This window comes from Acomys russatus, chromosome 26 (genome assembly GCF_903995435.1).
Source record: "Acomys russatus chromosome 26, mAcoRus1.1, whole genome shotgun sequence".
In the NCBI taxonomy this organism is placed as follows: domain Eukaryota; kingdom Metazoa; phylum Chordata; class Mammalia; order Rodentia; family Muridae; genus Acomys; species Acomys russatus.
Genome location: NC_067162.1, coordinates 6,655,205 through 6,727,293, shown reverse-complemented (window position 1 = coordinate 6,727,293; position 72,089 = coordinate 6,655,205).

The window sequence follows — 72,089 nt, the reverse complement described above, 5'->3', positions numbered from 1 at the left end:
CAGGCATATCCCCACCTGCAGTTTCTCTTTTCTCTTCGGGCCTTCTGTCCTCTTGCCCCGTTCACCCCAGGTCTGATCCCTGCTCTCCTATCTCTCTGTGTTTCCTATCCTCCCTTGTTCCCTCTCTTCAACCACTGCCGCTGTATATTCTATTTCCCCTTCTGAGTGAGATTTAGGTATACTCTCTTGGATCCTCATTGTTGCTTATCTTCTTTGGATCTGTGCATCGTAGCATGTTTATCCTGTACTATATGACATGTAAGTGGATTTTCTCTTATAAATGAGTCAACACATGTGTCTTTCTGAGTCTGAGTTACCTCACTCAGGATGATCTATTCTAGTTCCACCCATTTGCCTGCAAATTTCATCATTTCTTTGCTTTTAATAGCTGAGTAGTATTCCATTGTGTAAATGTACCACAGTTTCTTTATCCATTCTTTGGTTGAGGGACATCTAGGTTGTTTCCAGATTCTGCCTATTATAAATAAGGCTACTATGAACATAGATGAACAAGTGTCCTTGTATGGTGGACTTATGCACAGTAGTGGTATAGCTGGCTCTTCAGGCAGAGGTATTCCCAATTTTCTGAGAAAGCACCAGATTGATTTCCACACTGGTTGCACAAGATTGCACTCCTACCAGCAATGGAGAAGTGTTCATCTTTCTCCACATCCTGGACAGCACGTGCTGTCATTTGAGGGTTTTTTGTTTGCCTTTTTTTTTTTTTTTTTTTTACCTTAGTCATTCAAATGGATGTAAGATGGAATCTGAGTTGTTTTGATTTGCATTTCCCTGATGACTAATGATATTGAGCATTTCTTTAAGTGCTTCTAGGCCATTCAAGATTCCTCTGCTGAGAATTCTGTTTAACTCTGTACCCCATTCTTTAATTGGGTTATTTTTGTTTGTTGGTGCTTAATTTTTTTGAGTTTTTCATATATTTTGGATATTAGCCCTTTGTCAGATGTAGGGTTGGTGAAGATCTCCCAGCCTGTAGGCTGTTGTTTTGTTATGTTGACAGTGGCCTTGTCTTACAGAGGCTTTTCAGTTTCATGAGGTCCAATTTATTAACTGTTGATCTTAGAGCCTGAGCTATTGGCGTTCTGTTCAGGAAGTTGTCTCCTGTGCCAATGAGCTCAAGGCTCTTTCTAACTTTCTCTTCTTATAGATTTAGAGTATCTGGTGTTATGTTGAAGTATTTCATTCACTTGGGCTTGAGTTTTATGCAGGGTAATAAATATGTGTATATATATAAATAGGTATATATACATTTTTCTACATATAGACATCAGTTAGCCTGGAACATCTGTTGAAGATGTTTTTTCCCATTGTATGGTTTTAGCTCCTTTGTCAAAAATCAAGTGTGTGGGTTTATTTCTGGACCTTCAATTTGATTCCATTGATCAATCTATCTGTTTCTATGCCAGTACCATGCAGTTTTATTACTACTGCTCTGTAGTACACCTTGAAGTCAGGGATGAAGATATCTCCAGAAGTTATTTTATTATATAAGATTATTTTAGCTATTCTGGATTTTTCTGTTTTCCATATGAAGCTTAAAATTGTTCTTTCACGGTCTGTAAAGAATTGTGATGATATTTTAATGAGGATTGCATTAAATATGCTGATTGCTTTTGGTAAGGTGGCCATTTTTACTATGTTAGTGCTACCAATCCATGAGCATGAGATATATTTCCATCTTCTGATATATTCTTCTATTTCTGTCTTCAGAGACTTGAAGTCATTGTCATGGAAGTTTTTGACTTGCTTGGTTAGATTTACACCAAGATACTTTATATTATTTGTGCCTATTGTGAAAGATTTTTTTCCACCCATTTGTCATTTGTGTAAGGAAGGCTACTGATTTTTTAAGTTACTCTTGTATCTATCCACTTTGCTGAAGGTTTTATGAACTGTTCTCTGGTGGAATTTTGGAGGTTACGTATGTATACTATCATATCGTCTGAGAATAGCAATATTTTGACTTCTTCCTTTTCAATTTGTATCTCCTTGATCTCCTTGAGTTGTCTTATTGCTCTAGCTAGAACCTCGAGTTCTATATTGAATAGTTACGGAGAGAATGGGCAGCCTTGTCTTGTCCCTGATTTTAGTGGAATTGCTTTGAGTTTCTCTCCATTAATTTGATACTGTCTGTCAGCTTGCTGTATATTGCCTTATTATGCTTAAGTATGGACCTTGTATCTCTGATCACTAAGAGACTTTTAACATGAACATGTGTTGGATTTTGTCAAATGCCTTATCAGCATCTAAGGAGATGATCGTGTGCCTTTTTTTTTTTCTTTCAGTTTGTTTATATTGTGGATTACATTGATAGATTTCCATATGTTGAACCATTGTTGCATCCCTGACATGGAGCCTACTGGATCATGGTGGATGATATACTTGATATGCTCTTGGATTCTGTTTGTATTTTTGCATCAGTGTTCATAAGTGAAATTGGTCTGAAATGCTCTTTCTTTGTTGAGTGTGTGGTTTAGGTGTCAAGGTGACGGTAGCTTCATAGACTGAGTTTGATGGTGTTCATATTGTTTCTATTTTGTGGAATAGTTTGAGGAGTATAGGTGTTAGCTCTTCTTTGAGAATCTGGTAGAATTATGTGCTAAAACCATCTGTTCCTGGGATTGTTGTTGTTGTGACAATTTTTGTGACTGATTCTTTTTCCTTAGGAGTTATAGGACTGTTTAAACTGTTTTCCTGACCTTGATTTAATTTTGGTAAGTGAAATTTATCAAGAAATTCATCCATTTCTTTTAGATTTTCCAATTTTGTAAAATATAGACCTAATGATTTTCTTTCCCTCGGTGTCTGTTGTTATATCCTTTTCTTTTCTTATTTTGTTAACTTGGGAAGTTTCCCTCTGCCTTTTAGTTAGTTTGGCTAAGGCTTTGTCCATCTTGTTGATTTTCTCAAAGATCCAGCTCTTGGTTTTCTTGATTCTTTGTATTGTTCACTTTGTTTCTAACTTATTGATTTCAGCTTGGGTTTGATTATTTCCTGCTGTCTACTCCTCTTTGATGTGTTTGCTTCTTTTTGTTCTAGAGCTTTCAGGTGTGCTGTTAGTGTGGGATCTCTCCAATTTCTTTGTGAAGGTGCTTAGTGCTGTGAACTTTCCTCTTAGTACTCCTTTCATTGTGTCCCATAAGTTTGGGTGTGCTGTGCCTTCAGTTTCATTGATTTCTAGAAAGTTTTTAATTTCTCTTTTTATTTCATCCCTCATCCAGAGGTCACTGAGTAAAGAGTTGTTCAGTTTCCATGACTTTGTAGGCTTTCTGTTGTTTCTTTAGTTGTTGAGTTACAGCTTTAATCCGTGGTGGTCTGATAAGATGAAAGACGTTGTTTAGATCTTCTTTTATCTGTTGAGATTTGCTTTGTGACCAAGTATATTGTCAATTCAGGAGAAGGTTCTGTGAGATGCTGAGAAGGCTTATTCTTTTGTCTTTGGATGAAATTTTCTGTAGGTAAAAGGTAGGTCCATTTGATTCATGATGTCTGTTAGTTTTATTATTTCCTATTTAGTTTTTGTCTTGATAATTGGTCCACTGGTGAGAGTGAGGTATTGAAGTCTCCCACTATTAATGTGTAGAGTTCAATGTGTGATTTAAGCTTTAGTAATTTTTATGAAGGTGGGTGCCCTTACATTTGGGGCACTGCTGCTCAGAATTGAGATATCATCTTGGTGTATTTTGAAATGTCCTTCCCCATCTCTTTTGACTAGTTTTGGTTGAAAGTCTATATTATTAAATACTCCAGCTTGCTTCTTGGGTCTATTTCCCTGGAATACATTTTTCCATTCCTTTACTCTGAGGTAATGTCTATCTTTATTACTGAGATGTGTTTCTTCTATGCAGCAGAATTATGAGTCCTGTTTTTGCATCCATTCTGTTAGCCTGTGCCTTTTTATTGGGGAGTTTAGGTCATTGATGTTGAGAGATATTAATGGGCAGTGTTTATTAATTCCTGTTATTTCAATGTTCGTAGTGAATGAGTGTGTGTGTGTGTGTGTGTGTGTGTGTGTGTGTGTGAGTGTGTGTGCGTTCACACACGCATGCATGTGTGTTCTTTCTTTTGGTTTTGTGGGGATGTGAGGTTATTTATTTCCTGTGTTTACCTGGGTGTGGTTAGCCTCCTTGGATTGAAGTTTTCCTTCTAATATCTTCTGAAGGGGGTGGATTTATGGGTAGTTACTGTTTAAGCTTGATTTTGTCATGGAATATCTTGTTTTTTCCATCTATGTTGGCTGGAAGTTTTGCTGGGTATAGTAATCTGAACTGACATCTGTGACCTTTTAGTGTCTCTATGACATCTGCCAAGGCCTTTCTGGCTTTCACAGTCTCTGTTGAGAAGTCAGATGTAATTTTGATAGGTTTGCCTTTATATGTGACTTGGCCTTTTTCTCTTGCAACTTTTAATATTCTTTCTTTCTTCTGTACATTTGGTGTTTTGATTATTATGTGGAAGGAGTATTTTCTATTCTGGTCCAATCTATTTGATGCTCTGTAAGCTTCTTGTATGTTTATTGGTATCTCTTTATTTAGGTTGGGGAGGTTTTCTTCTATGATTTTGTTGAGAATATTTTCTGGGCCTTGGAACTGGGAGTCTTCTTCTTCAATTCCTATTATTCTTATGTTTAGTCTTTTTATAATGTCCCAGATTTCCTGGATGTTTTATGTCTGGAACTTTTTGATTTAATATTTCCTTTTACTGATGTGTCGATTTCTTCTATCTTATCTTTCATATCTGAGATTCTCTCTTGCATCTCTTGTATCCTGTTGGTGATGCTTATGTCTGTAGTTTCTATTCTCTTCCCTAGGTTTTCCATCACCAGGATTCCCTCCAGTTGTGTTTTCTTTATTACTTCTATTTCCATTTTTAGATATTGAATAGTCTTATTCATTTCCTTGTCCCATTTGATTGTATTTTCCTGTATTTCTTTTAGGGATTTTATTTAGGGATTTGTTCTGTTTGAATGTATTGTTTTGTATTTCTTTGAGGGATTTATTTTACTCTTTTAGTACCTCTATCATTTTCATAATATCAGACTTAGGATTTTTTTTCTTGCACTTCAGGTGTGTTAAGGTATCCAGGGCTTGCTGAAGGAGGATGGCTGGGTTCTGGAGGTGCCATATGGCCCTGGGTTTTTCTGTGTGTATGTGCTCTTATACTGGCCTCTAGATATCTGGTTGACCCTGGAGTTAGTAAGTCTGCTGGAGCCTGATGGTAGTAGGCCTCTAGGATTGTAAATATAACTGCTAGTCCCGGATGATAGCAGACCTCTAGTTTTCTTGTGTGGTAGCAGGCCTCTGGAGATAGAGGGAGAACTGGTAGTCCCTGATGTCTGTTGGTCTCTGAGGTTGCAGGCAGAGATATGTCCAGGAGATGGAGCAGGTGGGGATTTTCTCTCTCTGCTGCTCCATGATGTTTGGTGCTGTTCCCTAATGGCTGCTGGTTTCCAGAACTGTTGTTCCCTGATGGTTGCCTGTCTCCAGGACTGTTGTTCACCAGTGGTTTCCTGCCCCCCGGGATTGATATTTCCCGATGGATGCCTCCCTCCCAGACATCAGATGGAGATGGGGTCCTGAAAATGGAGCATGCTCAGGAGATGGTAAGTGGAGAACACTGGGACAGGATCCAGCACAGATGGGCCTGAGAAGACCATGCCTCTGTTGTTTACTGGTGGCTTCTAATCTCCAGGATTGTATGTAGGGTTGGGGTCCCAGGAGATGGAACACACTAGGGAGCCGGAGTGATGGAGCTCGGAGGGCCCAGGACCAGTGCTTCTGTAACCAGGCTCTTCATGAAAAAATAACTTAAGGAAGGAATTAGAGGATGGAAAGATCTCCCATATTCACTGATTGCAAGGACCAATTACTGTGAAAAAAAAATGTTTTTTAAAAAATCTATAGATTCAGTGTGATCTCAATCAAATTTCCAGTGGCATCCTACACAGAATATAAAAAGCAACCTTCAAAGTCATATGGAAGTCTAAGAGACTCTACATAGCCAAAGCAATCCTTAGTGAAGTAAAACTGCTAAAGGTGTCACCATACTTGATTCCAAGATATAATATAGATCCATTTTAAAAAAACAGTTTGGCACTTGCAGAAAAAAACTAACATAAAAAAAAAATAAATAAATAAACCAGATTAGAGGACTAAACTACAAGGCTATGAAACTAGAGCCATATGACTTTTTAAACTACAGAGTAAAAAATAAAAATAAAACTATCTTTAACAAATGGTACTAGTAAAAATTTATATCTCCATATAGAAGAATTAAAATAAAAACTTAGCTCTCGTGCTGCATGAAAATCAAGTCCAAACACATCCATAGCCTCTCAACATAAGACCTGAATCTCTGATATGAGCTTTATGAATAGAAGCCTGATAACTCAAGATATGACAATCAACAAATGGGATCCTATGAAATTAAAAACTTTTGTACATCAATGGAAATTGTCCATCAAGTAAAGGGACAGCTTACAGAATAGGATTAAACACTTTTCTCAGCTGTATATCTAGCACTGGATTAATATGTAGGCTATATAAAAACCTCAAGAAACTAAAAATCAAGAGAACAATCAACCCAGTAGAAAAAAATAAGCCACAGAAATGAACACAGAACTCCCAAAAGAAAACATACAAATGACAAATTGGCATTTTAAAAGGGCTAAAGGCTTGAGGGAAAAACAAATTAAGGTTACTCGGAGGGTCTATCTCATTCTAGTCAGAATAACTATGATCAAAGGAACAAGTGACTAAAAAAGAGAGGCCATGGATTTGAAAGAGAATGGGGAAGGTTATATGAGGGGATGGAGGAAATGAAAAGGAGAAATATTATAATTAAATTATAATCTCAAAAATAAAGTTTAAAAGTGCACATAATTTAGCTTAACTTCTCAAACTGAAAAGATGGCAACAAATGTTAGAAAAAATATGGGGGAAGTGAACACTTATTCTCTTTTGGTGGGAGTAGGAATTGGTGTAGCCGCTATGGAAGTCAGTGCAGACGTTTCCTGAAAAGCTAAAAGTATCACTACCACATTATCTGGCTATCCCGCTTCTGCCATACATTCAAAGTCTTTAATATCCTTCTACAGGGACACTTGCACATCCATGTTCCTTGTTGTACTAGTCACAATATCTAGAAATGGAATCAGCCTAGATGTTCACCGACAAATGGATGTTGACAGGGAGAACTTAGGGAAGAGAACAGTAACTACACAGGCAAACATCTCCAACAGAATACAAGAGATGGAGAAAAGAGGCTCATCTGTAGAAGATACAATTGAAGAAACTGATGCATCCATCAAAGAAATGTTGAGTCTAAAAAATTCCTGACACAAAACATCCAAGAAATCAAGGACACCATGAAACCTAAGATGAAATCTAAGAATAATAGGAATAAAAGAAAGAGAAGATTCCTGGCTCCAGAGCCCAAAAATATTTTCCAACAAAATCATAAGAGAAAATATCCCCAACCTAAGAAAAAGATGCTTATAAGTATACAAGAGGGCTGCAGAACACCAAATATAGTGGACCAGGAAAGAAATCCCTCCTGCCACAAAATAATCAAAATACTAAATGTAGAGAACAAAGAAAAAATATTAAAAGCTGCAAGAGAAAAAGACCAAATAACATTTAATGGCAAACCTATTAGAATCATACCTGACTTCTCAGCAGAGACCATAAAAGCCAGAAAGGCCTGGGTAGACTTCTTATAAATCCTAAGAGAGCACAAATGCCAATCTGGACTACTATACCCAGCAAAACTTTCAGTAAGCATGGATAGAGAAAACAAAATATTCCACAACAGAACAAACTTTAAAAATACTTATGCACAAACCCAGCCCAACAGAAGACATTAGAAGGAAAACTCCCACCTGAAGGGGATATCTTAATACAAATAGATCTATATTTATCACCCTGTGCAAAACTCAAGTCCCAGTGGATCAAGAACCTTAATCAGAAACATTAAATCCATCAGAAGAGAAAGTGGAGGAGAGCCTTGAACTCATTCGCACAGGCTCTAAGATCAACAATTAATAAATAGGACCTCTATAAAGCAAAGGATACTGTAAATTAAAACAAAATGACAGCCTACAGACTGGGAAAAGATCTTCACCAACCCCACATCTGACAGAGGGATAATATCCAATATATATCTATGTCTCTCTCTCTCTCTCTCTCTCTCTCTCTCTCTCTCTCTCTCTCTCTCTCTCTCTCTCTCTCTCTCTCTCTCTCTCTCTGTGTGTGTGTGTGTGTGTGTGTGTGTGTAAAGAACTCAAGAAATTAAACACATCAAACCAAATAATCCAATTAAAAAATGGGGTAAAGAGCTAAACAGAATTCTCAACAAAATAATATCAAATGGCCAAGAAGCACTTAAAGAAATGTTCAGTGTCCTTAGCCATCAGAGAAATGCAAATCAAAACGACTCTGAGATTCCATCTTACACCCATCAGAATGGCTAAGATCAACAACCCAAGCGACACCACATGCTGGCAAGGATGTGAAGAAAGGGGAACCCTCCTCCATTGCTAGTTTGAGTGCAAAATTGCACAACCACTTTGGAAATCAATCTGGTGCCTTCTCAGAAAAGTGGGAATAGCTCTATCACAAAACCCAGTTATACTCAAAAGACGCTCCACCATACAACAAGGATATTTACTCAGCTATGTTCATAGTGGAAAATTTTGTAATAGCCAGAAACTGGAAGCAATCAAGATGTCCCTCAATGGAAGAAATTAGGGTACATCTAGACAATGGAATACTATTCAGTTATCAAAAAGGACATCATGAAATTTGTAGGCAAACATATAGATCTGAAAAAGATCCTCCTGAGTGAAGTAACCCAGACCCAGAAGGACACACCATCATATATACTCCTTTATAAGCAGATATTAACCATATAATACAGGATAACCATATTACAATCCACAGACCTAACAAATCTAAGTAACAAGGAGAACCCTAGGAATGATTCTCAATTCTCATTCAGAAGGGCAAATAGAATAGACACTGGAAGCTGTTGAAGAGAAGGAACAGGACAGCAGCCTACCATAGATCTCCTCTGAAAGACTCCACCCAGCAGGTTATTGAAGCAGAAGCTGAGTCTCTCAGACAAACATTGAGCACAGGGCGGGGAGTCCTGAGGAAGAGTGAGGGGGGTAGAAGACCTGGAGAGACAGAAGCTCCACAATAAGACCAAAATAACAAACAAATCTAGGCCCGGGGAGATTGCGGGGGGGGGGGGGGGGGGCGGGGATGGAAGAGCAGCAGAGACTGATACACCAAAAAAAAGGACCATGCATCAAGAGGACCTAGGCCCTATACTCAGATGTAGTTGATGTAGCTCAGTCTCCATAGGGGTCCCCTAGTGAGAGGAGCAGGGGTTGTCTCTGACATCGACTCTGTCGCCTGCTCTTTGATCACTTCCCCCTAGTGGCCTTACCATGCCACAGAGGAAGAGGATGCAGGCAGTCCTGATGAGCCTTGGTAGGCTGGGGTCAGTTGGTAGGGGAGAAGGGCTGCTCCTCTCTGAGGACTAGAGGAAGGGCATAGAGAGAAGAGGGAGGGAGGGTGGGGGTCAGGAGGAGACAAGGGAGGGGATTATGATTGGGATGTAAAGTGGATAAATTATGAAAAATAAATTTAAATTTACAAAACAGAAAAGGAAAGTGTGGTGTAAATACATAAGAAAAGTTTCAGCCACAAAGTTTAAGGAAAGTGTGTCCTCTTCGGAAAAACTAAACAGCTGTCTCAAAAAGAGAACTATCCTGCGTTTTTTCTCATTGATTGTGCCTAGACTTTATGTCAATACATAAAATAAGATATGACTATGTAATGTGGACGTGGGAAACTGTAGGGGAACAAATGAGAGCTTCTGAGAGCAGGGGTGGGGGGGAGGAAAAGCAGGAGAGGTGAGAGGAGGATGTACTCAAAGGACATCATACACTTCTATGAAAATGTCCTATGTCACCCAGTTCTAGATAGATATGTGCGGATACAAAAAGTAAAGTGGGCTTCTTATTAGAAACTGCTCAAAGTAGAAAACAGTGAAATGGCGAACAAAGCGTGCTGTCAAAATGAGCTGACCCGGGACTGAAGAGGAGTTTAGAGATAGTGTCCGCTGTTACGAGCATGCGCAGAACCCACATAGAAGCGTGGCATGTGGCTGTGTGCTGAAAACCCCAGTACTCAGGGGCCAAGATAGAGCATGCGCAAAACCCACATAGAAGCGGGGCATGGTGCTGTGTGCTGAAAATCCCAGTACTAAGGGGCCAAGAGAGGTGCCTCCTAGGGGCTTGTTAGCCAGTTGGTCTAGCTGAAATATAAGTTTCAGGTGCAGGGAGAGACCCTGTCTCTAAAAATAAAATAAAAGTCAAAAGAAGAAAGGCACCGGTCTCCGCATGTACGTGCTCACATGGGCAAGTGTGCCTACATGTGTGCATACACTGTAAATACACATACATAAAAATTTTTAAATATGTAGAATTCTGCGTCCAGTAAAAATATGTTTAAAAAAAAAAAAACAAGACAAAATAGAATGATTTTTTAAAAAAGACACAGCTTAAAAAATACATAGACAGTGAGTATATGTAGGGAAAGAATCTATACCTTTTTCTAACCTTTATTTTTTACAACAAATACAAATCAAATGCTTACCGAAGAAATACCTTAGATTAAATAAAATGGGCACAATCTTTGCTACGGCTGAGATCTGAGTGTCCCACAAATGCCACCTGTTGAGCTTGGTCCCCGGTGTAACCTGTTCAGAAACCACCGGATGGTGGGGTTTTTAAACTGTATCCATGGTTGAACCCTTTCTTCAGTGGAAACTGGAAGAGGAAACACATACTCGGAGGAAGCGGGCCACAGAAGCCATGCCTTGAAAGATAATCTGGTCCCCCTCTCATGTAGTATGACTCCTGGTCACGTATGACTCCTGAGCACCATGAAGTAAAAACCTCTGCTCTACTGCATGATTTTGTCATAATGTTCTGTGTCCCCATGCACCAAAGGGATGGGGCCAAGCCACCATGGAATCTTCTAAAACCTTCGGTCCTTTGTTTCTCAGCAGAGACTGGATGTATAAGTCTCAAATTTAGGAATGCACATTACGTGTGCACTCATATATGCACATACACGTGTTACATGTGTGTACATATATGTAACACAAATGTCTGCTGGAGGAACACTTTCCATTACTCATATATACAGTAGTCTTCCTCCAGAATTCTCCTTTATCTCAAAACCTGCCCTGTTTAAACACTGAGATTCAGTGACAAAATTCTGATTGCCTGTTTCAAAATAATCAAATTCTAGACTCTAAAGTCAAAGCTTTCAGTGACTCGAGGCCTGAAGTTTTCACCCTAAACAACAGATACTAAGGAAACATAACGTGTCAGAATAAATGTTCCTGTCCCAAGAAACATCAAGGTTTAGAGGATGATGGGGCAGGAAGAGATGTAGAAGTAAGGCAATTTACACTTCTGTTGTTTCTCAGGAAAAAGGTCCTAGCCTTCATCGCCACCCCTATCTACTGTGGCTTGAGTCTTGGAAAAGGAAGAAGAAATAACAGGAGACCCCAGTTAGTACGACAGAAATCTCTGCTGGGTTCAGTTGTAGATCCTTGAGAAATGCCCTGTCCTGTAGAACTCCTTGTTCCCGACAGGAGTTCTGACCCAGCTGCCTCAGACATCCGGAGATGCCCATGCTCCAGTGAGGCACGAGAGAGTCATAAGGGACTCCTGAAACAGGAGGCTAGAGAGATGGCTCGATGTGTTAAGTGTCTGCCGTACAAGTATGAGAGTCTGGGTTTGGATCCTAACACCCACATAAAAGCCAGGTGTCGCAACATATGTCTATAACTCTAGGGCTGGGGGAGGTAGGCAGAGACAGGTGGACCCCTGGAGCTCACTGGCCAACCATCCTCACTAAAGGGGAAAGCTCTAGGCTTAAAAGATGAAGTGGAGCGTGAGAGAGGTAAGATGCCTAGTATAAACCTCTGATCTACACACACACACACACACACACACACACACACACATGTACATGCACACACATACAGGCACACGTACACACCCACGGGCACACAATAAATAAAAAATAAAGTTGCTGAAAGACAGGATTATGGGGTGCTGAAGGTTACTCGTTAATAGGAGAAAGATTCAAGTATTTCCATACAGATAATCAAAGAACAAATGGGAACAGGGTGTGTAAAAACCATTTGAAAGTCTGCTTTACCCTAGCCTAACACCAGGGTACCCCAGTTCTTATTAGGAAAAAAGGGGCAGAGCAAACTCTCGGAAAATTCAGCGAGCTGACCCAGGCGAATGACTCTGGGAGGCGAACTCTGCTATGCGAGTCTGTCACACGTTTCCTGAAACTACAGGGTTATTACGGTGCCTACAGAAGCACAGGAGTGAGCCCGTCCAACTCTTCATGTCAATGTACTGCTTCTGTTCAGGCCACTCCATGATTGCTAATAACCTGCTGGCCCTCGGCTGAGTCAAGAGCACAAAAGGGTTCTGTTCAAAGTCATTCGGTGGAGAGAAAGATAAAGAGCTGGGCTGTTAGCTCTGTTTCTACTACTCTCAAGTTCAGATGCGAGCCCTACCATCTGACAATAAACAGAATTACCAGGCAAGGGCTAGTGAGGTGATTCGGTGAGGAGAGGAGCTTGCTAGCCGAGTCTGATAACCTGAACTCGATCCCTGATCCCTGGAACCCACACAGTGGAACTAGAGAACTGACTCCCAAAAGTCGTCCTTGTACCTCCACATGTGTGCTGTGATACACAGTAGAGGACACACGTGCATGCACACATGTGCACATGTGTGCACACACACCCACATACACATACACACACGGACATGTAAAATATTCTTAACTACTGAACAAAAACTAAAATCGCATTGCTTATACGCCTAGGATTTGAAACGCAATTTCTCTCTGTGGCAGTAGGTAATTTTATAATAGAGATCTTAACAACAAAGAGAAGAATTCCACAGGAACAACCTCTTTTAGATATTAAAATAGTATGACAAATGAGGTGACAGATATCTCACCTCTGTCACCAAAGATGAGAATTCTAACAGGACCTTAAATAAAAGCATAGAATTGGGTGACTTTGGGTTTTGTTGGTTTTTTTTTTTGTTGTTGTTGTTCTTGTTCTTTTGTTTTTGTTTGTTTGTTTGTTTTTGTTTGTTTGTTTTTTTTTGGTTTTCTTGTTGTTGCTGTTGTTGTTGTTGTTGTTTTAAATATGAGATGGCAAGGATTTATCTGACTGGATTACAAGGTCTATGGAGTGATTTTTCTCGGGACACCTGGGTCAGCCATGAGAATCTCAGTGGCTTAGTTTGGAGCTTCTGTTTTGTTTCATTGTTGTTATTACCTATGTTGTTGTTGCTGTTGTTGCTGCTGTTGCCAGCCACATGCAGAGGAAGTTGTCTCCAGGGTGTAAGCAGTAAGGGGGCAGGGGGAATGGGTGATCCACGCTGAGGCCGAAAGCAGAGGCAGAGAAAATCCTGGGAGCAGAGAAGGAAGCCCGTACAGCAGGAAATGTCTACAGAAAGTCTCAGGAAAACCTACTTAACCCTAGGCTTTTATGTGGTTGGTCTTTTGTTTTTCTTGGAGAAGTTTGGTTTGGTCTTTGGGTTTTTTCTTTTTCCTGTCTTTCTTTCTTTCTTTCTTTCTTTCTTTCTTTCTTTCTTTCTTTCTTTCTAGACAAAGATACTCCAGGCTGTTGCTAGTATGATCTTGAAGTCTGGATTTTGTCTCCATGTTACAAATGTTGGAATTATGGAGATACACACCATGCCCAGTTTATACAGTAGGAAGGATCAAGCGCAGGGCTTTGAGCATGCTAGCACTCTACCAACTGAGCCGAGTCCACAGAGTGAGGTGAGTTATGAATATTTTTGTTGTATTATGAACCTATGCATGTTAAACCTCAAGTGTAAAGCAATGGAAATAGACATGCCACTGGAGTGGTGACATTTTAATGGCACAAAGCATTAAAAAAGAAAAGACCAAAACATCCATATATAGTAATTCTTCCATTGATGTAGAGTACCGAAGACTCTGCTAAGTCCCTCATGCCATCCAGATCAGCAACTCCACCCTGGTCCTGAGAAGGCTGAGCTTCCTTTTGCTAAAAAAAAAAAAAAAAAAAAAAAAAAAAAAAAAAAAAAAAAAAAAACCTAAAGTCTTGACTTCCCTCTAGCCACCGGAATATCTGCCCTGTGGCCCACACCCACTTAGGACATTGCCAAAATCCCAAGAAAGTGCCCTGACTAAGGGCCGTGCCTTCCTCTGTGTCCTATTTCCATGGAAAGCTTCTTATGCCTCTCCCCCCAACATTTCAGAAAACAGCAAGGAAAGAGGAGAAAAACATCCCGGAGAAAAGACTGTGGCTAAAGAAAAATGTGACTTTGGCATGCTTTTAAAGTGCCCACTCACTTCCTCAACCTAAGTACGGTGTATTGTTGATCCAACACCACAGAGGAGGCAGCTCCTACTTACATAAAAGACTGAGCTGTGTGTGTGGGGGGGGGGGAGAGCACAAGATCAATGGATAAATAACCCTAGCCGCTAATATTTATACTCCCATCGTGTGCGTTACAAACTTTGCATGTAGATCATAATAAAAAGGAAAAGACTTTTCTTGTTACAATTTTAGAAACGAGAAAGCTGAGAGACAGACAAGTGAGAGACCCTGTCCAAGATCAACTCAATGAAAGAGTGGTAACGGACTGGCGCCATGGCTTGGCAGGTAAAGGTGTTTGCCGTCAAGCTTGACGACCTGAGTTTGATCATCGGGGTGAAAGGATGGTGGAAGAAGAGATCATACCCTGCCCTCTACGTGCAAGCAGTGCTGCATATGTGTGCACTCACAGCAATACGTAAATACAAAACTGTAAGTAGTGAAGTTCAGGTTTAACCCCAGCTGCCTGAACTGAAGGTAATGCCTCCATGTAGTTCACTCCCTGACTCTTACAGGAGAAACTGGAAATAACACTACTCTTAGGTAAACTTCTCCAGGCAACGAAAACAGAGAACACTTTGAAACTAATAGCATCCGTTGGCTGACATAGATATTTTTACAAATGAAAAAGCATGTGTAAATCTCCCTTGAGAAAGCAGAAGCAGAAAGTGCAAGTATTAGCAAATTGATCTCAAGTAATTCTTATAAATAAATAAGAAACAGATAACCCCACAGATAAATGGGAAATCACAAGAAGGGTATCCAAATGATTAAAGAGAAAAAAAAAATCTAGGACATACATTTTTAGTCACCAAGAAAATGAAAACAAAAGCTATAACATGTCCATCAGAGTGCATCCGAGTTACAAGGCTTTTTTTTTAAAATCAGGACCTAGCGAGACTAGCAAGAGGACCAGTTGGTACACACACCGTGGAGATGGTTCTCCAAATGCCAGCCAACCGGAAGTGAACACACAGACATATCCTACTTTCCCCAAATTCCAGCTCTAGGTGGATGCTCCAAGGAGACTCGCACACATGTGCCAAAAGAAATGTTAGAAAGCAATCACGCCATCTTCATAAGAGCTTAACATAAGAAACAACCTGAATAAGCACCAAAGTGAATAAAGTGAATTATTATGGAGTACCACACAACTGCTAAAATGAGCCATAGTTGAAATAATCCCCCACAGATCTAACATTAATAAAAAGCAAGGCAGGAGTGCAAACATACTTCTTTTTTAAATTATTTTATTATGTTTATTTTTAACATATACATTTATATAATTGCACATGCATAAGATAAACCACATACAGCAGGAAGTACCATGAGACAATCATGAGGTATATAAATGTTACATTCATAGTGATTTGGCTGTTTGTATTTGTCAAGCTTGAGGTAAACATCTTTCCTACCTTGTTGAGTCTATATTTCTGAATGAAAGTCAATATCTATGATACATCATTGCTGTTATACTTAAATCATCTATCTTGATCTAAAAAGATCTTATCCCTTAACCAACTAAACTTGATTGTAAGACTAAACTATCTGGTCTCCAACCCCATCAGAGACTTGAGAAGGAATAAAACTTAATTACCTGAGTGAACTGGAAGTGCAGGTTAGCAGCTTCCAAAATGAAAAAAAAATGACTGACACCATTTACTGTCTGAACAGTCACCTGACACTCTGTGTAATGATGGAGCATCATCTTAGGCCTTCTAGCCTGTCAGAGGCCACATTTCAGTGCTGTGGCTTAGCTGAGCAGAAGCCATGCCCTCTGTTGACCTTTGAGCTGTGACCCTGGTGGGAGAATCCTTTGTGTTGCTTAAACTGCTAATCTTTGCTGGAGAAGCTTTGCTGTACCTGGGTGTTTGGATTACCTCTGGGGTACGCCTTCTTTTCAGCCTGCCTCAGGCACTAGGGGAGGGGACTTGTAACAAGAGACTTGAGTTGAGTCTTCACTGTATAAACTATACTCCCTTGTGATAAAGCGGAGCCTTGACCAGACATTTTGTCTTGGCTTCCATATCCCCGTGTCTCTTTCTTTTCTATTCCATCCACACCCCCTTTTTCAGGTAGACCCTGGTTTGATTTGTCTCGTGGGATGAGACACTAGCTCATTATCTCTGTCAGACATATTTGATGAGCAAGAACTATTGAGGACTTGCTTACCCTGTCTTGGCAGGGTTCGGCCGTTGACTCTGCCTGCATCCAAGCTTGCCCATTTTTAGGCAGAATTCTGTCTGTGGCAGGAATGAGGACATTTTGCCCAGCGGCTTCTTGGCCACATTTGAAACCATCTCCATAAGGAGGTGAATGTATTTCTGACTGTATCTAGGAAGGAATATCTGGGGGCAAAGGTCAGAACAAGGCTTCTCTCTGGGAAGAGGTTGTGGTGAGGAATTAGGGGGAATATGCTGATGGTGCTTCCCTTTTCTATCTGCACTGTACTCACCCGATTTTTCGAGAATTGTTCTTGAAATACTGATACAATGAGACAGGAAATAATACCAATGCATAGTGGACCACAGTGAAAATGGTTCACACAGAGTGGCATTAAAAGGCAAGGCGGGTACAGCATCAGTGAGTTTGTAGGAAACACTGCCTGCTGTGTGTGGTGCCTTGCAACAGCCCTAAACAGCTACAGGGCCCACCTCTCTAAAGCTTCTGAAGGTGCGTGTCAGAAGAGTTCTGTGCTCTTTCTCAAGCATTCAAAAGACGTTATATATGTTACAAATGTGAAATCACCAAGAGAAACTAAGAGCAATGAAGAAAGGCCTGGGCAGACAGTAGGCATCAGTTCCTGGCTTCTGAGCCTTGATATCAAGGTTAAAATAATAGTAATAATAATAATTTTAAAAACCATGCAAGGCCATGCTCATCTGTATTCTCCACGCTGGGGCCATGAAGACAGGCAGATCCTTGGAGCTCTTTGGCCAGCCTTGCCAAATCAGTAAGCTCCAGACTGAGAGAGGGTGCCTCAAAAACTGAGGAGGAGACTGGTCAAGGAACATTCACGATGTTAGCCACTGGCCTAGACTCACATAGCTGTACCCGTGCATTCACATGCTTACAGTAATACATATCCATTTGTGCACACAGCAAGAAAACACATGGATACACACACAACCTACAAACACATATGCACACATATGAAACACACAAGCACACACGCACGCACGCACGCACGCACAAGCCATAGATAGTCCCTACATCAGGGCCACAATACATCCTATAACAAAAAAAAGGAGTAACGATGTCAAGAATAAGTGGAAAGCTCGGGCTTGTGATCAGAAGATAGGTATCTCTGTCTTTCAGACTCAAGTTCTAGGACCAGCCAGACGCTCCTAACCAACTGCTTGCTGCCGGTCAGACAGGAATGAAAGATACAGTTGGAACAGCTAAAATTAAAGTGAATGTTTTTTAAATCGCTTAGCTCCTTTTATAAAGGTAGGCTTTGAAACACTTCATTTTGTGAGGTATTCAATGGGGACCTGGAAAAACTGCTCTTAGCGTTTTAACATAAATTAAAAATCATTTAAGCAGACCTCTCTACTCAGCGCCTGCCAAGTGCACATTTATTTTTCTGGTCAAGGAGGCTTTGCTATTGCAAACGAGGGGGAAATGAAGGCATTAGAACTTCGGCATATCAGTTTAAAAAAAAAAAAAGAGTGAATGTGGATGTTGGATTAAGTTGGTCTCACACCGGCCATAGCCTCATTTTCCTGTGCCTCTCTCCCCCTCCCAGCAAGGCTCTCTTTAAACTGTGAAGCAGATTTTAGGTTGCAGGATCTGTAAGGGTTGCAGGTGTGAAAACAAAGCACCAGACCTAATGAGAGCCCCGAGGGTGAGATGCACAGCTGCCGGGGCTGGGGGAGGAGGGAGCCCCGGTCCCACCTGGATGGAGAGAAGGGGGGCTCCTCCGTTTAAAATAAGCAACCCTGTAAGAGCCCGGGAGATGGGAGATTGGGGAATGGGTGGAGGCTGAAACTTCACTTGCTAATTCTAAACATGTGTAACCTGCGCATGGTGAGTAGAGGTTGGCAGAGTTTGGTAAAAACAGAACCTCACCGACCTGCCCTCCTCGGTGACGGCTATATTGACTTTTCCACTGGCCCCTCGCTTTAGAGCCTCCGGTTCCTAATTCCCAAACAACAGAGAAGGCAGTCATCTTTGGAGGCTGAATCCACTTGACATCCGTGTTTTCATTGAGAGACGCTCATCCTCCGTGAGCCTGCAAAACATCAGTCTCACTCGGGCCCACGGCCTAGAGAAATGTATAGGAGGTCCACAGTCTGGCGGACTCAGACCACAGGCTGCTGCTCCTCTTCCCTTCCTTCCTGTCTCCCTCCCCTTCCCAAAGCACAGGGAGCATCTGAGTAGGAAGTGGCAGAAGCGGCTTTACTCCCCCGATTTTATCCTATTAATAGAATATATGGCATGGCAGAGGGGAAAAAAAAACCCCATGAATGTCAAGTCAACAGCTAACTCAGTTCAAGACGGCCCATCTGGAGTCAAAGTCAATCAGGAGTCTCTCCATCAGAGGCTTAAGGGCATGCTGGGAAAGGATGTTGCCAGTCTCAGAGGCTGGACGCTAAGAACAGCGTGGCTGGGGAAACTGAACGCCCTGCAGGAACCGAGGCTCGGTGCATGCCGTGATAACAGCAGCAGCCAGTTTATTTTTCACTGTGTATAGGCTACAACCTTCTAGGATATAATGCAACTCTGGGGCTATCTTATTAATTCAACTATTTTCCACAGCAAAAGTTTTAATTAAACATGAGCACTGGGGAGGGGCGGGGCGGGAGTTTCCTTGCTTCCTATGTTGAACCTTGTTCTAGTAGAATTTGAAGAAACCCAGCGCACTAATTACTGACCTATTTTAAGTAGCAAATGGGCTGGGCATGTAGCTCAGTGGTAGACCTCTTGCCTAGAATGTACCATGTCCTGGGGTTTGACCCAACTACCTAATAATAATGATGATAATAATATAAATGTGTCCTCTTTGTAGCGTAAGACTTAGATCTTGCCCAATTTAAGCAGCCTCTAAATTCTTTGAAGTGGGTATAATATGCACTAATATCCGTGTTTACCTTAATACCTCCCAATGTCTGGGAATGTGTATGTGTGTGTGTGTGTGTGTGTGTGTGTGTGTGTGTGTAGGGGGGGGGAATGTCTACGTTATCCAAAATGCTCTATTAGCTTTGCATGGGACATAAAGGTGTTATTCCTATGCACAAGGCATATAGTGGCCTTGTGAACTCGAAATGTGTTATGATAATGTTAGGTGGAAAAATAGAAGTATTTTAAGAAAGGTAAAAGACATTTTTAAAAAAGAAGAAGAGGAGAAAGAGACTACTCTTTCTGGAGGCGAAAACTAGCTAGAAGACTGGAGCTTGTGGTTGCCCTGACAGAGAAGCAGAGTTTCAGTGGGCAGAGTTGAAAAAGGTGGCATGCCTGCTGAACACAGAGACAAGAAGGTGAGAGGCTCGGCATTGGGCTGCCGAAGATGCTATTTAAAGGGTAGTCTGAGGCTAAGGCTAAGGCTAGAAAGCCCAGGTTAGCCCAGCAGCACTCTGCCAAGCTGTAGGCTGTGAATAACTAAATATCATCAATTAGTACTTGGTGTCTATTCAAAAGGCTACGCCATAGCTCTTGTTCCATTTGCCAACGTCTGGAAACATAAGTATCACATTTTTCAGGATTCTTTTGAGGTTGAGGTGCCGGTTCTTCATGAGTTCAGGATTCTTGCCACATGGCTGTCTTATGGGGTTGAGGAAGCAGAAGTGGCCAGGAGCCAGCTTTGTACAGCTGTGGTGGCTAAGAGACTGAAAATTTAGAAGACAGTTCAAGGAAATGTTTAGAATTCATTTTTCTTGGTCACGTAAGATATCTCCTCCAAACTAGTGTGGCGCTAATGCTTTAACTACTTTGTAGATTCCTTTTTTTTTTTTTTTTTTTTTTTCTCTTTCACCCTTCTCCAGCCTTATTAGCCCCATAACACTAGATAAGAGAGGAAAAATAATAGAGAGGAAAGGGATGAAACTATTCTTAGACTACGTCCTGCTGGTTAGGGGCATTGAATACCTTGGGGCAAATTTGACCTCCACTGTCAAAATATCTAATTTCTTCTTGTTGTTTCTTTGTGCCCGGCTACTTGACAAATAGCAGCCAACAGTATCCAACCACCAACCAGCCAACAACAGCAATCCTGTCTCTTAGAGCCCTAGCATTTATATCTCCTTTTTAAAAAGTCCCAGAATTCCAAATGTCATACACGTACAGAAATTATCTGCATCTTGAAAAACCAGGCCCCTGCTCGAGCACAAGGCAAATCATTGTCCCTGTTGTGAAACAGCCTTCTATCCCCACACCTGGAAGTAAAACAAAAACATATTCCTGTAACATTTCCATGTCTTTTTAAAGAAACCAAAATTATACAAGTTCTCCCTTTCTGTTTTAATCCATCAATTGTGCTATATGTAATGAGAAATTATAAACAGAGATATTTTCCATGAAATAAGCGCTTTTCAGGTCAACGGTCAAGATTTTCAGGAGACCTCTTCTTCTCAATTCCAGTCTTTATGAATTTTGATGGTATCCACCGCTTTTCATTTCCCGTGGAAACATAAGCAATTTCATGTTCCCAACGCAAAACTTCCGCAGACTTCCATTTGATGTTAAAATATCTTTTTAGCATATAGGTTAATTTAATTCTACAGTCTTTTCTATAACCAGGTGTCTCTCAGTTGCTCTCATCTGAAAAGGCTCATACTTTTTGCTGCCGGGCCTTGATCTAGGCCCCCAAAACCATTTCCTGATGGTAAGGAATTGCCTTGAATTTCTCTCTCAGACCAACATGAGTTGGTCCAATGACAGCCCTTACAATGCCTGCACATCCAGGGAAGCCTAGGCATTCTTTCTGTTTGATATTTAGGAAAGCATTGCTCCTAGGAAGGGCACATTCACATTTCCAGCAGAAGGTACCCTATTTTTCATAATCCATCAGGCATGTTGAGATCTGAGATATTTAGTGGCTTGGTCATATTCTCTTTGTAAATGACTGAATTTCCTCCAATTGGAGGACTGGACATTTTGATTTTGGAGACATTTAGCAATAGTTTTCCATATTACATTAGCATGGTACTTGTGAGACTGAATATTGGTTGTCTCCCTTATCCACTCATCCGTTGGTGCTGCCTGCACCATTAATAGTCTAATAACTCTTTTACATTTGGTGTTCTCACTCTCAAATGCAAGGGTCTCTATCAATACTTGCCCCGAGTCATAGACTGTTAAATCTTTGTTTAATCTACAGTATAGAAATTGAATCTGCTCTTGTATATCAATGTACTGCTCATCACCTATCAACAGATCTTTGATAACATTCATTCCCCTTGCTCTATTTCACTGTTCCATACTCTTGGCTTCTTCTCTCTGTCATGTTAACCTTACTGCAAATGTGGACCAGCTTCTAGTAGAGCGGTCACCAATCACTTCCAGTCTTGGGAATAATTCTGTTTTGAGTCACCCAGTTATTTAGGATTTGTTCCACACAAGGTGAATGCATCTCATAAGAAATTATAACCTCTTTAAAACATCTTAGACTTATCATTTCTATAGGATGCCATCCTATCCCATCATATCCTTGCTCCACCCCCATTAGCAGGCATATTCTGTATGACTGCAGGAAGAGCTAATGGCAATGATCTCATAACCATGGGCTACACCTCTCCTGTCTCTGGTGGTGGTAGCGTAAGTTGTCCAAGATTAACCCTTTCTCTCAGAACAGGCTGTTTTATAATTTCTCTGACCCTTCCAACCTAAGAAGCCTCCTCCTCCTCCTCCTCCTCCTCCTCCTCCTCCTCCTCCTCCTCTTCTTCTTCTTCCTCCTCCTAGCTGCCTGCCCAGCTGCTCACTCTTCCTAGGGGATACAGAGACTAAAAACTAAAAGTGGATGGTGCTGGGTAGGACTATGATCTACCTTCCAGCCCAGTTTTTCCCTGGTGGAAACATCTGCTCTGATGCTCAGTCATCAGATTTGAGCCTTTTATTTCTTCCTTTTCTGGTGCTTCTCACTTCCCAAGTACTTCCACCTTCACCCACAATTTTTCGAGTTGCAAGGCCAACTCTGCAAGCCTTTTGGAAAAGCAAGAAAAGTGAATCTCTTGTTTTTCCATTTCAGCCATTTTCTGTTTGTTTATTTGTTTCTTAGGTTCCTCCATTTCCACCTGCAAGTTTTCTAACCTCTCAGCCATTCTTCCACCCTTTTATTGAGTCAGAATATAGGAAGAAGAAAAAGAAAATAGAAAGTCCTCTCTGGATAAGCCAGCAGAAGCAGCCACAAGAAAGTCTTTGCCACCATCTTGAAGGAGAATAGTCATTCCTTCTTCCCTTGTCATTTCTGCTGTGGCATTTCCAAACATGTTTCCTGTTCTGTCTAGTTGCATGTCTGGGTGCCATGTGTAGCCAGCATTTGCTACTTTGTGCATACCTTATTCTCTTCCACCCTTCTCCACCATTATTATGCCCCTAAAACTAGATAGGAGAGAAAAAAATTATAGAGGAGAAAAGGGTGGAGCTGTTCTTAGGCTACTTCCTGCTGATCAGGGGCACTGAATTCCTTAGGGCGATTTTGATCTTCACTGCCAAACCATCTAATTTCTTCTTATTGTTTCTTTGTACATGACTACTTGACAAACAGCAACCAACAGCATCCAACTACCAACCAGCCAACAGCAGCAACTCTGCCTCTCGGGGCCCTAGCATTTATATATCCTCTGAAAAGTTCCAAGAATTTCAAATGCCGCATGCTTGAAGAAACTACCTGCAGCTAGTGCAACCAGGCCCCTGCTAGAGCATGAGGCAAATCATAGTTCCCTGCTGCGAAGGAACCTCTTATCCCCACACCTGATTTAAAATGAAAACAGATTCCCATAACATTTCTGTGTTTTTTCAAATAAACTAAAACTACACAATTCTCACTCCACTGGAGATAGGAAACCCTTCCTTGGACCCCCTACAGTTGTGAAAAGACAATGTGTAGGATGCCACATGTCTCTGTTCCATTGCACTGTCCCAATGGACTGCCTCTGTTCCATTACCAAGTGTGCTAACTGTCTGTCTACTCAGTATTGGTTTGAAACAAACCATTCCCAGATTAAGTGTTTTCACTAAAAACCCATTTATTATTTCTGTGTATATGTGAGGTAGCAGGGGTCAGTTTGTTCTAGAATAGCCTCAGCTCAGAAAATGTAAATGTTGTCCAGTGGAAACACATATTTCAGCATAATACAGTATTGGGAAGAGAATACAGAAATATATACGGCCAGTTGTAGCAGAACTACATACCACTGACCAGGAGGTATGAGAAGGAGTGATTAGAATCTCAAGTGGAATTCTAATGGCCCTCACCTCCTTCTTTGATGAAAGAACCTCAACAGTTCAGAGGCCCAATCCAGAAACTCTTTGGTGTGCCTACAGCTGCCCTGACTGAGGAAGCAATGGCTGTGTTTTCTCAGAGGACAGAGCTCTACAACAGGGCAAAAAGCTCTGGCCTGATGACTCAGTATATTTAATAACTTTTAAAGAAGTTGTTTCAGATGCAGACACTATGATAAGACACTCATCAAGCCTCCTAAGAAAAATCCTAAAACTCTTCAGAATTCACTTTATCTTCTTTGATGTAAAAAAAAAAAAAAAAAAAAAAAAAAAAAAAAAAAAAAAGCAGCTATGTCTGGTTTAGTGCAACCTCTCCTCAAATGTTATAAAGCACAGGCATTGGGAGGAAAGCCTGTTAACCATTAGATTAAAAAGAAGATGTCAAGATGGCGCGGTGGTGCACACCTTTAATCCAAGCTCTTGGGAGACAGAAGCAAGTGGTGGATCTCTATAACTTCAAGGCCACCCTGGTCTACAGAGCAAGTTTTAGGGCAGCCTGGGCCACACAGAGAAATCCTGTCTCAAAAGATAAAAATAAAAAAACAAAAAGCAGGCAATCAAATGAGAGAGAGAGAGAGAAAGAGAGAGAGAGAGAGAGAGAGAGAGAGAGAGAGAGAGAGAGAGAGAGAGAGAGAGAAAGAGATCAATTGTGCACCAATCATAGCTGGCCTACAGTATATGACAACCTCAGACATAAGGACAATCAAAAAGATAAACTGCTTTAGCTACTTTTCTTGTCCCCTGTGACAGGGCACCTGTAAGAAAGAACTTGTGGGAAAAAAGGCTGATTTGGGCTCAAAGTTTCGGTCCAGCATGGAAAGGAAGAGCAATCAGAGCAGCTCCGTCTGTGTAATAGCGTGCAGCCATTACATGTCATGTGGTGAAAGGCAAAGAAAACAGGGCAGAACCAGAACTGGGCATTTCTTCCAAGGGTTCTTCCATGCAGAACTACTTCTGCCTGTCAGGCCGCACTCCCAGAAGTGTCCCCAGCATCCTAAAGCGTCATAACCAGTAGAGAACACACATCCAAAGTATAAGAGGTGGGCAGGGGAGGGACTTTTCAGGTTCCAACCATTTCAGTCAGTATATCCGACTGTCCTTTTTGCCTAGGAAGAGAGACAGAGAGAGGCAAATAGCAGTTTACACGCATGAACAGTAATGGATCAAGCAGCAATGGCTAGAAAGGGGTAAGATTGGAACCAGGCAGTGACAAAACAAGCTTTTAATCCCAGAACTCATGAGGCAGAGGCAGGTGGATCCCTGAGTTCAAGCCCAGCCTGGTATACAAAGCGAGTTCCAGGAAGGCCATGACTATATAGAGAAACCCTGCCTCAAAAGATAGATAGATAGATAGATAGATAGATACATACATACATACATACATACATACATACATACATACATAGAAGAAGAAAAGCTGGGGAGTGAGATTGGAGAACTGGTTTAGAGACCTTAGAGAAAGGGCTATTGGTAGACTCCTCAAATGGCAGGAAACAGAATTAGTCATTGAATATTCATTGAAAGCTACCCATCCCCAATAGTCCTACAAAATTACAAGAGCTGTTCTGTGGGTTTCTTTTGCATTCTTCCTCTGGTTATGCCAACATTTCTGTGATAGACAAAGAAATATAGTATTCGGCACAGAAAAGATGGAAGCAACATCACACACCAAGTTGGGCTTACTTTTTTGGGTAAAGAAAACACTGCTGCTACATTGTCCAGCTTAAAGAAAGAGAAAAATATTTATACATACCAGACATATTTGAGAGTGCTGCGTCCATGACTGAGGACATGTATGGCGTGGAAAAATATAAACCTGTTTTATAAATAATTAGAAATTTAAACTATAAATGCCTACTTATATCACTTTACAGATAGAACGGGCTATTTGCTCCTGAAAAAATGACTCACGAGACTCAAAATATATTTACAAAAAACTTGGCAATATTTCTAGGCTCTTCTCTGACTAGCTTATAATGTAAAATAACTCATTGATAATAATCTACGTTCTGCCACATGGCTGGTTACCTCTGAATCAGGTACCACATGTCTGTTCTCACATCCTCCTTCATCATTCTCCCATGTCCGGCTCTATCTCAGAGTTCTTTCTGCCTACTGGATGGTCCATCTGCCAGTCCACCTTTTCCTATGGCCATAGGTTGTTTTAATTGACAGGAGGTGCATCCACTTGAAGAAACTGTAACCTTGCCTTAGGCTGGGCTCAAGGTGAAAAAGATTTTGTCTCTACAAACTGATAGAGATTTTAAAGAGACTCAGAGAGAGAGAGAAAGTTTCAGCCCAAGACAAAAGGCAGGCTCTGCCCAGGGTATTGTATTGCAAAAAGAACTATCGATTATGAGGAGGAATGCGGGGGGGGGGGGGGGGGGGGGGGGGGGGCGGAGAAGAACATTAGGGAATTGGAGGCAGAGAGATCAGAGGATCCTGCCTGATGGCACACGGATTTGGCGGTGGGCAGAGTTTGGTAGATTCCTCCGGGTTCGGTCCATGGACAGTGTAGTTTCTTCTGTCCCATAGAGGACTGCTAGAACCCTGAGATTTACACCAGGGGATTTGCCCCTCCCCCCTGCACCCCTCCCCCCACCCTAGCAGAACTGATACCCAGAAGGTTACATTCTTATTCTCCTTAATCTCCTTTCCCTCCTGTTTAGGGTAGTAGGGTTGTAAGTGGGATACATTCCTTTAATAAATTACTAATAAAGTAGACTCGTTAAAGAATCAGAGCCAACACTTCCATACAGACATAAGAGATTCCTTCTACAATGGGCATCTGTAAGTATCAAGTGATTTAGCCAGAAAGTGGAGATGAGCCTTTATCCTAGAAATATGCTCTGTGGTACAAATGAGTATGAGTGGAAAACCAGATAATTTTTTAACTTCTTCAGATGGCACAAATAGAAGTTGGATGCCAGCTACATAATGAATGAAGAAATGTTGTTAACAGCAATGTCACAGACAAATTTACTGTAGATAGCTAGGAAGACAAAATAAGAGGGCTATTTCTATTAATGTTGACATAAACTATATTTAGAGAATTTAATAGTGACTCAAATATAGATGAAAATCTGTGTTTAGAAGAAGATCTAAATAAGTACCTAACCTAAGTATCAACTCAAAAGACGAGAGAGAATAATTGTATAAGTCTGTTAGACTCAATCATCGGAGTCTATTCCTGGAAGCCCAGTGAGAGTCGGAGTCCAGAGTTGATGCAAAAGCAAAGGAATTTTATTGAGCTGATGTGTCGGGGTCCATCAAGATCAGAAGAGTTAAGACCCCGTCCTGCAAAAGCTAAGGGATTAAATATCCTTTACAGAAGCAGTTGGGGGGGTGGATTGGGGGCAGTTGATTCTGGCAGATGCTTGAGGTAAGATATGTGGATGTGGCCTTTTCTCAGAGGCCAGTAAATTCCGAGCAAGGTGAAGTAGAGGCAGTAAATTCCGAGCAGGAAGAGTGAAGTGGAGGGCTCTGCTCAGCTAACGATGCTAACTTACTCTGTTTGTTCTTGCTATCAGCCTATACTGCTATTGTTAAGGTGGCTGAGCTCAGGCTACCTGGAATCTTATAAGCCTAAACAAGAAGTGCTATTAAAGCAAAATGTGGAAAACAAATGAGATGGTTTTTTAAAAAGCTGTGTCTTCATTAACACTTCTTATAAAAACTAAACAACAAACAGATTTTGTCAAGTGTAATCATGACCAAAGAAAGAGAACTCAATCAACGCCACAGCTGAAGGAAATCCTAAGAATATTTGTAAATTATAAGCATATCAAATATAAGTTTATACCAAACAAATTTGAAAGTTAGTTGAAGTATACAATTTAGTAGGAAAAGTTAAGTAGCAAAATTGACTATAAAGAGGACTGATCCTCTGAAAAGACAATATAATCAAAAAATATATAAGGAAATAAAAATTCTGAAGAAGACATGATGCCCAAACAATCATATGGGTATATTGAATTAAAACTACAAAGCACAGAGAATTTCTATAGTGTTTACACTGGTGCAGTCCACAGAAGATGATGTTAAGTTTGGAATCATAACTGGATAAAAATAGAAAGAAACATACACAGATCAATAAGACCCAAAGTCAAACAGAGGCAAAATTTCCTTCCAGGAAAAGGTGGGAAATTTAATCCAGTAGCTCATTAAGAAAATTCTAGCAAAAAACAGAAGTCTTTTCACACAAAAGCTAGGGTAGGTTAAGTCTTTATTTTGGTGTAAGTCACCACACTGATAGCTTTAGTGAAAAAGCATATTATATCGGTGCTTATGAAAACAGAAAAGATGCTTGCAAAAATTGTAATGATCATTCTTGACAAATTTTTCTTGGGCAACTTGACAAAAGTCCAGAGTGAAAACCTAAATGATGCTTCCAGGAAATCACAGAGACTGGACCTGTGCAAGAAGATAAAGACTCCATCGTTCCTCAGGCCTGTCAATACAAAACGCTGCACCAAAGCCAGATGGACAAGGCTGGGCATGGTGCCCACCTGTAACCCTGGCACCCAGGAGATGGTGGAGGGACGAACACAAGTTCAAGGACATCTTGTGCTACAAATCCAGAATCTGCCTCAAAATATAAAAAGTAAATGAAACATAAAGATACAGGATCCAGGAGGCAGGAGAACAAACATAAGAGAGAGACTTACAACAGTGAAGAAAACTCCAACTAGACAGGCTGTGGATCTAGAGAGAGAAAAAAAGCAGGAATGTAATAGATACAGGGTAGAGGTGGGAGCTAAGGGATAGCTCCAAGAAGAAAAAAGGGAATGACGGACAGGGACAGAATGCATGAAGGAGGATAGGTCTCAGGCAGTTTCCTGGGAACCAGAAATAGGGACATAGAAAATGAGAAAATGAGCTATGTATTAACCCTGAAAAAGCACTGAGTCACTATATATTACACAAATCAGCTACAAACACTATTGGTAGACAATAAATATTATATATATAATTCTTTTTTTAAGATTTGTTTATTTTATTTATTGCATATGAGTGCTTTATCTGCAGAAGAAGGCATCAGATCACATTATAGATGGTTGTGAGCCACCATGTGGTTGCTGGGGATTGAACTCAGGACCTCTGGAAGAGCAGGTGGTGCTCTTAACCACTTGAGCCATCTCTCCAACCCATGTAATTCTTATTTAATATATAATATAATCAACACAATATATTATACATTATAACATGTAATACTTATGTACCATATTTATCAGACCATAAGATGCACTTTACCCCCCCGAAAGTGGGGGGTGGAATTAGGATGTGCCTTATGGTTCAGTTGTTGTTTTTACTGTTTTTTGTTTGTTTGTTTGTTTTACTATTCTAAAAACTGGGTGTTTCTTATGGTCAGGTCTCATAGTCTTACATATTGATACTTTAAATATAGTATTGTATATTATGTAATATGTATGATATAATATAATGTGTTATATATTATTTATAATATATATTATATATAGAGAGAAATTGAACCAGAATTAGGTATAACCTGTTTGAGAGGATAAGGAATTCAAATCTGAGTCATGGGAAGTCAAAAGATAATGTCTATGAACTAAAAGGTATGGAATGGTTTGGATTACAAATGCTGCAAAATCAGAACACATCATCAAATATCTTCAAGGGTTGACAAGATGGTGAAGTGGGTGAAAGCATTTGCCACCAAGCCAGAAAGCCTGAGTGTGATCCTGGTGCCCATATGGGTGAAGTACCTGCCACCAAGCCGGTGAGCTGAGCTGAATCTCTGAGTCCCAAATGATGGAAAGAGAGAACTGACTCCTGAAGTTGACCTTTGACCTCCACATGTAAGAAGTGACGGACAAGCACAATAGCACACTTAATTGTGGTTTGAAAATTTTTAAATAAATGCTTTCATGTACTTCTTTGATAACAACATTAAGGCCAAACGAAGTGGTGCACACCTTTAATCCTAGCACTCAGGAGGCAGAGGCAGGAGGATCTCCGTAAGTTTAATGTTATCCTGGTCTACATAATGAGTTCCAAGACAGCCAAAGCTACACTTTGAGATCCTGTCCCAAAAAAACCAAAAATCAATTAAAACTAAATTCAGATTTTCAAAGATACAATGACAATTCCCAGTAAAAATGTGGGGAAACATAGGTTCACTTCAGCACCAAGTTGGGACACTAAGCCTCTAGCAACTGTCCAGAGAATTGGCAGTATATACCAAGCTTTTACGTTTCTGTGGTAAAGCTGGGTCAAGCGCACCTACTGTGCTGCCTGTCGCGCAAAAGGGTACATGGGACCGAGTGTTTGTTATTGATGGCAAATGCCCATTGCTACTTCTTGAATTTCCTGTGTCTTGCTTTTTGTCGTTATTTTGGAGTGTATCCTTTCTGCTGACATATTTTTCAAGACTACTCTAAAACAGTATGCTGTGACACCCCAATACACGTTGTGTATACCATGTTTGACAACTGCATCAAGTCCACATAAAATGATTAACCAGTACCACACGGGTTTACATAGGTAGAGTCCAGGATACACACACAATGGCAAACCCAGATGATGGCCTGCTTCTCAGAATATATCCACGTCACTGTGTGAGGCTTGGCTGCACTGATATATATTTATATATAAATTGATACCAGTTATGGGCAAAATGTTCAACAGTAGAAGCGAGGCTATTGTTTTATGTGGACCTATTCCATTTCTTCATACATTTTCCTTCATATAAGAAGCACAAGCATTTTTGGCAAAAAACAAAAACAAAAACCACAAAACACTATGATCATCAAGAAGATCCTTACCTGACATAGTTCACTGGATTTCCCTAACCTCAGCCATCCTTCCTTAACTGCACACACCTCTCCCAACCCATCGGTCTCCTCCACGTGTACCCCGAGAAGATTGGATGAGTATAATCAGAAAAACCACCCAGAACAAGAAAAAGGCCAGACTCGTTTACACAGTCAACAAGCCAGGGAAAAGAAAACTCAAATCAGTTCCAGTTCTCCAGTTTGGCAAACAGCTGTGGATGCCCAGGAAGAGCCCTTCCAAGCCTGGAATCCACAGGCTCTCCTCCACATGGGAGGAGACCAGTGTGAAAGAAAAACAAGCACCACCACAGATGATCTTTGTTCTCATTTGCTCCCGTCCTTCACAGCCCTTCAGGAACCGCTGGGTAATGTGCAGTGTTATTACTCAAAATGTTGGCCCTGGCAAGATTCCTCTAGAATCTGACTATCACTGGCTGTTCACAAAGTAAAATCATTTCTAAAGCCTATGGGGAGAGCGGAGTGCAAACCACAAATCAGAAAACCACCAAGGCGGGCTGGCCGGGCTGCCAGAGTTTAATGTGAGCTAATGGGGGGACAACGAGATGTGAGAATTTGATTTTACGATGCTCCGTTGTAACATTTGGCAAGGCAGAGGGGCTGGGCCTGGCTTCCCTATCATTAAGCCAACACTTGGGGTGACACATCACTCTCTCATCTGTTTTAATTCTGTCAGCCAGTGGGTAGGGAGCCAGTCTGTCCTCCTCGTTTTGAATGTGTCGCCTACTTTGGACAGTTATAGACCTGTTTAATATTGATTCCTATAAAATGAAGATGGGCAGGCAGGGAAGAGGGCCAGGAAAATAGGATGAAGCTGTTTAGTGGCAGCTAACCAACGGCACTGGAGTTCTCTTCACACTGGGGATCTATTTCACGGGCGTCGAGTAGGGCTAACTAAAGCAACATTCTTTTTACAAGTCAAAACTAAGCCAAGTGAGAGAGGCAGTCAGAGATGAGCTGGATGGAGTTCCTGCTTTTCTACCAGATGGAAGTGGAACTCAGGTAGGGCTCTCTCCCCATCATCTGTTTGAAGGAGGAAAATAATGAGGAGAGGAAGGAGAAAGAGAGGTGTTGGGTCTTTGCAAGTTGAAAATAAACTGAGAATCCTATGGACTAAAATCATGAGAAAAAAATCTCATATGAAAGCACACGAACAATGGGATGAAAATGGAAGCCATGTTTCACGGAGCATTTGTGTTGCCTGGACAAAGGGCTGAGAATCAGATCTCTCTTCCTCTTCATGGAGAATAATACATTCCTTACAATGAAGGAATGTAAACCATGCAGGGTCACGTTTCCTAAAGCAATAGTCATCTAAGTGAAGAACAGCGTACCCCAGGATATAGGAAGATATTGTTAGAACTTCTGTTTCTGATGACTCTGTTGTTTCTGTTGACTAAGAAAGCAAGCCTCACCAAGAGTTAAGATGAGCAAAACACCAGGTATCGCCCTTGCTACCCATGTGGATTGTGAGTGTAGGCAGGCTCAGCACCACCGTTGACGACAGGTAGTAGCCATGACACCAGTTCAGGGGGCTTGCACTGCGCTAATGGAGCAGATGGACAGTGGCCCCATTAACTGGAGCCCAGTTCTCTCACACAGGTAACAAGACTAACAACGAGATGTGCAGGACAGCCCAAGGCATTCAGCCTCTAAGATGGTTAGCATGGCCATCTGCATCCCTGTCAGACGGGATGAAGAGATGTTAGCTAGAGCTTGGTCTCATCATGATACCTAACTACAACAGGACCCTTGTTCGGAGCCTGAGAAGGGGGAAATGGGCTTAACGAATAGACCTCAGTCTTCACCACAGGTCTTCTGTCCACCCACTGGAGTATAGTGTACTATCTGACATAGATAATATAATTAAAACAAATAAGTTAAAATTGAAGAAGGTGGGGGTAAGGTGGTAAAGCTTTGTAGCTCATGCTAGGGATTTACATGTTCACACTCATAATCTGCCACAAAAAAAAAAAAAAAAAGCTTTGAACAATGGGAAAAAAGCTTAACAAGAATTACATCTCGGAAGGTGTGCTGGCAAACAGGAGAACACTGACTAGCTTGGAGGAAAGCCAGAAAACAATGAGTTTGTGAAAGGGGAAATGTTAGACAGAGCTATAAAATGATTAGGCACAGAGATAAGAAATGAGGATGGTGATGACGATGATGATGGTGGTGATGATGATGACAATGGTGATGACGCATGCACATGTTTATGTGTGTACACATCCTGTACGCACCCCTGAATGTGCACATGAAGGCCATAAGTTAACATTAGAAATCTTCTCCAACGCCCCAGCACCATGATTTTTGAGATAAGTTCTCTCACTGAACCTGGAGCTCATCTATTTAGCCAGGCTGGCTGACCAATGAGCTCCAGCGATCCTCTTCCCTCAGCCACCTGGGTTACCAGTGACATATACGCGGCCACACCTGTGGCCTCTTGCTTTTGTGGCTGTCGCCTTATTTTCTAACTGATCCAGCTCCTCAGTCTCAACAAGATGATATCGAGTGCACAAGGGATTAAAAGGCAAAATTCACTTCAAAGAGACCACCATGGAACATTCTGAGAGATGATATTTTAAAAACCCTATTTAGTGTCAAAAGATTTTGAATTTACTAGCTATGAATTGTGTGAGAATTAAGCGATACTAGAGGAAAGTGAAACTTACAGACATATAGTCTATGAGATACTGAGGTATTCTTAAGAGTGATGCCTTCCTCTGAGGACGATCAATGAACTATCAACCTTTCTTAGGTCTGCAGAATAGCAGTCATATCCTTGGAGCCCCAATCTTGTGGGCATAAGCAGAAGCTGAGGCCAAATCTCTGTTACCAGCGCTGAACTCTGTCTCCTGCTATGTCCATTTTATATAAACTTCCTGCACGTGAGCTACACATAGTTCAATGTCACTTGAACCAACACCTCTTAAGAACAGGGTAGATAGCAGTGAAGAAGCCAACAGACAGCTTTGGAAGCTACAGATGAGTGTTGGCCACCACCAATGTCCACTGAGAAAAGCTGAGTTGTTACATTAGAGATATATCAGGGTAAGAGTTGTAGTTCAGTTATTAAAGTGGTTGTCTTGCAAGAATAAGGACCAGAATTCTTCCCCCAGACCCCACATTTAAAAGGAAAAGGACAAGGAAGCCCTTGCTCATAGTTTCAGGGCTACAAAGGTAGAGGCAGTGGATCCCTGCAGCTCATGAGTCAGCCAATCAATGCTACTTGATGAGTACCAGGCCAATGAGAGAGCCTGCCTCAGAAACCAAGGTGGGTGGCATCTGAGGGATAGCATCTGTGGTTGTCCTTTGACCTCATACACATGTACATAGGCATCACGCACACACACACACACACACACACACACACACACACACACACACACACAAAGAAACCACACCCATGAGAATAGATGAGCCCAATCAGAAGCTTGGGGAAATCATAGATCAAAATGGCAGCCTGCTTTGGGCTAAGCCAACAAATGAGATTGACTTGGAATACACAGTGTGTGTAACATATTTTAATTAGTTCTTTGAGAATTAAACACATGCATACAATGTGTTTGAATGTATTCACTCTTCAATCCTCTCTCCAACTCCTCTCAGATACATCCCTACTCCTCCCAACTTCATGCCCACTTTTCCCTTTTAAGTCCAATCTGTGCTTTCCATCACTGCATTATATTCCATAACACCCCCTCTTCCAGAAGCCATGGACTGTCAAAAGCATCTTCACTAAGGGTAGGGGCTCATGACTACACCTCCCACCATGACATAATAACTGCCTTGATCTTCTGCAGCTAACTACCACACAGTGTTTTTAAGAACTGTGGTAATTGCCAACATTTAAAATCTGCTGCCTACAGATCTTCTATTTTTCCCTCCATTCACCCAGATTCAATCCCCCAGTCTCATCCCTAACCCTAACCCTAGCTCTGCAGTAGAACACCTGTGGCCACATTCCCTAGCCCCTCTGTTCCCATCACCTATGGATTCCACAGATCTTTCTTTCTAACCTTAACCTCCCCTCCCCCATTGCTTTGTCCCAGCCTTGACCCCCAGCTAACCCAAGGGTCTCTCCCACAAGGGGCAACAGGTAGACTGAAGGTGGACCCATTCTTCTCCTTATTCTCCTCCAGATCCACTTTCCCCAGTTTCACTCCCAGCTCTGTCAAGAACACCTGCTCTGTGGTCTCCCTTTCTTCTCTGACCTCCACACAAACCCAGAAAGATAACATGGCATGTATTGACTTGAATGTGGATATTACCCACTAAGTAGATAATAACCAACCTACAATTCATAGACCCCACGAGGTTAAGTATGGAGGAAATAGGGGTGGAACACAGATCTCTTTAGGAGAGGGAAATAGATTTTATCGATAGACGTGGGGTGGGTCAAGCGAGGAAGGGAATGGGAGGACCAAGTAGGAAGCAGATGGGGAGTGGAGATGTGATTGATGTGAGACAGCACAGACAGACAGCTGGAACTGAGATGTGTTTGAGGGGTAATATGGAAACCTAGAGCAGAAGAAGTAAACACAGAATGGACTTGGGCTTCTTCTTCTTCTTCTTCTTCTTCTTCTTCTTCTTCTTCTTCTTCTTCTTCTTCATCATCTTTTCTTTAGGAGAGGTTACAAGAGAAGGAAGTGGACCTGGAAGACTAGGAAATGAAAGTGATCAGAGTGGACTATGTGTAACTCCCAAATACTCAATAAGAACAGTACATTGGGGAAAATGTGAATTTGATGCTACTGCACTCCAAAAGCATTCATGGTTCCCACTCCCCATTCACTGCCATTACTCTAAATATCTGCCCCGATCATAGTATTAAGACAGCAACAGTCAGTTTCATGGACAGTTCATGTATGACCCTAGGGCACTATGGAAATGCAGCTCCCATCTGTTGTGAGGAGATTCTGCACAGAGTGAAGTCACAGAGTTCTGTGTTGTACAAAGGACATAATGAAACGTTAAAAACTATTCAAAGAATTTTCCTTTTCAGGCGATCACGATTCTATCATGTGTTGACCATTCTCCATTTGAGAACATAATAGAAAGGGACTTGAGGCTGCACACTTTGATAATGGTGACAAAAAAAGAGTTGGGGAAAAGTAAAACAGTAAGAGATATTTCCATTTCCAGAGAAGAAAAACATAGCCTCGTAGTCAGAGTCATTGTATCAGAATTAAAGAAAGTCCCCTTGAGTTTTGTAAACAGATTTTTATTGTAGTTATACTCAAGGACATGGGTGATGGCACTGGAATATCAGAACCATCTGCCTGAACCCCCAACACCAGTGAACCCCATTACTAAGACAGATGCTCAAACCAGAACTTAGAGTGCATGTGAGTGGTGCCAAACTCAGGAGATCAAAGATAAGATGCACAGGGAAGGGCTTCCTCCTGCTCTCACCAGTCCCCCAAATGGGAACAATGTTAATTTTATGTAATAGCATGAGCTCATGGATCACCTAAATTGACCTCTTCCTTTCCCGGTGGGCTGAGAACATCAGGAAACTGATCACTTGAAATTACATCTCCACCAGAACTTGAAAAGAGACTTTAAAAAAGACATCTTTAATGATTAAGAATGATAAACACATAAGATTTAGGACTATTTCCTAAAATATTTGTCCAGAGTCAACAGTGGCAACTATATACCAAAACTAGCCTGAGACTTTGCAAATCTCTGCTTAAAGGGAGAACAGATTTTAATGGGCTTCCCTGTTCACCGTGACTGAATCAGGCGCGGAGAGAAGGTGGCCCAGCAGAACTTCCAAATGTGAAGCTCAAGTTCAACTAATGAAGGGACAAAGATTTTAATTTTAGCTGAATGGCCCTCCCATTTCTGTGTCAGTTTCACACTCTGTTAAAGGCTCTGCAACAAAGGGTGCAGACCCTCCCGCTGGGAATCCTTCGCTGCAGGAGTCCTGGGTACTATTGTTGGTTTTTATCCTAAAGGGCTTGGGAACACATTTCACAAACATGAAAACAGAGAGCAGATAAGTGTAAGAAACATCCAGTGACAGAGGTCAGTGGCAACAGCACACACACACACACACTGGGTTTCCTTCCAGACAGTGTGGGTGGATGCACTTCTGGTGGATGAGTTTATCTTAGATGGAGGTTTGAAAAGGACACTTGTTCATTCTTGTCTGGATATGTGAAAATAACCGTTTTCTCAGGGAAGTATCTTCTGTTAGGTTATATAAGCACTCTGCCCATCCTCTCACACAACCAGTATCTTGTTTTCAGCTTGAGCACAGGATGCTCTTTTAGAACAAATCATCATTGGCTTCCTCCACAGAAATTCTCCATCCCGGGGCTACCTATTGCAAGTGAAATTCTAGAATTCCATGGCACTTGCAAACCATGTCTGGTTTCCCACTGGATTCTGAACAGCTAAGCCTGGCATCAGAAACAGACCCCCAATGAACTAACTACTGGTCAAATGGGTGCCGTTCCAGGGTGTCTCTGATGCTATTATTATTTTAAATAGAAATGAAATGATGAATAATAGGATATCATTATGATTAATTTTGCACATGGCTAAAATCTAAAAGACAGGACATTACCTCTTGACCTCCCATTATATGTGAAACACATTTCATGCAGGGATAAACAACTTGGGATGCAGTCTCTTCACAAAATATGAGTGGAGCAATTGCTAGTGAGACTGAGAAAGAAGAAAACTCTCATCCACTCACAAGACGCTGCCAAAGATAATTATTAATGAGTAACAGCCTCCTTACTTCAAATCAAGGAAAAGAATGTGTCATTCAAATCCTTCCTTAAGTCAAAAGATGAAAACTACCATGCTTTAGTGTAAGACCTTTCCAGCGACCCATGTGACTAGCCCAGCCTAAGATACTGTCTCTTGTCCAACATGGCTGCAATAGAAAGGTCTAATATGCAATACAGAGTTTCCTAGGGATCTTATTACAGTTCTGAGGTTGAATTTCCCATGAGAAATGATGGCTATGATAAATCAAAATCTTACCAGAAAGTATAAAGTTAATAGTAGACTAACAATTGGTTTAGTAGGGTGGCTGGAGAGATGGCTCAGCAGTTAAGAGCACTGGCTGCTCTTGCAGAGGTCCTGAGTTCAATTCCCAGCAACCACATGGTGGCTCACAACCATCTATAATGAGATCTGGTGCCCTCTCCTGGCCTGCAGGCATACATGAAGAGAGAGCACTCAAATACATTAAATAAATAAATCAACGAACAATTGGCTTAGTAACCATCAAGCAACTGAAGCTGACCCACTTAAAACAAGCCTACATGGATTCAGGGTATTTTTATTGAGGGCCAGCCATATGGTAAGTGCCATGCTGAGAGCTAGCATATAAGCAAGACAGGCATGGCATTCTTCTGGAAAAGAGCACCGACTTATCAAGCCATAAGTGACCATGTCTTCTTAGACTGAAAGTGTAAGATCACCCCTGGCATCAAAAGGACAAAGTTCTTACATCTATTTCTTTCAAAGCAAAGCAATGGAGTTGGCTGCAAAATAAAGCAATGCTCCAAGAATTTGTATGACTGGACACAGTGTGTATAGAGCATGTGTGAACCATTTTTGCTTTGTCTGAGTTTTGTTGCTGTTGTTATTCTCCATCTCTCTTCTTTCTTCACAGATCAAATTATGTGTGAATTGGAGCAGATTTAATGTAATAAGCCACAGAAGGTTAATTCTCCTCTTGAGCCTTGGGTACCAAGTAGATCCAAACAAACAGATACCACCACCACCACTATCACCACCACTATCACCATCATCATCATCATCATCATCATCATCAAGAGATCTGTGATGTCTGCATTCTCAATTCTATTATATCGACTAGGCATATTTATATCAGCAAATGGCAGCAGAGTCTTACCCAGAGAACAAATCTCTATACATAGCTGCATATACCAAATAGCTAACAGAATAGGAACTTTAGAAACTGCAAACATTCTGACAAATATAGATGGGATGGGCTTTATTAAAAATGTAATAAACTTGTAATAAAATCATTGAGCAAGCTCACACATCTGTGAACAGATGGTATGCATTATGAAATACGGGTCATTGCTACATCAACCTCTGACCCCTGGCTGTTGCTTCTGGTCCAAAGTTGAGTATAAAGGGCCTCCGTGAGTTTATATTTTCTGTCAGCATTCAGAGAAATTGTTTTCAGTCTCCTTAAGATGAGCTATTGGCATAGATAGTCTTTGACTCACACCCATAAAAATGATGCACAGCATACCCCAAATCTTTGACCCAGGAAACAAGGTCTCAATGCTTGTATTTGTTAGTTTGCTGAAAACATAATATTTTCATGAATATGTTTGCTTTTGCCAGAAGATTTTGTCTCTGACAAATACAATAGGCAATGATGTCTGAGGTGGGCTCCTCAATGTCACTTCGGGGAATAATTTCAGAAGTGGTCAAGCATCTACAGAAACCACAAGACAGGGTGAGAGATGGGTTTGGAATTTCCAAAAGGCTACTTTACCAGACTCTATAGTCATATGAAGCCAAGGCACAAAGAGCCCCATTTGAAAGTGTGTAGATGCACTTGTGGGTATGGGAGTGTAGCTTCTAACTAAATTCCAGAATGACATCAGAGCCTCCTCTTTCTGCCTACTGCCTACTCCTCAAGTTGATAGTCTAAAACGTCTCAATTGGATTCTCCGGAGGTGCTCAACATTTAATGTGAGCAATTCAGGGAGACAAGCAGGAGAGGGAAAGTGCTCCTGCAGCCTCCAAGAGAGACACTTTCAGGGAGCACAGGGAGGAGTTTAGAGATCAGCACTCATCAAACAAGCCTTGGTGTTAGCGACGCCTGGACTCAGCCCTAGCCCTAGCATTTGTTTGGTCACATGACCTAGGACATGTTCTGTATTCGTTAGAGAAGGAAATCATTATCTGTAAAGTAGAGATTAAAAAGTACTATCTGTCTCCTAAAATAATTGTACGGTCTTCATAAATGATGTTTACCTAAAACACATCTAATAGTGGCCACCAATAATAAGTACTCAGACCTTAGGTGTCTCGGGAGAGTGGGTGAACCTGCCAGGCTTATAGACAACAGAGCTCAGCGCAGCCAGAAGTGCTGCCTTGTATTGAAGGGAGGGAAGCTCCTAGAAGGATGACAGAACTAAGACACTTCACTGTGCCAGGCTCAGCACCAGACTAAATATTAGGAAAGGTAATTGGTTCCATTTTAACTGACTTTCCTGTTGTCTAGCAGATCCTAATCTTAGAACCCAGAAAGAAGTCATTGAAATAGGTCTTACTTCTCTCATTCCACATCCCCATTTTAGGACTATTTTAATTTTACCTTATTTTAAAGGGGATTTTTATGTCTTTATTTTCAGCCCTCCTCTTTCACTTATTGAAGTTCATTTACACTTATAGCTTTCTTAATCATGCAACCAGCTTCTTTGTCTAATCTCTTGTTCTTTCCCCCCCCCCCATCTTTATGACAATCTCCTTCTTTTTCTTCTGTTTCATTTACCCTTGATTCTCTTTTTTCTCTCTGTTCGGAGCCAGCCCGGGGTCATTCAAGGCTAAAAGCCTACTGGCTATGAAAAAATACTGATGCCCCGTTCCAAAGCTAACTTCCTCCTTTCAGCCTCTGCATAACTTCCTTCCACCTCTGCATAACTTCCTTCTTTCAGCCTCTGCATAACTTCCTTCCGCCTCTGCATAACTTCCTTCCGCCTCTGCATAACTTCCTCCTTTCAGCCTCTGCATAACTTCCTTCCGCCTCTGCATAACTTCCTTCTTTCAGCCTCTGCATAACTTCCTCCTTTCAGCCTCTGCATAACTTCCTTTCAGCTTATGCAGATGTTGTATAGCAGGTTAGCTCCGGACTTCCTGAGAGATAGTTGGCTAGACATTCTCGGGCCCCTCCTACTGCTTAGTTCCTGCCCCCACCCCATATAAGCTTTTGCTTTTGATTCAATAAACGGACCTTGATAGGAACGCTACTTGGTCTCGCCTCTTTGTTTTCCGACCCATCATTTCAGGTATGGCTCCCCTTGCGACCCCGTAATTACTGGTCCTGCTGGACGGGACATCTCTCCCTCCGCTTTCCCTTCCTTTATGGATGTTACTCTGGCTTGTAGTCTTCTCTCTGAATGGTGCTGGAGTCTCAGCCCCCAAGAACAAGCCACTCATAGAAAAGATATCCAAGTGCAGAGATGAGCAAAGCAGAGCACAGAAACATAAACAATGTGAAAATTCAAGGCAACAGAATTCCTACAAAAGATCATAAGCCTTTAATTGCTGGATTTAAATACATTAAAATAATTGAAATGCCAGGCAGAATTTTAAAAGCCTATTTAGAAAACTGTTGATAATTCAAAGGAATAAATAAGGCAGATGAATTAAGCAATAGATAAATTCACAATGTATATAAAAAAGTCAATAATGTAGAAGAGAGGGTGTTTGATATGAATTAAACAAACAAACAAACAAACAAGGCAGGTGTGGTGGTGCACACCTTTAATCCCAGCACTTGGTAGGCAGAAGAAGGCGGATCACTGTGAGTTTGAGGCCAACTTCATCTAACAAGCGAGTCCAGGACAGTCAAGGCTACACAGAGAGACCCTTTCTTCAAAAACCAAAAACCAAAAACCAACAACAACAAAAACCCAAAACAACCTCAAAACAAGATTGAGATGTTAGCAATAAAAAAAGTCAACTACCAGGTGTGGAGGTACTCACCTTTGATTCCAATACTCAGAAGGCAGATGCAGGAGGATCTCTGCAAGTTCAAGGCCAGACTGGTCTACATAGTGAGTTCCAAGACAGCCAGGGCTGTGTAGAGAGACCCTGTCTCAAAGAACAAAACCAAAATACCATCAGCTAATCAAATAAAGCATCACCAATAAAATAAACATTAAAAAATAAGAATACCAAGAAGAGACTTGATACCTTATGAGCATATACAGGGGGAAGAGGTCCCCCTCAGTCACAGTCATAGGGGAAGGGAGTAAGGGGAAAATGGGAGGGAGAGAGGAATGGGAGGATACAAGGGATGGGATAACAACTGAGATGTAATATGAATAAATTAATAAAATATATTAAAAAATAAAAATAAAATAAATAAAAAATAAGATTAAGGGTAGAATACAAGGTTGAGGAAATACACTCAAGCACACTACAGAAAGAATAAGCACAGTTTAAGTTCAAACTGTGGTGCATGAACAAGAGAACAGACCTAAGAATCTATGAGTTAGGAGATGGAGCTGAGATGAAAGCTAAAGGTGCAGAAAGCCTACTTCACAAAATTATAGAGGAAACTTCCAAATGCAGGAGAAGAAATGAGCATCCAAATGCAAGAGGCTGTGAAGGCCCCAACGAGACATGACTGGAGAAACACTCCACATTATGGTCAAAAATGCCTGGACAAAAACAAAACAAAGAATATTAAAACTTGACAGAGAAAAATATCAACTCACAATGGCGAAGCTATTTGAACTGTGGGGCCTGGCTCAAGCGACTAGAAACGAGAAGAATCAGAATATGTGTCCTAGAGACTGTTCTTGTGATATTTTGGTGAAGAATGCAGCTACTTTCTGCTCTTGCCCAAAAAACCCTGCCTGAGGTTAAATTGAAGAGTTATGGATTAACAGCTGTGGCAGATGAGATTTCCAGACAGCCTAGTATTGACTGTGTTACTTAGTTACTAGTGGCCAGTACTATGCAGACGTATAATGAAAAGAAGCAAGCTGAGCAAGTAAAAATGCACAACTTGAAGGGAAAAGAAGAACCAAGAAGTGTAAAAAGGTTAAAAAAAAAAAAAAAAAAAAAAACGAAATGCAAAGTAGGATAAAGAGAGCAAAGTCCTACCCAGCAAAGCTCCCAACCTGTGAAAAGAAATTAAAGAAAAGTGAAAAGGAATTTTAGAAAAGCTTAGGGCCTGGTGTGGTGATGCACAACTTTAATCCAGGCACTCAGAAGGTAGAGGCTGGCAGAGCTCAGAATTTGAGGTGAGCCTACTCTGCAGAGGAAATTCCAGGACAACCAAGCTGAGGCAGTGAAGGCAAACATTAAAACAGAAACCTCATGCAGGTATCACCAAGTGAGAAGGGCCATGTTCCAGCCCCAGCAAGCAGCAGAACGTGGCAGCTTCAGCCACCTGGTTCTGGCTCTAGAGTCAAGGATAGAAGAAAGGGGGTGTGGAATCTCCCTCTGTGACTATGGAAAGCAGATGAGGCCAGGCAAGCATCAGGGGTGTCCATACATAGAGGCCTAGAAATGCCATTTCATGAAGCTGTGAAGGTGAAGGCTGGATTGCCTTGAAGACCCCAAAGTGTTGGTGATACCCAAGCCATGGGCTACCCACCAGGGAGAGCTGATACCAGGGACTGGAACCAGCCCCAAAGAGAAAGAAGTGTGTTATAGTCAACAAAGCTGAAGGGAGTTGGAGATCTGAAGAATGCTTTGACATCAAAGATGGAGATGCAGTTTAGAGTTTGCCCAGCTGGTTTCAGTCTTGTTTTGGTTCTGTATCCTCTCACTGTTGCTCCTTGCCTCTCTTTCAGAAAAGTAATGTATCTATGTAGAAAGTATGTGATCTGCTTTTTTGTTTTGATTTTATAGGAGGTTAGAGATGAGAGATTGCCATGAGTCTCAGAAGTGACTTCGGACTTTGCACGTTTAAACAGTGTTGAGATTGATAGGCTATGGGGGCTACAGGCCTATGGGGGACCGGAAGTAGAATGTGGTGGTTTGGATGAAAATGGCTCCCATAGGCTCATAGGGAGTGACACTGTTGGGAGGTGTGAACTTGCTGGAGTAGATGTGACCTTGTTGTAGAAAGTGTGTCACTGTGGGTGGGCTTTGGGGTTTCAGATGCTCACGCCAGGACCAGTGTTACTCTCTTTTCCCGTTCTCTGCCAATCCAGATGTAAAACTCTTGACTACCTCTCCAGCAACATGTCTGCCTGCACACCTCCATGCTTCCTGCCATGATGATGATGAACTAAACCTCTGAACTGTAAGACAACCCCAAATAGAAAGGCTTTCTTTCATAAGAGTTGCCCTGGTCATGGTGCCTCTTCACAGCAATAAAACCCTAACTAAGACAGTGTATATGTTTTCTTTTTTCTTTTTATTTATTCTTCTCTCACACAATACATCCAGACCACAGCTTCCCTTCTCCACTCCTTCCAGATTTCTTCACTCCACTCCACCTCCTAAATACAACCCCCTTGTGTCACCCTCCCCAAGAAAAGAGCATGCCTCTCAGGAATATCAACCTAACTCAGCACAAGACATAATGAGACCAAACACAAACCTTTGCATCAAGGCTGGGTTAGGCAATCCAGTAAGAAGAAAAGGGCCTCAGGAGGAGGTAAAAGAGTCAGAGACAACCCCTGTCCCACTGTTAGGAGTCCCCCAAAACACCAAGCCAACAACCATAACATATATCCAAAGGACCTAGCACAGACTCTGCAATTGCTGTTTCAGTCTTTGTGAGCCCCCATGAGGCTTGCTTACTTGATTCTGCAGGGTGGGCTCTCCTGGTGTCCTCAAACATTTTGGCTCCCACACATCTTCATCCTGCCTTCCCCGTTCCATGGCTTCCCCAAGTTCCAAAGGAGAGGAACCCAATAGTGACCTCCAATCTGAGCTAGCTCTCTCTCTCCATCTCTCTCTCTCTCTCTCTCTCTCTCTCTCTCTCTCTCTCTCTCTCTCTCCCTAATGTTAGGCCATGGTTCTCTGTATTGGCTCTTATCTGCTGCCAGAGGCACTTGGACTATGTTCCAATCTATGTTATAGCATCACTAGGAATCATTGCAATGATTTTTCTTTTCTTCCTTTTTTTTAATTTTTTATTTCTTTTTATTTTTGGCCAGTTGAGTTGGGATCTACCCTAGGTCTCTGACATATCTAACCTCCAGGGCCTGGTCATGCAAGCAGTGACAAGCATGGGCTTTCATGGAGTGGACCTCGAATTAGACCAGTCAATGGTTGGTCAATCCTATACAACACATCTTGCAGGCAGAACAGATTGTAGGTCCAAGGTTTTTGTGACTGGCATAGTTCCAACCACTGGAAGACTTTCCTAGTTATAGAAGGTGAACGGCTCAAGTTCTATATCCACCAGTACTAGGAGTCCTCACTAGGGTCACCCTCATGAATTCCAGGAAGTCTCCACTACACTAGGTTTCCACATCACCCATGAAATGCCCCCTGGTTCAAGCTATCTCTCCCTATATTTTCCCTTCATACCTCCATACCTCCATCTCCAACATGATCCCTCCTGTTCCCACTCCCACCTGCCCCAGTGCACCCATAAAATCCATTTCATTTTCCATTCCCAGGGAGACCCATGCCTCTCCCCTAGAGCCTTTCTCTTTACCTAATCTCTCTGGGTTTGTGGATTGTAGCTTGAACATCATTTATTTAATATCTAATACCCATTTTTAAGTGAGTACATACCATGTTTGTCTTTCTTTGTCTGGGTTGCCTCACTTACGATGATTTCTTCTAGCTCCATCCATTTGCCTGAAAACGTCATGACAGGATTTTTAGGGTCATTTATGTATACTATTATATCATATACAAATAGTTTGCCTTCTTTTCCAATTTGTAGCTACTTGATCACCTTTAGTCTTATTGCTCTAGCTAAAACTTCAAGTAGTACATTGAATTGATACAAAGAGAGTGAACAGCTTTCTCTCGTTCCTGATTTTAGTTGAATTGCTTTGTGTGTCCTTGTGGTTCTTGATTTTCATCAGTGTCTATGTTATGCCCCCCCCCTTTAATTTCTGATTTTGTTAATTTAGATATTCTCTCTCTGCCTTTTAGTTAGTTTGAATAAGGGTTTCTCTATCATGTTGATTTTCTCAAAAAAAAAAAAAAATCAACTCTTGGCTTCATTGTTTGTATTGTTCTATTTCCATTTTATTGATTTCAGTTTGAGTATTTTTTGCCAATCACTCCTCTTGGCTATAGTTGTTTTTGTTCTAGAACTTTGAGGTGTGCTGTTAAGTTATTAGTATGAGATCTCTCCATTTTTTTTATGTAAGCACATACTGCTGTGAACTTTCCTCTTGGCACCGCTTTCACTGTGTCCCATAAGTTTGGGAATACTGTGTGTTCAGTTTCAGTCAATTGTAGAAAGTCTTTGATTCCTTATTTCTGTCTTGAACCAGTTTTTATTCAGTAGAGACTTGTTCAGTGTCCATGAGTTTGTAAGTTGGTGATATCCAGCTTTAATCAGTGGTGGTCTGATAGGATACAGGAGGCAAGTTCAATTCTTTTATATTGTGTCAAAATATGTGGTCAGTTTTGAAGAAAGTTCTATAAGATGCAGAGAAAAGAGTATATTCTTTTGTGGTTGGGTGGAATATTCTATAATATCTGTTAGATCCATTTGGTGTATAGCAACAGTTAGCTCCACCATTTTTCTTTTTAGTTTTTGTCTGAATGACTTGTCCATTGGTGAGATTCAGGTATTGAAGTCTCCCACTACCATTGCGTTTCTTTTATGAAAGTGTGTGCCCTTGCATTTGGGGCAAAGATGTTAAGAACTGAAATGTCATCTTGGTGGATTTTTCATTTGATGAGTATGTAGTGTCCTTCTCCATCTCTTTTGATTAATTTTGGTTTGAAGTCTACTTTGTTAGATGTAAGAATGAGTACACCAGCTTGCTTCCCAGGTTTTCTAGACTATTCTGCTAATCTGTGTCTTCTTTTGTAGAGTTGATTCCATTGATATTAAGAGATATAAAAAGCAATGACTATTAATTCCTGTTATTGGTCATGGTGTTGGTGGTGGTGGTGGTGGTATGTGTCCCTTCTTTGATTTGTCTGGTATGAGATTATGTATTCCTTGTGTTTTCATAGATGTAGTTTACCTTCTTGGTTTGGACTTTTCCTTGCATCTGACCATAGTAAATAAAACTTCATTTATGTTACCTTGATTGGGAATGAATCTCAGGACTAGAAGATACAATCATAGAACTCAAAGAAACCATCAAAGAAAATGCTAAATCTGAAAAGTTCCTGACACAAAACATCCAAGAAACCAAGGACACCATGAAAAGATGAAACCTGAGAATAATAGCCATTGAAGAAAGAGAAAATACCCAACTCCAAGGCCCAGAAAATATAAACATACAGGAGGCCTACAGAACAGCAAATAGAATAGACCAGAAAAGAAAATCTTCCTGTCACATAATAATCAAAACACAAAATATACAGAACAAAGAAAAAAATATTAAAAGTGGCAAGAGAAAAAGGCCAAGTAACATAAAACAACAAACCTATCAGAATTACACCCAACTTCTCAGCACAGACCATAAAGGCCAGAGGGCCTGGACAGAAGTTCTGCAAACCCTAAGAGACCACAGATGCCAGGCCAGACTACTATACCCAGTGAAACTATCAATAATCATTGATGGAGAAAACAAGATATTCCATGACAAAAACAAACTCAAAAGTACCTATGCACAAATCTGGCCTTACAGAAGTTACTAGAAGGAAACCTCCAAACCAAAATGACAAGCTACAACCAAAATTACATGGGAAATATATAACTACACCATCGCAGAAACATAACCACACAAACACTCTACGGAAACCAACATAAAAAGGGGGGACTTAACAGTCACTGGTCATTAATATCCCTCAACATCAATGGTCTCAATTCTCCGATAAAAAACACAAACTAACTGAACGTGTGCATAAACAAGACCCAACATTCTTCTGCATTCAAGAAACACATCTCAGCCACAAAGATATACATTACCTTGGGGTAAAAGACTGGAAAGGGGTATTCCAAGCAAACAGACACAAGAAGCAAGCTGGTGTTGCCTTTTTATATCTAATAAAATAGACTTCCAACCAAAATTAATCAAAAGAGATGAAGGTGGTTACTTCATACTCATTAAAGTAAAGTCAACCAAGATGACATCACAATTCTAAACATCTATACTCCCAATACAAGGGAACCCACATTTGTAAAAGAACTATTAACAAAGCTTAAACCACACATCGTTCCCCACACATGAATAGTGGGAAACTTCAAAGCCCCACTTTCACTAAAGGATAGGTCAGCAAAACAGAAACTAAGCCAAGAAATAAGGACATTAACCAATGTCATCAATCAAATGGATCTAACAGATATCTACAGAGTTTTTCACCCAAACACAAGGGATTATACCTTTTCCTCAGCACCCCATGGAATCTTCTCCAAAATTGATAATATAATAGGCCACAAAGCAAGCCTAAACAGATTCAAGGAGATTGAAATAATACCTTGTATCCTTTCAGGTCACCATGGTCTAAAGCTAGACTTCAACAACAACAGAAATATCAAAAAGCCTGCACACACATGGAAACTAAACAACTCTCTACTTAATGACACCTAGGTCAGGGAAGAAGTAAAGAAAGAAATTAAGAACTTCCTGAAATTCAATGAAAATGAAGGAACAACATACTCAAATTTGTGGGACATATTGAAAATCATAGCACTAAGGGCCTTTATAAAGGAATTAGAAACATCCCAGATAAGCAACTTAATGACACATCTGGAAGCCCTACAAAAAAAGAAGCAGAAACACCCAAGAGGAGTAGACATCCGGAAATAATCAAACTCAGGGCTGAAGCCAATAAATTAGAAACAAAGAGAACAATTCACAGAATCAACAAAACCAGCAGCTGGTTCTTTGAGAAAATCAACAAGATAGACAAACCATTAGCCAAACTAACTAAAAGGCAGAGGGACACTATGCAAATTAGGAAATCAGAAATGAAAAGGAAGACATAAGAACAGACACTGAAGAAATACAAAGAATCATAAGATCCTACTTCAAAGGCATATATGCCACAAATTTTGAAAATCTAAGGGAAATGGACAATTTTCTTGATCAATTCCACTGGCCAAAATTGAACCAAGGTCAGATAAACAAATTAAATAGTCCTATTTCTCCTACAGAAATAGAAGCAGTCGTTAATAGTCTCCCAAGCAGAAAAAGCCCGGGGCCAGATGGTTTCAGTTCAGAATTCTACCAGACCTTCAAAGAAGAGCTAATACTGAAACTCTTCAAGCTACTCCAAAAGATAGAAATGGACGGAACATTACCAAATTCACTCTATGAGGCCACAGTTACATTGATACCTAAACCTCACAAAGACCCAACAAAAAAGAGAATTTCAGACCAATTTCGCTTATGAACATTGATGCAAAAATACTCAATAAAATACTCGCAAACCAAATACAAGAACATATCAAAGATATCATTCACCATGACCAGATAGGCTTCATTCCAGGCATGAAAGATGGTTTAATACACAGAAATCCATCAATGTAATCCACCATATAAACAAACTGAAAGGAAAAAGACCACATGATCATCTCCTTAGATGAAGAAAAAGCATTTGATAAAATCCCACACCCATTCATGTTTAAAGTTTTGGAGGTATCAGGGATACAAGGAACATACATAAACATAATAAAGGCTATATACAGCAAGCCAACAGCCAATATCAAATTAAATGGAAAGATACTCATGGAAATCCCTCTAAAATGGGGGACCAGACAAGGCTGCCTACTTTCTCCATTATCTTTTCAATGTAGTTCTTGAAGTTCTAGCCAGAGCAATAAGACAACAAAAGGAGATCAGGGTATCCAAATGGGAAAGGAGGAAGTCAAATTATCCCTATTTGCAGATGATATGATAGTATACATAAGTGGTCCCCAAAATTCCACCAGAGAACTCCTACAGCTGATAAACACCTTCAGCAAATTGGCTGGATACAAAATTAACTCAAAAAAGTCAGTAGCCTTCCTATATACAAATGGCAATCATGCAGAGGAAGAAATTAGGAAAGCTATGCCCTTCATGATAGCCACAGCAATATAAAATATCTAGGAGTAATTCTAACCAAGCAAGTAAAGGAGTTGTTTGGAAAAAACTTCAAACCTCTGAAGAAAGAGATTGAAGATGACATCAGAAGATGGAAAGATCTCCCTTGTTCATGGATCTGGAGAATTAACATAGTAAAAACGACCATCTTGCCAAAAGCAATTTACAGATTCAATGCAATCCCTATCAAAATACCTACATATTTTTTAAAGACATTGAAAGATCAATTCTCAACTTCATATGGAAAAAAACCAGAATCGCTAAAACAATTCTATACAATAAAAGATCCTCTGGAGGAATGTCCATACCTGATCTCAAGCTCTACTATAGAGCAACAGTAATTAAAACAGCATGGTACTGGCACAGCAATAGGCTGGTTGATGATTGGAATCAAATCAAAGACCCAGAAGAGCCTGGAACACATTGGCACAAGAGGCAACTTCCTGAACAGAACACCAACCGCCCAGGCCTTAAGGTCAACAATTAATGAATGGGACCCCATGAGGCTGAGAAGCTTCTGTAAAACAGAAGGTATTGTCAAAAGAACAAAGCAACAGCCTACAGACTGGGAAAATATCTTCACCAACCCTACATCTGGAAAAGGTCTAATATCCAAAATATATAAAGAACTCAAGGAATTAAACACCACCAAACCAAATAAGCCAATTAAGAAATGGGGCTCAGAACTAAACAGAGAATTCTCAACAGAGGAATATCAAATGGCTGAGAAACACTTTAAAAATGCTCAACATGTTTAGTCATCAGAGAAACGTAAATCAAAATGACTCTGAGATTCCATCTTACACCCATCAGAATGGCTAAGATAAAAAACTCAAGTGGCAGCATATGCTAGCAAGGATGTGAAGAAAGAGGAACACTCCTTCATTGCTAGTTGGAATGCAAATTTGTACAACCATTTTGGAAATCTATCTGGTGCTATCTCAGAAAACTGGGAATAGGGCTGCCCCAAGACCCAGCTATTACACTCCTCGGAATACACCCCGAAGGTGCTCCAGCACACAAGAAGGACATATGCTCAACCATGTTCACAGCAGCCTTATTCATAATAGTCAGAACCTGGAAACAGCCTAAATGCCCCTCAGTTGAAAAATGGATAAAGAAACTGTGGTACCTTTACACCGTGGAATATTACTCAGCTATTAAAAACAAGGAAATCCTGAAATTTGTGGACAAATGGATGGAACTAGAAATGATCATACTGAGTGAGTTAACCCAGAAGCAGAAAGACTCACATGGTACATACTCACTTATAATTGGACATTAGTCCAAAAGGCATGTCCCATGGAAGTCTTTGCTAACCAGAAGATCAGCATAGATGTGAGGACATCCTGTTGGGACTCTAAGTGAAATAAATATAGGAGAATGAGGAAATAGAAGGATTCAGATGGTCCTAGAAATCTACAAGAAGAACATCATAATAGGTGGATCTGGGCCCAGGGGGGTCTGCTCAAACTACCTCACCAAACAAGGACAATACAAGCAGTAAACATGGAACCCCTATTCAGATCCAGCCAATGGACAGGACATTCTCCACAGTTGTGTGGAGGGTGGGGATTGACTCTGACATGAACTCTGGTGCCCCATATTTGACCACTTCCCCTTGGTGGGGAGGTCTGGTGCCACTGAGAGAAAGAATAAGCAGGCTACCAAGATGAGACTTGATGGCCTATGACGATATAGTGGGGGAGGAGGCCCCTCTTGGTCATAGACCTAGGGAAGGAGAATAGAGTGAAAGCAGGAGGGAGAGAGAAATAGGAGGATACAAGTGATGGGATAACAATTGAGATGTAATCAGAATAAATTAAAATTTTAAAATTACAAGTCTTGACATACAGAAAGGTCATATATTAGTTATACAAATATTTAGATAAGGTTTATATCTTGGGAAAATCTTAGATAGTCAAATGAAATCAGTAGTCTATTTGTTTGTTTGTTTTATTTTTTATCTGTTTTTCTGACACAAAATTAGGTGGCTCACTTGTCATAGGACAGACAGGAAACTTTAAATAAGCATGCTTGAATCTAGAAAAGGAGGAGCCATAATCAGATTCCAAATTGAGCTTTTCAATAAAGCAGAACAGCATAAAACAATATTTCAATATTATCCATTCCTAAAAATTGAATCTAGTGATCAGTGGGAGGGGAGGCCATAGCAGCAGCAGTGCCTGCTGATTTCCTCAAGCAGAGTCCCCCATTCCCTCTGCCCCCATCATCACATGTTGATGCTAGTTTTTAAACTCTATTTTATTTTGGGGTATTGAAACCTCTACCTCCATTCTACCAAACTCTTAACCCTGGGAAAGAGAGAAAGATTAGTGGAGAGAAGAGATGAAGACTCCTTTACTTCTCCCAGCTGTTTAGGGTCGATGGGTGTTTTGGGGGCAATACCAATCACTGTCAACAGCAAACACAGTAAGCTGTCTCCTCCAATGATGTGTTGAAACGTTTCCACTTGCCACACTGTTCCTAGTCTCTTCAAACTGCCACATGGTACACGCCACACACCACCAGCCACTATTGCATGCCACCCTTTCTCTCTCCAGGCTCTCCTATTTATCTTCCTCTGCATCCTAGACTGTGTTCCTTTCAGTGTTGCACAAGGCCAGCCATTATCAGCTAGCAAAGATTATGTCCCTAACAAGACAATTACCAACTATGGACAAACTAAAGCCCAAACTAAAAATCCCATATTTGGTATTAAACAAAAACATATTTACATAATATAACTGAGTTTACAAAAAAAGCAACACTTCCATTACAATCAAGCTTCAACCTTGGATCAAGGTGTGTTTTGTTGCTGTTGTTTGTTTTATTTTTGTTTGTAGTGCTACAGCCCTTGAGCACTTTTTACTGCCCACCCTTCTACCAACCAAAAGATTTTTCAGTGGGGTGTTTTATTCCAGCCAGCACCTAGTTCAGACCAAGGGAAAACAAAGCGCTGCTAGGTTTTCAGGTGCCAGACGGCCACAATGGCAGTGGCAGTGGGCAGCATCAGCAGATTAAAGGGGCAGACAAATAAAAAAACAAAAACAGTAAACACAGAGTATTCATAAAGTAAAAAACAAAACACACAGTGTCCACCTTAATTCATAGATTTAGCTGAGCTCAGGGGATTTCCATGGATGCTTGGATACTGAGTTGAGGGCAGAACTTTTTGCTAATGCTCTGGACTGGAGTTCATGTCTCTTATCAGGTATCTCTGGTGTCTCCTCCTCTCTACCCAACACAGAGGGTGTGGGGGGGAGAGGGATGGAGGGAGGGAGGGAGGATCCCACCAGAACCAGTACCAGATGTCATAGAAGATGCTGCCTTTATGACTTACCTATGGAGGCTTCCCCAGACAAGCCTCCATAAGTTTTCTTTTTGGTGCAGCAGATTGATCCATCAGTCTGTCAAAGTGAAGCATGCTGCAGAGCCTTGGAACATCCTCAAGGTGCCCATCACCTCCTATGACAGCATTCTGGTCCTAGAGTCCTGCAATGAAGGTCCAGATTCAGAACTTTGCATGACGTCTTGATTTCACTGGAGCCTCCAGTTGTTAATCCCACCAAACAATAAAACAAAAGATCACTACCCAAATGCTTTTAGTTGAATTCAGAAGACTTTATTTTCTGCCAGACAGTGCTATCTCCCAAAAGCAGAGGTTTGAGAAAATAGCAGAGAACATAGGAGACAGTGGGGTTTATATGCCCACAAAACTGCAAGACTAGGGGGTTTTCAGGGGCTGAGGATTTCTAGGAAAATATTGATTACTTAGGAACTTGGCTGAACATTTCAAAATTATTTGGCAGAGCATTTTTATCAAGGTGGAGATCAGAGTATAGCTTTTTGGAACATGTCAAATTCCAGAAGGTGGGTCAAGACCTCGTCAAATTCATGTTTTACAGAAAGCAGGAATGAACTTATTTTGACCTTTTAATAAGATGGCTTCTAATCTTACAATGGAGTTGAGATGGTCCATCAAGAAGAGAGTTACCTGCATATATTAAAAGTAGTGTTGCCTACACCAACATCCTCTCAGTGTCTCCCCTTTTCAGTAATAATAAAAATATTACTAATAATAATATCTAATAAAAATAATTCTCAAAATGAATTCTAATGAGTAACACTTTTTCCCCTTCATATCATTTTAAAATCACCTCAGTATAATTATTAATTACAATTACTATTCCTATGCATTGGGACAGATACATTACTTATACTAGTTTTCATCACTGCGATGAGTATTTGATTTAAAAAAAACTTAGAAATTATCTTAATTCAGCTCCTCCTAGCAAAGAGCACCAAAGAAGCATCTCATAGTAGCAAAAGATCAAAAAGTGTGTGTCTGCTGCCCACAGGATTTCTCCTGTTTCCTCCTTTATGCCAACAGGGCCACCAGATACAAAGGGTTCTTCCTGAATTGAGGGTGGGTCTCCCATCAGTTAATCCCCTTGGAAATCCACTGACACAGCCAGAGTTGTGCTTTATTAATCTCCTACGTCCTTCTCAATCCAATCAAGTTGACAGGATTACTTGATGTGAAGGAAAGTTGATTTTAACCCTGTAGAGTTTCTTGAAGGCAGAGCTAGACCTTTCTCAGAATCACTAATTTGAATCAGAGCACAGCAACAGTAGCTGCCTTTACTGCAGAAAACACGAACTCTGAAGCTAACAGCCTCCAAGTGAAGCTGGTGTCAGCGATGGCATCCCACTCGGGGGCTGGTCAGCTACAGATTTGTCTTCAGCAATGGGTCTTCACTCTGCAGCCCAGGCTGATGGTGAAGCCTTAAATGGGACATTCCGTTTTCATGGAAACACATAAAGGTTCTTAAACCTTCAGTCGACAATGACATATAGGATGTCATCTCATATTCGAGGAACCAAAGATGGCCTATTGTGAATCTCAGTATTGATACATCAAAAAGGAAGAACGGGTGGATGTACAAGTGGCTGATGGAAAGAACTGTGGCCCTCAGCCTCTGGAGCAAGCAGCCCAAGAGGCCAGACCACAGCCTTTATGGCAATCATCTCAGAACTCACAGGACACCACTAATAACTGCCAGTCTCCTTATTTTTAACCCTTGCTTCCAACTCAGGCTCAACCAAAGAAAGCAAAATAGCCTTTCCAATCCAACCATGTAACATGCCCCATTTCTACTCAGCCTGCTTACAGCTTCCCCATGCCCACATCCTCCAGCCCCAAAACTTCCCACTTTGTACTGACACTTGTCCCGAGTCTCTGGCTGTCTCTCAATTGCTGACAAGTGCCAGTCCTGGGGCCCAACAGCAAACCCCAAATGACAAGTCTTTGGTTTATTCTCTCTTGGGTGATTATTGCTGATGTACACAAAATAAGCCCCTCCTGGGGCAGTGAGGTGGAGTGATGTGGATTAGTAAAAACCCTATAACCTTCTCTGAGAAAGGACAGAAGAAATGAAAAGGGACTACAAGACAAACTGCCACCATCCATAGCTGAGATCATGAGGTAACTGTGTCTCTTCTGTCCACAGACCCAAGTCATAGACTAGTAAGAATTTCTTTAAGACCAGGCTTCCTGGTAGTTTCTTTGAGGTCTAAACACAGACTAAAGCATAAATTATATACCTAAGATACAGAAGCTTCTAGAGAGCAATAAACACTATCAGGAGGATGAGGGGCTACAGGCTGGGCTCACCCAGCAACAGCAGCTCTGAGAGTGTGTCCTCACATCTCTTTCTCTCTTTCTTCCTCTCCCTCACTCCCTCCTCTCCTCTCTACATAGTGTTTTACTACATTTTAACCTAAAATTGCACTTCAAATTATGTTGTATAGTATTTATATCAAATATTTACTATGTATCATAAAATGCCCCCTTTCCTGTTTTTAGTTAAAATTTCCCTCTTACACACTAGTCAGAGGCACTGCTACATCTTTGAGGGCTTTGGTTATATATCATTCCCCACCTGGGATCAATTTCTGTATTAGTCAGCTTTGCAGTAATAAAATAAATGTAACCCCCATAAGCACGTAAACAGAGCTAAGGCCAGATGGTCACATGATCATCTCAACTGATACAGAAAAAGCCTCCAACAGAGTTCCACATCCCATTGGGATGACTGGCCCGAAGAAACTAGGAATCAAAGGAATGCACATCAGTACAGTCAAAGCTGCATACAACAAGCCCACATCCAACGTGGACACATTTTATATAAAGCCTGGAAAGAGACAAAGCAAGCTGCTCTCATCCCTTGTTTATTGTCATGTGTGAGGTCTTAGCCAGAGTGAAGCTGAGGTGGAGCATCTGAGAGGCACCTGGGGAACGAACTGAAACATGAAGGCCCAAGCTGAATACATGCGGGCAGCACTCTCCAATGGGATGCAGGAAGAATGAAAAGGAGAAAGCGAGTCCAACGCTTCTCTCTCATCTCTCTCTGCTTTCTGACTGTGCACACCATGTAGCCAGCTACGTTATTGCCCTGACATCATCTCTTCCTCACCATGGTGGACAGTATCCTCAAACTACAAACCAACATGAATCCTTCCTTTAGCTGCTCTTTGCCAGGAGTTTTGTCACAGCGACGAGAAGAACAGAAAATAACAAGAAGCTGTCAAAGCATAGAGTCACCTGCCCTACAGATCAATAACTAAATAGCCAATTACCATTTGCTTTCAATATTTTCCTATGGCCAAATGTTGGAAGCCAAGTGCTGTTTCCTTTAAACTAGGCAGCTGCTAGCTTATATTGGTTCTGTGCCAAGTACAGAAAAAGTGTACATCCTAGATAAACACAGATAAACCACCTCCCACATGTAGTGGTTAGTAAAATATGCCCTCTAGTTTACTACCAAGAGACAAGAGACAGCACAAAGCTTAAAGAAAGTGTGTGTGTGTGTGTGTGTGTGTGTGTGTGTGTGAGCGAGAGAGAGAGAGAGAGAGAGAGAGAGAGAGAGAGAGAGAGAGAGAGAGAGAGAAAGAGAGAGAAAGTCCCAACCTAAAAACACAGCCCTTAGACAAGGTTTTGGCTCAGCAAGTGCAGCATGGCTTTGATTGTAAACATCACCCCCCACACTTGTGCCTAGGTGCATTTGTCCAGTGCACAAAAACACAATTATAAACAACAAGTCTGCATTTGACATTAACCATGAGATGAAAAAAAATCTCATGCAAAACTTATCCAAACGTACCAGGTATTTTTCACCCAGTAAATTTCATTTTTTAGCTTCTGCATAGTGGCGTTGAGTGGTTTAATTAAACTCGGTGACGTGAGCCAGTCACTCACATTCATTCTCTATTAAGAAGGGAACCTTAGGTAACTTAGCGGGTTGAGCAAAATGAGGCCTTTCCCTGGCTCATAGGCTGTATGTCAGGCTTAGCGCCCTCCATTGAAGTTATACACTTCCTTAAGGAATAGCCAAACTAGAGGGCTTGAGGACTAGAGGCCTGGAGAATTGGCGGGCTGGAGTATTGGAGGGCTGGAGGGCTGAAGGGCTGGAGGGCTGGAGGGCTAGAGGGTTGGAACACTAGAGGGCGGAAGGACTGGAGGGCAGGAGGATTGCATGGCAGGAGGACTGGAGAATTGGTAGACTGAAAGACTGGAGGAATTGGAGTACAGTAGGACTGGGGACCTGGAGAACTGGAGGGCTGGAGGAACGGAAGGCTGGAGGACTGGAGGTCTGGAGGGTGGGAGGACTGGAGGACTGGAGGACAGGAGGACTGGAGGACAGAAGGACAGGAGGACTGGAAGACAGAAGGACAGGAGGACTGGAGGGCTGCAGGACTGGAAGACTAGAGGGCTGGAGGGCTGAAGAAATGGAGGAGTGGAGGGCTGGAAGGATGGAGGGCTGGAGAATGGGAGGGCTAGGGGTGGAGGAATGGACTTCTGGATGGCTGGAGGACTAGAGGACTGGATCACTGGAGGACTAGAGGAATGGAGGGCAAGAGGATGGAGGATTGGAGAACTGGGGGAGGGGGGGCTGGAGGACTAGAGGGATGGAGAAATGGAAATATAGGGGGATGGAGGACTGGAGGGCTTGAGGAATGGAGGAATGGACTTCTGGAAGGCTGGAGGCCAGGAAGGCTCGAGGACAGGAGGACGGGAGGACGGAGGACAGGAATGATGGAGGGAAGAACTTCTGGAGCATTGGAGGACTGGAAGGCTAAAGGACTGGGAGAGTGGAGAGCTGGAGGGATGGACGAATGGACATCTAGAGGGCTGGAGGGCGGGAGGACTGGAGGACTGGAGGGCTGGAGGGCGGGAGGACTGGAGGGCTGGAGGGCGGGAGGACTGGAGGACTGGAGGGCTGGAGGGCGGGAGGACTGGAGGGCTGGAGGGCGGGAGGACTGGAGGGCTGGACGGCTAGAGAGCTGTAGGGCTGTAGGGAGCGAGGGTGGGAGGACTGGAGGACTGAAGGATTTGAGCACTGGAGGGCTGGATTCTAGGTATGCTTCATTTCTATCATTTGCATTTTATTTCCCTCCATGCTCATTACTTTACCCTTTCCTAACAAACGCCAATACCAGCACGCTTAGAGAGATAGGCGGGATTTCCCCCAGACACCATACACCAGCTACCACATGGTAGAGGCTGTTGGGTAAAGAGCTCTCATTAGAGAGCTTTCCTTAGGTCATCATGAAGGAGACATTCCTCGGGCCTGGGCTTCACACAGCCTGGGGTGTAAATGTGCAGGCTGTGTGGTGCTTTGTCCCAGTCACAGGTAGAGCTTTAACTAAGCAGTGAGCACTCTAAGGCTGTTTGCCTTTGAGAGAAGCCAATGTCAAAGGCATCTCAGCATCCTGAATTTTAATGTGCAGTTGAGCTTTTCAGACTTTCTACTTTGGTGGTAGTACTAGTGTGTGTGTGTGTACGTGTGTGTGTGTGTGTGTGTAGTTTTCAAATAAGAGCAGTTAGAAATGTCTTCTTTGAAAAGTCTAATCACGTGGACGAGAGGGATGTCTCAGAAGTTCTGAGTGCTTGCTGCTCTCCCAGAGGACCTGAGTTTAATTCCCAGCACCCATGTCAGGCATCCCCAGCTCAGGGATTCAACACACTCTTCTAGATCCACAGGTGCCTGCACTCATGGCAGACATGTACGCAGATTTATGAGTACACACTATACATAAATGAAATCAACAAATGCAGATATACATATCAAATAAATATAAGATTTTTTTAAAAGTCTATCTGGTCACAGTAGGAGAAGGTATGGATAACGTTCAGCCACTGGTCAGAAGCCACGCCAAGCTCCGAGAATAGGAACTAACAATAAACTAATTACTGTTTTAAAAAACACTTGCTAAGTTCTAAAACTTATCAGTATAATGTTAAAGCTAACCTTTTAAGTATTATTTTTTTTCATTTGTTTAGGAAGAAGCCCATGGCTTCAACTATGTGAGGTGAATGGATACAGCTGGGCGTACAGTGAAGAGGCTGGCTTTGGGTGGCTTGTGTATTTTCAGTGCTTTCAGAGTCTCCTGAGGTCTTGTCCTTCTCATTTTATTTTGTGTGAAAACATAAGAAATATGTATCCAGTTGCAGGTAATGGGAATTCAAATGGACCATTTATGGCACATAATTCAGGAGAGCATAAGTGTGAGTAACATCAGGAAAGGAGAGAGTGGAGAATGCTGGGAAGAAAGGAGACTTTTGAGGGGAGAGTAATGGAGCATGTGTGATATTAATGTGGGCGGGAACACTGGGGTGGGCGGGAACACTGGGGTAGGCGGGAACACTGCGGTGGGAAGGTACACTGGGGATGGGCTGGGGCACACAGAGAGGCACAGGTAGGAGCAGGGGGGGCAGCCAGACCTATTTGTTAAACTAGTTTAAAAATTAAAAACATAATAATAACAAAGCAAGAAATAGCTATATAGAAAATAAAGTGTTTTTGGACAGATGAAGATAACCACTAGGGAAGAAAAGGTGTTTTAAGCAACTGATAATTTAATAGGTCAGGTGGGAGCCAGAAGGGGAAATAAAAAATGCAAGGCCAGACAGTATTGCTTTCCACTTTAGATATTCTCCAATTAAAATTAAATCACTTGTTAATTAAAAAAAAAAATTAAAGTAAGGATGGAGGGATGGCACTGGTTGCTCTTCCAGAAGATCCACTGGGAAGTTCACAACCAGCTGTTTAACTCCAGTTCCTGGGGCTCTGACACCCTCTTCAGAGAGTATGATGCCCTCTTCTGGCTTATGTGGGCATCAGGCATACATGGTACACAGACATACATGAAAACAAAAAAACCCCACATTAAATAAATAACAAATCATTTCAAAGAAAACCTTAAGAGAAACCCTTACACATAATGAAAGATGCAAGAGCAGAAACGGTCATAGGGACTCATGGGGACTCATAGGGACTCATGGGGACTCATGGGGACTGGCCAAGTGAGGACAGAGTGGATTCCTCATTCGTTGTTCATGGTGGTAGTGTCACTCAGGCTGGGTACAGGATGACTTGACAGGTTGAATTTATCTTCTGTGGCTCTCTATTACCAAATAAAGATCATAAACTCTCCCCCCAGAAGCTTCCACATCTCTTTTCTATGTGGTATTACCTTTAGAGGCAGCCCCGCTATCCAAACTGAGCAAACAGTACTGACCCCCTGGTTATGTGATTCTACCGTATTGGTTTATAATGTAACAGGCTTGGGCATCTTGTTTTAAAAAGAGGAAACGGGAGCTTCCAGCAGCTTCTAGGACATCTAAATTCATAAGTACTTTAATAAATTTCAGTAAAATTGCTACCAAAATTACTAGTGAGATCTCATTAAAAAACAAAAGATTTTCCATTCTCAAAGACTGTCCAGGACTTTCTCCACAGTTGAGTGGAGAGTTGGGTCTGACTTTCACACGAACTCGAGTGCCCCATATTTACCACATCCCCTGGATGAGGAGGCCTGGCAGCACTCAGAGGAAGGATAGCAGGCTACCAAGAAGAGACTTGATACCCTATGAGCATATACAGGGGGAAGAGTCCCCCTCAGTCACAGCCATAGCAGAGGGGAGTAAAGGGGAAAATGAGAGGGAGAGAGGAATGGGAGGATACAAGGGATGGGATAACAATTGAGATGTAATATGAATGAATTAATAAAATATTTTTTTAAGTAAAAAAAAAAAAAAACTGTCCAGCTGGGCAATGGTGGCGCACACATTTCATCCCAGCACTCGGGAGGCAGAGGTACGTGAATCCCTGTGAGTTCAAGGCCAGCCTGGTCTACAAAGTGAGTCCAGGATAGCCAAGGCTACAAAGAGAAACCCTGTCTTGAAAAACAAACAAACAAACAAAAAAGACTGTCCAATTTTTTCAAAAGAAAAGCTATTTTTAATGAGCGGCATCATGGTACACGCCTTTAGTCCCAGCAAACAGGAGGCAGAGGAGGTGGATCCCTGTGAGTCCAAGGTCTGCCTGGTCTGCCGAGAGAGTTCCAGGACAATGAGGTGTGCATAGTGAGAGCCTGCCTGGAAAAAACAAACAAACAAGTCAACAAACAAAACTATTAGTAAAAACAAACAAATTACTGTACATTCTGAGGGAGGCCTTCCTTCAGTCTGATTAGACCTTCAACTTTGAAACTAATATCTCCCTGTTTGGGGGGTAGATATTTTGGCTCCTAATTGCTGTGAACTCATGGCAGAGAAAGCTAACTGGGTTTGTCTTGATATGAAAGACTTAGTGAGAGGCTTAAAAATTGTGCGTCTTCTCCATCATTTGTTTTCTGACACTGCAGCGACCAAATCACATAGTTTTGGGTTTCCTGCAGATAATCACATGGTTCTAAGTATTTTAGTACCTTGCTACTCAAAGTACCATTGATGTCAGCTTCATCTTGGAGCTTGAGAAATATGGACTCTTGAATCTATTCTCAAACATATATGATTAGCATATTAAGTCTCGGGGGAGGAGGATGGAGAGGTGGCTCAGTGGGTAAGAGCATTGGCTGGCAAACAGCAAGACCTGAGTTTGAGCCCCCAGCAACCATGTTAAATGACAGGTGTGGCCATATACATCCCTTCAGTCCCAGACACATCAAGGATGAATGAAAGTACGAGCTTCATTGGGGCTTGGTGGCTGCCAGCTTTGCTTCAGGTCCACTGAACAACCCTGCCTTGAGAGACTGAGATGGAAAATGATAAAGATGGACATCTGAAGGCCTCTTCCGGCCTCTGTGCTCATGTGCAGGTGTGCATGCAAACACTCATACACATATCTCACACACACACACACAAACACACACATACACACACACACACACACACACACACACACACACACACACACTAAAAAACAAGTATTCCCAAGACTTGCAATAGCACACTAAACTTGAGGTATAAAAGACAATTAGTCACCCCCTAGGCTCTGGGGCCAGAAATCTAGTGACTACTCTCATACCTTTTGGCTTAGAATTGGGAAGCCTGGCAAGTAACATGGATTCAGAGAACAAAATTTCTATTTCTCTTACTTCAATTCCATTAATGCAAATATCAATACTTCAGTGAGACCCGTTGGCTTTGACATGTGAAAGAACATTGTTCAAATCAGAACAATGCCTGATTTTTTTTTCCCTCTCACCACATTACAACAATCTGGGTATCTGCAAATACACTTGGTAGAGCACAGTGTGAAGAAAAGGATCAGCATTTCTCAGAGTCATTCCCCTCAGTGCTGGCATTATTCCTAGCAAAGGTGGACTCTGGAAGTATGGACGCCCACATGTGGTTGGTGACAAATAAATATGCCATGTTAATATTTTGAAAGCAGTAGTAAGGCTCCAGTTGCTCACAGAAGTCTACTCCTACAGTTTGATCATTTAGATAGGCACTCCGTCCGTTCTCAGGGGTTTATCTGCCCCACAAGTAGAACACGCCCCTTCTTGGCATTTTTCTCATTTCCTTGAAAAGCCTTCCCTGCAAAAACTTCAGATCAGAAGCCAAAGGAAACTCAGCTCAATTTGCCCCGCTCCCCACCGAGCTCTGAGTGACTGAGGGTTTTGACTCCCTTCTCTCCCACTGTGCATTAGTCTCCATCCAGGTTGCCCCGGGTCCTAAGAGGAAAAGTTTCTGGGGTAGTCTAGACTGTGATAGCAGGCTGCTGCCTCATCTGCTAGGGCAGCTTTGGCCTTCATTTCCTTATTACTGTGTATACTATCGAAGAAAACCACGACCAAACATATCTAGAAGTATTGTTCAGTATTCAAAGGTAAGCTCTACAGCATAGAGTGTACAACACCGTTGTGTCCCTTGACCAACGTGTACCTGTGTCAATGGCCTTCCTCAGTGTTAGGACACAATCCCTAACCACTTAAGGGTGAAGGGCTTAAGGATAGGAAGGCATGGGTGCAGGAGAATAGCTGGCATCGCGTCGCTCTCGTAGTCAAGAAGCAGAAAGGTGAAAGCCAGTGCTCCTCTTTGTATTCAGTCAGGACGCTCCAGCCTTGAGTGGTAATGCCTCCACCCAAAGTGGGCTTTTTTCTCCTCCGTTAAGCCTCTCTGAAAAAACTCTCATGAACACACCTGCGGGCCGTCTTCTACGTGTCCTCAAACACCTCAGACCTGTCACGCCTCTCTGCAGCATTCCACTTCTGCTCCTCGTGGCGGCAGCATAACGTGAGATGTATCTAGGTCAGCGGGAAGAGCCCCCGACATCCGAACAGTTCTAAGATTTCTCAAAGCCCAAAGTCTCCCCCCGAGAGGCAAGGCAATGCCTTAATTGTGAGCCTGCTTTATTTTCATTTTTAATTTGCGCGCTTCCGCTATTCGATAGCACAGAGTAAACAGCCCTACTCTTTCCCGTTTCAAAGGGGAGGAGGAACAGAAATCAGGAAGGAAGGATTGGACTAAAGCAAGAATAAAATACAACACCTCAGCAAATCCTGCATCCGTTTCCGGGATCTGGGGCTTGGGGCAGGATTATCTAGGTTCCGATAGGCATGGATAACACAGTTCTTTCAGTCCTGTCACCCAAAGCACATAGTTTCTCTCTTAGGCTGGCCCCATCCTGTGCTATATAGCTTTCTTCAGAGGATGCCCCACGTCCTGCCTCCTGGGGTCTCCATTGGAATCAAGGCTTTTACCTTCACAGCTTCAATCACTGATCTATCGTACCCGTCTCACAAGGAACCCAACCCTGTCACACATTGTCTGGTCTCAGAAGCTTTCTGGAACCTTGGCCCAAGTGTCTGTCACCCCCTAACTCTTGTACACTTACAACGTCACCACCAAGTGAACAGCACTGCTAAATTCTGCTGCCTGCTCACGATGTCATCTAGCCATGTCGTACCACAGCTATGGTGACCTCTGTGAGCCACGGTGGATGACCTTGAGAAACACTTCCCTGCACACTTGTTCTGAGCTGGGAAACCATTCAGTTGACATTCTTAAGTCAGGCTCTCTGTTTCTAGTTGAATTTTCATTTCATAAGCGAGAGCCTTGGAGGATAGAGTCTTACCCCCAAGGTATCTTTCTTGTCCCAGTGAAGAGCACATATTTTCTCTTTAGTGGCTCCCATGTCTTCAACAGTATCTCCTTTTTGTCTTCATATTACATTTGATCAGGCTCCTTCCCTCAGCAAGCTACCCATTTTTCCTATCTTCCCGCTCCTCTCAATGTAGAGCTGACTAAATGCAGTGAGAGGCAACTGTGCAACTACTGCGTGGATGCGATGTCGTCTTGAAATTTCCTTTGCCAAAGAACTTAGTCAATGCTTTTTAACTGCCTCACTCAGATACTGAGGATGTGAGCAGAAGGCAGCAAGGCTCTTTGGCAGAAGTAACATGGATGGACACCGTGTTCAACAGAATCCTGGCTCTTTTCTGAAGCCTCATGAGCCACATTTCTGCACTTCTATCTGTATTCTGGTTCCCCAAACTCTCAACAGAATGGTCCCTTAAGCTTGCCTCGGGTTACCAAACTATCACCTGCTTGTGCCTGCCTCTGTTCTACTAGTTATTTCACCTTTGCCTGTATCTTCAGCTTCTTGGCTACTCCCCCCCCCCTTCTTTTTCCGATTTTCTACTGATATGTTTAGTTCTTGGTTTTTTGTTTGTTTGTTTGTTTGTTTTTTCTTTTTCTTCTTTTCTTCCTTGTTTTTTTAGACTCAAGAGATAGAAAATATGTTTTCTGTAAGGTTGCCAAATACAATTAGCCAAAACACTTTGAATGTAACATTGATATAATTCCTGATTATTTCATGGTTCTTCTTGCTGTATGTAGGTTTTTTAAAAATGTGTAATAACATAAATGTATATATTTCTGCTACTTCTTTTCCTTTAGACCTATCTACTCAACTATCTTCTTCTACCTTAAAGATTTTCATTGAGAATCCCTAAATGAGGTGTCTCCATAAAATCCCTTCGTCAGAGCTCAGAGAAACCCTCAGAAGGAGACGCAGAAAGGGCATGAGGGCCCAAGGGGATGGACGACATAAGAAAACAAGGCCTTCTAACTCAAGACAAGCAAAGCTCATCTCACAGAAGCTGAAGCAGCATGCGCAGGGCCGGCCCGGGTCTGCATCGGATCCTCTGTGGTCCTGCCCAGGTCTGCATCGGATCCTCTGTGTTCCTGCCCGGGTCTGCATCGGATCCTCTGTGTGTGTACCACCTCTTGCAGCTTAGTTTATGGGATTGCTGAGCGAGGGGATGACTACATCTCTGACTCTTGTGCCTTCTCATGGGCTCCTTTCCTTCTTGTCATGTCCAACTCTAATGTGTTAATCTTTGTTTTGTCTTATTATATTTATTTTCTTTTATTTCACTATTGCCTAGAAGCCTGTTTGTTTTCTTGTATTTTTGGTTGTGAGCCTAGCCTTTAACGCTTAAGCCATCTCTCCAGCCAGTCTGTCTGTTTTCTAATGAGAGACAGAAAGGGTCAGATACTGATGGGAGGACAGAAGAGGGGAGGGGAGGGGAGGGGAGGGGAAGGGAGGAGCTGAGAAGAGTAGAGGGATACAGTATGTGATGAAAATATCTACTTTCAGCAAAAAGAAAAATCTTTAAAGAATGAAGAACAAATTGTAATTATTTTTGTAATGATTCAAACCTGCCTTTAGAGTTGTGTTCTGTTTCTTCTCAGTTGACGCGTTTAGGTCTCTCTTCATCTCTGAGCTACAGAGAACAACAAATACAAAGGAAAAAGAGGAAGCTTTTTGTCTTTTTTGTGCTTGTTTATTATGGTTAAACTCAGTGACTATGCCATTTTCTCTTTTTCCATCAAGGAAAACAACGTTGGTGAGGAAGCTGGCAGAGCAGGAATAAGACATGTAGATAATTCTCCAGTTCTCCAAAACTCGAAGCCATCTTCCTGCACATGCTACTGTCTCTGTCTAGAATGTTCTGTCTTGCCCTGGTGAAACATGGCACTTGACTTTCAAGCTATTCATCATAGACGCAGCTAACGCTATAGCAGCAGTTCCCCGACTTCCTAATGCTGGGACCTGTTGATACAGTTCTTCGTGTTGTGGTGACCCCTAAACCTGAAAATTATTTTCATTGCGACTTTATAGCAGTAATTCTGTTACTGTTATGAATCATAATGTAGACATCTGATATGCAGGAAAGCTGATATACACAACCCTTGGGAAAGGGTCATTTGACCCCCAAAGGGGTGTCAAGCCACAGGCTGAGAACCTCAGCTCTTGATGCTTTTTGCCACTGTGCATGGAGCCTTTAAGGGATTATGTACACAGCTCAGATGAGGCATGCTCATCACAGTCACGTGTCTGCCTTTTATCCTCTCCGCGCGAGATTATTGGGTCATTGAGAAATAATGGCCTGTCTTCTTGATGTGTCATGCCTTCATGAGGTTGGTAATCACTCAAAACTGCTTTCCAAATACAATAGATAATGAAAATCAACTCTGTCTCCTTACCTAGGCCTATGGTACAGTTCACTAGACTGAGATAGAAGATTTTAAATTAAAATAGCAGTGGTTTTTAAATCATAATTATAACATTGCATTTCTCTTCAAGGTAAAGCATTTAAAGAAAGTTTAAACGTTAACCTGGTCTGTTTTGGGCTAAGGGCAGACCTCCTCCAGTGAACAAACTTAGTGTTTGTGTTCTCTGTCATTGTAAAAAGGCTTAGAGACAATGTTGGAGGTTTGCATTTACTACTAGGAATCACACAGGGCTCTGGATACTGACACTGTCAGTTAGGAGTCAGGTCGTCTTCCTGAAAGTGTACATGGCTGGGGCTGAAGAGATGGCTCAGAAGTTAAGAGCATTTACTGTCCTACCAGAGGACGCAGTTCTGCTCCAAGGACGGAAGTTGAACAGGTCACCAGCAGCTGTAACTCCAGCTCCAAGAGATCTAATACTCTCTTTTGGTGTTGGTGGGGTACACATACACACCCGCGCACGCGCGCGCACACACACACACACACACACACACACACACACACACACCACACACCACACACACTATGATTTTTAAAGTGTACAGCTGCCACATTCTAAGCTACTGTCCCTAGCCTCTGCCAGAATCTATATGTTGGAATCTAGTAGCCATCACGATGGAACTGAGTGCAAAATTTTTGGGAAGAAATTTAATCCTGAGGACCCCAGAAGATGCTCAGGCAAGCTCTCTCTTGCCCCCCCCCCACCACCACCACCACAAGAAACCGTATCTTACTGTACCTTCAGTGGTCAGCCTTCAGACTGGTAAGCAGTAAATATTGGTCATCTGTGAGCTCCTAGTTGAAGTGTTCTGTTATACTTGACTACCTGAAGACCACAATTACTCCAACAACGCAAGAAGGTGTGGGTTTAGACTCAAAATGAATTCCAAGGCAATTCTTTATAAAGAGAGTAAAGAGTCATCCTGGATACTTAGTAAATATAAACTTCTCCAAAGGCAACTTTAGCTACAATCACTAATATACGGCAATAAAGAAATAAATTAATGTACTCAGCAGATTGAATTATATATTTTACTATACTGCTTTGAGAACAGGGCAGGTGATGTGGACAGAAGTGAAGGGAGGGACCTGGGAGGAGCTGGGGGCAGGGGGGAAGAAAGGAAGAAAATTAGGTCATTATATTTTAATTAAAAATGTATATAAAAATATGATGTGACTTTTTGTATCCCTAAATTTTAGGTCAAATTCAAAGGTATAATGCATCAGAAGCCAGACCTAAATCTGTGCAGTCACCTTCCACTGCACTCTGAACTCTCAATTCTTATCAGCCAATAATTATCATTGAAATCAGGAAAGAAGTTGAACCTCATGTTTCTGTAAAACGTGAGCTGAAATAAAGATCTGGAACATCTCAGAAATAGTTGATAAAAATATTCATAGCAATGAGTGCTTTTAAGCAAAGTTTATCAGGTTTCATCTACTGCAGATATTTTTTTTAAATTCTTGCTAAATGGAAAAACTGCCAAAACAAGCTTATCCATACTAAAGCCCCTGCAGACTCTGTCTCAGCCACTTAGAGTCTATGCAGAGACAAACCGTGTGAGTGGACATGAGCCTATGTGTGGTGTGTGGCTCGGAGTTTATTCGTTTGACACCTCTTGAACCATGTATAAAAACCTAAGGGGCTGTGAGACTTAGAAAACTAATGTAATCCAAAAAACAAAGGGCGGAGGCAACTGAAAAATTCTAAGTTGTTCAAAAAACTATCTTGGATCAATGCGAGAGGAAAATCTGAGAACATTTTCTTTAAAAGAAATAAATAAAAGGAAACAGAGCATGGCAACTTCAGAGCTCGATTTGTGCCTAACTCTTTGTGTGGGATTTTTTTTTTTTTCATTCCAACTTGTACCTCCCAGGACAAGCAAAACAGCAATCTCTAAATCATGTTCATCTTCTGAGAATGATATGTAATAAACAGCTCTCCTTAAGGAGATATGTAGGCCAAGGCCAAACAAATTGTATATCTCTCGTTCTTCAAATCCAAAATGTTTAACAGATACTATCTAATGAAAACAAACACTAACCAGCCACTTTGCCAGGAAAAGAGGATGAGGAAGAGGAACACAAGGCTTAGGGAAGAGAAAGGGGACAGAGATGTTCACAGCCACTGCTCACTGCATGCATTTTGTGTACAGTTCTTTTTCGTCCTGTAACATTGTCCACTTGGCGCCATTTCCTCTACTCTGACTCACTCACAGGGTAAGTTTGGGCACCAGCTCCTCACAGCTGAAACATTAGCCTAGAAAAATGGTCATGCCCCTGATTTTCGTGGTAAATATGGTATCTGAGAGACGCATCATAATGTTCTCTTTTCAGATGATTCTGCGTCTTTAGATGCCCAAATAGACTGGGAATTGATAGCTCTGTCTTAGAAAGGTCCACCTCTCTAGAGCGACAATCTTTCACAGATGACTGTGCCACCTCCGTGTCTTTTATAAGCATCCTCCGAGTAATTTCAGAGCCAGAGAAGGTGGGACATGTCACTACTGCTGTTCTATGCTCTGGGGAAAAAAAAAAGAAGAAGAAGAAGACAAAACAGATCAGGAGCTCTATTCTTGAGCCCTGGTGTTCACAGCAGGCACTCTGCGCTTCTCTGGAGACGCACCAGAGGCTGCGAGGTGCACGGAAAGCAGTGAAATGCCTGGCTGTTCTCTGAACAGAACGGAGGTGTCTCTCTGGGACCACCACTACACCTGTTAGGCTTCACTAAACATTCAATCTGCACATCCCTCAGCCACCAACACCTGGGATCTGGCTGGCATAACCACAAGTAAGCTGGGTGTGCCTGGCACACAGGATATATTGGTTTCTGCTATGGAGCCCTTGTAAATCTCTCTTAGGTTTTCTGTGTATAACCAAATTGTGTCTGTGTTGGAAGTATCCAAACACACTTGTTTTCTCCCTCCCTCCCTCCCTCCCTCTCTCTCTCTCTCTCTCTCTCTCTCTCTCTCTCTCTCTCTCTCTCTTTCACACACACACACACACACACACACACACACACACACACACACACACATACACACACACATCTAAAAGCTATTTGGCAAGACATTTTGTTTTTAACATTTGCAAAGTGCAGCCTAACAGTGGTCTTCCTGAAAGGCTGCCTGAAAGTGATCGCTTTCCTGTACTTTTCTAGGACAAATTTATTTTCCCTATATGCTTGTGTTGGCTAGCAGCTCTGGCATGACCTGACTGACAATATGAGCCAGGAGATCTGAGTTTGGGAAAAACGCATGGCTCTCAAGCCTTGGCACAGTAACGGGTAAGAACACACCAACACCATGCATTCAAGCGGAAACCTGTGTGTCGGATCTGCTCGGCCCACCAAAGAGCCTCGCTGACATCAGGCAAAGAAACCAGTGGAGCAAGGGGGAAGGAACAACCAGCCAAGATCCTCAGTGGGAAGACAATGAAATAATTGCTCCGAGTGTTTCTTAAAATACTGAGGTGATCAACAGACGAGACGGCGCAGGCTTTGCTGTTCTCACAATCGCTGCTCCGTACATAGTCCCATAAAGGTCCCGCCTGATGCCTTTCCTCTGCGCTACGGGGAAGGGAGCTGTGTGTGGTCTGTCATAGAAATCTGATTTGGGTATCAGCATTTGGAATTGATCTTTCAATCTAGTCCTGCCAAGTTCACTCACAGGCAATGCATAAAAGACTTTAAGATACTACACCCTGGTTCAGGGTTTCCTTATGCTTTTTCCACTCACAAGCCCTTTTCTCCCAAAAAACTGTTTGTAAAATGAATATACAAATCAAATAGAAATGTCTTTTAAAAAAAAAATAATTCACCTGAAGATGGAGAGATATGCAGAAAAAAAGGGACGTATTCTGGATGTGACACAGGCATCACACTCACAGACTCACTGCACTCGCCATCATCTGCACGAGATTTGGCCCGTCAACATTCACCACAGATGGGGAAGGGGCCAGGAGGCCTCTGTCCCTTCATAAAGGTCTGTAGGCTGGCAATGCTTGCCTGCCGGGAGAGGGTCATTTCCTTCAGTGGTGTAGCTCTGTCAGCTGCCTGTCCTCCAGTAAACAACCTCCCAACCATGCAAGCAACTCTAATTAAAGCCAGCAAGTCATACTACAAAAAGCCAGGGAAGCTGGGGTGGGGAGCGGGGGGGGGGGGGGGGGGCGGGCCACTTGTTGAGAAAAGTAGGGGTTTCAGCAGGAGAGGGGGTAGAAGAAGATTGAAGGAGGTGAAAACACAACAAAAATTCATCATTTGCATTAAACCATCAGGAATTTAAAAGCCTTAATTTTGCATTCTAATGAGAGGAAGCTGCTTAGTTAACTTGTACAGATAATTAAATGTTCACTGGATATTCAGTACTACAGGGGTGTAGAACATCTTTCAGAGCTGATATTTTTTATTTTAGCGTCATCGATGCTGGGAATAATGCTTTGCATAAACACATAGTACCAAACGGCAGAATTTTATTTAAGGACATTTAAGTTTTTGCTGAGAATTCTACCCTAATACCAAGCTGAAATTCAAGAAGCAATGTTTTGTGAAACTCAAGTAAATAAGCCATTCAAGCCACAATATTTTAAATCAGACACTCAGATATCTTTAGCAAACAGCTATCACCTAAGTTTACTCAAAACTGTCATTTTGCCTTAGCTTCTCTCCCCAAAGATAAGTAACTCTTGATGTTAGAATGCTTAAACTATTTTAATTGAAATGATTAGTTTCCATCTTTATTGTTGTGGGTTTGTAGCTCCAAACAAAACTGCATATGTAATATGGACTAAATTCAACATTGCCAGTAGGCGTGCACGGTTTTTACCTTTAAGATCTGTTAACGTTATATATTTCCTTACGGCCTCTGGATAAGGGCCATATACTGCATTACATTTTTGTAAAATGTATGAAAAAATAAATCAAACACTCTACCTAAATGCAGTCCAAAGATATACAAATTGATACAGAGGAACGACAGTAGGAAAGATGTTAAAAATCATTTTTCAGGTACCTAAACCATTGTGTGTCAGGAAGAGCAGAAACCCTTGCATACACACAAAAAAAAAAAAACTGAAATATATAATATAGAATGCTCTTACATCTGAGTAGAGGTGTTTGAAGCAGCATTCTCCACTCTCTTAAAAGGAGTGACTGTAGCAAGCCATGAAAGGATGAGAGCAGTTGTTCTAACACCAAAAGAAATGAAATATCAAATACAAAATAAGAAATGAGAACATAAAACCAATCAGAATAGAGGATCCAGCAGTTTTGGCCTTTGGGAGAGAACATCAGTCCTTTTAAGGGGACAATGGTTAAATATTGGCTGCCTTTTTTTTTTTTTTTTTTAAACTGGAGACAACTATTTTTAAAATTTTGTTATAAAATAGCACAGTGTTGTATTTTAAAGCATGAGAAATTTGAAAATGATTCAACCCCAACCTGGGGCATAGGCCATCAGCACTTTCACTAACCTGGAGGCAGGCACTGCATAGGCCATCAGCACTTTCACCAACCTGGAGGCAGACACTGCATAGGCCATCAGCACTTTCACCAACCTGGAGGCAGACACTGCATAG